At 35.5% G+C, this 72,089-nt stretch overlaps 1 pseudogene; it reads right to left on the reverse strand.

The window, feature by feature from the left end:
• Window positions 1-29,630: 29,630 nt before the first annotated feature.
• LOC118993983 (tyrosine-protein phosphatase non-receptor type 2-like) lies at window positions 29,631-37,529 on the reverse strand (annotated as a pseudogene).
• Window positions 37,530-72,089: the final 34,560 nt, after the last annotated feature.

A 72,089-nucleotide genomic window follows, 5' to 3' on the forward strand; every position in this document is an offset into this window, starting at 1 on the left:
TTTATTGCTTTAAATTTAATGATTGGGACTCTGTCCAATTTAAATTACATTTTGTGCATAGTGTTATGTAAGGAATGTGGTTCCTTTTTACTATATTCCTATCCAATTTTTCTAGCTCTGTTTGTTGAAATTCCTTTTTTTCTCTCCTGAGTTACCTTAGTATCCTGGTCAAAATATATTGACCGTGTGTGTAGCTCTGTGCAAAGATTTTTTGTTCCACTGACCTTTAATTTATTCTTTCACTAATACTGTACTGTTTTTGCTACTGTAAGTCTTATTACTGCACTGAAATCAGATTAAGCTTTCAATCTTCATGTTTAAAAGTAGTTTTGAATAATCTGTCATTTGAATTTTTATATAAATTTTAGAATCAGCTTATGAAGTTATATAAAAACAGGCTGCTGGGATTTTTAAATTAGAATTGCTTTGATTCTATAGATAAATTTAGGAAGAATTTATACTTTAAGAATAGTGAATCTTCTACTTTATGAACATGGTATGTTATTCTATTTACTTAGATCTCCCCCTCCCACAATATTTTGTAATGTTAAGTGCACAATATTTAAATAATCCATTATTATAATATACTATATTCAGAGATCCAAGAAGGTATCTCATGATAATCTTGACATTTAAACACTAGAAAAAAAAGCACCCAAAATTTTGGGGAATATCCTTAACATTAATTTATACATAGAAACTTATTAATGATAAAGCCATTATTTTACCTGATGAGAAAACACTAAGGGAATTTCCACTGTTAAGAACAAATCAAATAAATCTACCATCTCCAATACCATCAAAGTGTATTGTTTTAGCCATTGGATTTAGATAATGTAAATAAATAAGGAAAGTAAGAATGGAAGTTATCGCTATTTGCATTAGCATATAATATGATGATATACCTAGAAACTCTTTAGAGAATCATCATGAAACTTATTCAAATGTCAGAAGAATTTATTGTCAGCAAGGTGTGGCATCAATATAAATAATTTAATACCCTCATACACACAAACAATTACAAGTTAGAAGATATAATGTTAATATTTACAATTTCAAAAAAGACATTAAATACTTAGAAAGAATTGCATTAATATTAGGCAGAACTTATATGAGAAACAATTATATAACATTCCTGAAAGACAAAGTAATTTGAACAAATAGAAAAGTATCTCTAGTTCTTAGATAGAAAATTCAACATCATAACTATTGGATTGACTAAAAAGATCATTTAGTTTTTTTCAGTACAATAAAGACATATTTTTCATTTCCACCAATAATTCTACCAATTTGGATATTCTGAGTATGTTGGCTATCTCAGAAGTGGGGAGAGGCCAGAGGTGCTGCTAAACATCTTCCAATGCATAGAACACTTCACAGCAAAGAATTATTTGATCAGAGTATCAGTAGTACCAAGAAACTTTGCAAACCACTTACAACACATTCACTTAGACACAGCACCTTCTCCACACACTGCACAAATCTTTTTTTGCATTTCAGTTGCATTTTTACCTTTCTTAAAATAATAAAGCATAACAAGCCAAAAATGTTGCATATTTTCTTCCGTCTTCAATATTAAAATGGCTGCACAAAAATTCAACAATTTTGATAAGTTTTTTTAAATGCACATTGATATGACAGCTGTCACAATATAATCTAACAAAATTATTTCAAATGACATTAAAGAGAACTAAGCGCTACTAGTGCCATCCTATGGAAAAGACTAAATGAACTTTTTGACAAACTCAGTATGTCAGTTGTCCATAAGTAATTTATAGGTTTAATGCATACCTATATATATACAAAATATATACGAGAGCTATTTTATGGGGCTAGACATTTTTTATTTTAAAATTCATATGGAAAAACATACAAGGGTGAAAAGCTTACCTGCTGCTGAAACATACTACAAAGACTATATTTAAGAGTGGTTCTCTCCTGACAACAAATATTGTGTGATGTCACAAGTCAATTTTATGAAAATTTATACATTGTCCAAGAAGCAAGATATGTCTTAGATAGTTATTAGTATGAGATTTTTTCCCCTTGCAGAGATATTTATGAGTTATTGTTTCCATCTTTCCCTTTTCATGTAGCAAATTCAGAGGTAAAACTTATTAAACAATATGCAGTCACATGACCAAAATGTCTAGGAGGCCTGTGATTTGAATTATGTATTTAACCAAATGAAAAACACTGAAGAAGATTGCAAAATAACATGAGGGTGGACATGCAGGATATACATATCTACTTTAAAGCAGAAGCAAATAAATATGCATATCCTATCATTTTATTTCAATGCAATTATTTTCTAATCAAAGTAATCATGTTTTCAGTAGAGCAAATTTCAATGTTTGTAAAGTACCTACAAAGTGCCCTGTCTTGTACTAGATGCTTGGAAGCAAAAGAAAAAAGTTACATTATATTTAATATGGGAGCTAAGCTCTGAAAAAAAAAGTACAGAAAAATGGCGATGGAAATTGAAGTGAAGGTAATACTTAATGTGGAATTATTTAGAGAATGGAGCATGTTTGACCTACAAAGAGAAGCAGTAAACATTTTAAAAGATACTTAAGGGTGATCATGTACAAATTGGATTGGATATTTTTATTGGATGCCAAGATTATAATTAGAATTGGTGCAAATGTTGATGGCTTTCTGTTCCCTGTCAGGAGGAGGATTATCATCTCCTATTAGGGAAACAGATTTAGGTCGGGTGTGTACTATCAGGTAGTTTGCTCTGTATTCAAGTTTGGAAAGGATTGGCATAAATTCCAGTTTGGGGTTGGGATGTCCTACTGCAAGCCAGTGACTGAATTGGTAATGGAATTTTTAAGTACACAATAATTAAAGACATCCAAGGTAATAGCTAAGACATTTTTGTCTTAGGGGAGTTAAACCAAGTTTAGAGATAAAATTTATTCCTAAAACTTTGAAGAAGAAATTATACAAGTTTTAAAAACCATTAACTGCCTACATTAAGTACAATAAGAGAACACTATGTAAACCTGGCTTCTGCTGTTGAATTATTTGGGATGATTTCCCAGGAAACATGGGTCGCAGGGTGTTGAATGCTGTCAAATATAAGTGATGGCTGTTTGTGGCCAACATATGTCAGAAAGCACGTTCATGTACATTACCTCGTTTAATCAACACCACAGCTCTGTCAGGTAAGCTTCATATTTTCATCCTTATTTTAGGATAAACAATTTGAGTTTAGGAGGATTAATTACCTTGCTAAATAGAATGAAATTAGGTTGTAATGAACAGTGATTGGAAAGTATGTCTCCTGACTCTAAATACATATACACTGCTCTTTGCACAGATTTAGTAAAATTATATTAAATTCCAGGAAGATCTTAAATAAAATAAAAAATGATATGCTAGAAATTTGTCATGCATTTTAAATAGGAAGACCAACCTCTCACAACCTCACAGCATACAGAAATTTGCATGTTAAGAGAAAATTGCTTTGTGTCTTGTGAATTGATTGCTAACTGATCCATAAATTCCAAAACAAAACATGAAAGTACTCACAATAACTGCTAGGAATTTACTTCATTTTCCCTCATAGAATTAGAGTGAAAATACTTGGTAATTTTGCTTGGTCTGAGGACTTTAGAAAAATCGACTTCCATTGTTGATGAAATAATATTTTAAATTACAAACATTGACAGGAAGATAGGCTGTCAATTACATTGAAGAAGATATTTTCATCTTCGTATCTAGTCAGAAAACTCTGGAAGGATGCAATTTACCAAATTATTGCTTCGTGGCTTTGCAAAGTGACATTAACCTTTTATGACTCTGAATGTAAAGATCTTAGATGGTGATTACTTTGTTTTAAAAAGTCACAGTAGGATAGAATGTTAACTGTAAATTGTTAAATTAAGAAAAGCTCACGTTAAAATTCTGAATTCCATTGAAAAATAGTAAAAACCCTAGAACAGTTCTCATTCCATATGTACTATGTATCCTCTATAACCCGGACTAAACCCAAAACAGTAAGAGACCAGTTAAAACTGTCCTGGGCTGCTAAAATATCAGCTCACATATGGCATTCTTCACCTGTACCAGTGTTTTATTTTACTGGGTTTCTTTAATAAAGCCAGTTATTTATTGTTCTGCTGGTTTATAAAGGTAAAAATAAGATTCATTTACAATAGTAAAAAGACAGAATGTTTTTAGAAGAAATGTGTTGATTATATTCAAGTTTAGTGTTTTCTTCTATCAATTTTATTAACTTGTAATCTCTGAAAACTTATTTTTTGCATTGTTGAAAATACTCAAGTGGTTGACAGAAGGAAATGAGTTCTAGGCAGTGGAATGAAGTATGAGAATTAACAACTAGTGTGATATCATCTTTCTAGCATATATATAGTAATAAAATAATTTTAAGAATGGTAATTTGGTGATATATTTGTTTATGATTACCCTTGGATGTGCCATGTATTAACTTTCATTTTTCCCTATTGCTTGGATTTTTTAGCATTACATTGAATTGGTTTTTGGAAGCCGTATTGAAATTAAGTAAAAAAAATGTGGCATGTTAATTAACAATGTGAGCTATGAAATGCTGGTTTGAAACACTGGCTGCAACTCATACCCTCAGTATACTGACAAGCAACTTATTTAACTCTGCAGTATTTAATTTCCTTACATATTTAATTAAGAAATTCATAGAATTTAACTCATAAGATTTTGTTGGCATTGTGTCATGTGTGTGTGTGTGTGTGTGTGAGAGAGAGAGAGAGAGAGAGAGAAAGAGAGAATTAAGTTGAGTGAGCCATGTAGAAAATATTTGACACATAGTAACACTCAGTAAAATTGGCTTGTTTTATCATTATCATCATCATCTTCATCATCTTTGCCTCCTTATGGATAATGTTCCCAAGAGACAAGTATAAGTATAAGCATTGTTCACTCCTTTGAGGAATAACTATAAATAAGAACATTCCTCAGTAAACTTATGAAATCAGAAGTTTAAGATTTTTATATAAAATCTTTTTAGTATTTATAATATTCAGTATAAAATGGAATATTTTAAATATTTCTGTCTTTGAAATTTTTTTTCAAAATGATTATTGGGAGGACATTGGATAATAAGATTATATAGGCTCAAGTGTACATTTCTATGATACATGACCTGTATATTGCATTGTGTGCCCATCGTCAAAAGGCAAATCATCTTCAGTCACCATGTATTAGGCCCCCTGTAGGTTTTGCCACTTCCCTACCCTGATTCCCCCGGTAACTACCATACTCTTGTCTGTGTCTATGAGTTTCAGTTTTGTATCTCACATATGAGTGAAATCTTATGGTTTTTAGCTTTTTCCTACTGACTTATTTTGCTTAGCATGATATCCTCAAGATCTATCCATGTTATCACAAATGGCAGCATTTCATCTTTTCTTATTGCTGAGTAGTTATTTCTGCAGTATTTATATTTGTACCAAATTGTTATCCAATCATCTAAGGATACTTTGGTCATTTCCATGTGTTGGCCACCATGCATATTGCTGCAGTGAACATAGGAGTGCATGTTTTTGTGTGTGAATAAATGCTTTTTAATTACTTTTTAAAAATTTATTGTTGTTCAGTTATAGTCCCCCCTTTTTCCCCATTGCTGTCCCCTGCCCTGTCCCCCTGACAGTTAATCCCCTCCACATTGTCCATGCCCATGAGTCCTCTATTCATGTTCTTTGGCTTGACCCTTCCCCTTCTTTCTTCCTTCATTCCTCTCTCCCCTCTGGTTATTGTTGGTTTGTTCTTTATTTCCATGTCTTTGCTTCTATTCTTCTCATTTGTTTGTTTTGTTGATTAGGTTCCACTTATAGGTAAGATCATATGGCATTTGTCTTTCACCACCTGGCTTATTTCACTTAGCATAATATTCTCCAGTTCCAACCATGCTGTTGCAAAGGATAGGCGTTCTTTCTTTCTGCTGTGTAGCATTCCATTGTGTAAATGTACCACAGTTTTTTGATCCACTCACTTACCGAAGGGCACTTAGGCTGTTTCCAGCACTTGACTATTGTAAATGCTGTGAACACTGTGGCTCGTAGGTTCTTTTGAATTGGTAATTCAGGATTCTTAGGTTATAACCCCAGCAGTGAGATCACTGGATTGAAAGGCAGGTCTGTCTTTAGTTTTTTTGAGGAAATTCCATACTGTTTTCCACAGTGTCTGCACCAGTCTGCATTTCTACCAACAGTGTACAAGGGTTCCCTTTTCTCCAGAAATAAATGTTTTTAAAAAATTTCGGGTAGATACCCAGAACAGTGGTTTACCAACATATGGTAAATCTGTTCTTAATGTTTTGAGGAACCTCTGTACTGTTTTCCACAGTTCCCACCAGCAATGAATGAGGGTTCCTTTTTCTCCACAATCTCTCCAACACTTGTTATTACTTACCTTGTTGATAACAGCCATTCTAACAGGTGTGGGTTGGTATCTTGTAGTTTTGGTTTGCATCTCCCTAATAGCTAATGAAGTTGAACATCTTTTCATATGTCTCTTGGCCATTTGTTTATCTTCATAAGAGAAGTATCTGTTCAGGTTCTCTGGCCATTTTTAAAAAATAATTTTTATTGAATTTATTAGGGCAACATTGGTTAATAGAATTATACAGGTATCAAGTTTACAATAATAATACATTATCTGTATATTGTATTGTGCATTCACACCCCCCCCCCACCCCCCGGGTCAAGTCCCCTTCACCACCATTTAGTCCCCTCTTACCTTCTTCAGATCTTCTTCCTCCTTCCAAGTTCCCTTTCCCTCTGGGAATCACCATACTGTTGTCTGTTTGTTTGTTTGTTTGTTTTGCTTAATTTTTCTCCAGACTCCTCTGACAAATTTTTTTTTATCCTCCTCCGAGGACACTGTGTCATAGGTTTTTAGAAAGAGGAAGGGAGAGAGAGAAACATTGATGGGAGAGAGAAGCATTGACCAGTTGCCTTCCATACATGCCTAGACTGGGGATCTTCTGCACCCAGATGGGGGACCAAATGGTCCAACTAACTAAGAGGTCCTCTGCCCATTTCTCTTATTATATTTTTGGTGTTGAGTTGTATGAGTTCTTTATATATTTTGGATATTAATCTTTTGTCACAGCTATTGTTTGCAAGTATCTTCTCCCATCTGTGTGGTTGCCTTTGTTTTGTTGTCAGTTTCTTTTGCTCTGCAGAAGCTTTTTATTTTGATATAGTTGCATTCACTTTTTTTTTACCTTTACTTCTCTTGCCTTTGGGGTCAAATTCATAAAATTTCTCTAAGACCAAGGCCTATAAGTTTAGTACCTGTATTTTATTCTATGAAATTTATTGTTTTGGATCGTATGTTTAGGTCTTTCATCCATTTTGAATTAATATTTGTACATAGGGAAAACTCTAGTTTAGTTTCATTCTTTTGCATGTGGCTTTCCAATTTTCTCAGCATCATGTTTTGAAGAGGCTTTTTTATTTTCTCTCCATTGTATGTTTTTAGCTCCTTTGTTGAAAATTATTCGGTCGTTTACATGTGGTTTTATATCTGGGGTTCCAATTCTGTTTCATTGGACTGTGTGTCTTTTTCTGCCAATACCATGCTGTTTTGATTATTGATGCTGCATAGTATAATTTGAAATTAAGTAGAGTGATACCTCCAGCTTCATTCTTTTTTCACAAGATTGCTTTTGCTCTTTGGGGGGGCTTTTGTGGTTCCATACAAATCTGATGATTTTTTGTACTATTTCTTTAGAAAACATCATTGGGATTTTGATAGGGATTGCATTAAATCTGTATATTGTTTTGGGTAGTATGGCCCTTTTAACTATGTTGATTCTTCCAATCTATGAACACAGAATATCTTTCTGCTTCACTTTGTTTCCATCAACCTGTTTTCATAATGCTTTGTAATTTGTAGTATCTAGATACTTTGTATACTTTGTTAAGTTTATTCCTAGGTATTTTATTCTTTTCACTGCAATTACAAAAAGAATTAATTTTCACTTTTATTTCTGAAAATTTTTTCTCAGTATATAAGAATACAGTGGATTTTTGTACATTGATTTTGTGTCCTGCAACTTTACTGTATTTGTTTATTGTTTTATTTAAAAGTTGTTTTGGTGGAGTCTTTAAGTTTTCTATATAAAAATCATGTTGCCTGCAAAGAATGATACCTGTAGTTTTTCACTTGCAATTTGGATACCTTTTATTTTTTTCTATTGCCTGATTTTTCTGGCTAGGATTATTAATACTATGTTGAGTAAGAGTGGTATGAATGAACAACCTTTTCTTTTTTTCAAATCTTAGAGGAAAAGCTTTTAGTTTTTCACTATCGAGTGCAATATTGGCTAAGGTTTTGGCATATATAGCCTTTATTATATTTATGTCTTTCTTTCATTAGTATGATATATTGTATTGATTGATTTGCCTATGTGGAACCATCTTTGTGCCCCTGGAATTATCCCCCTCTTAATCATGGTGTATTATTTTTTAAATATATTGTTGTATTTGATTTGCTAGTATTTTGTTAAAGATTTTTGCTCTTTATTCATCAGAGATATTGATATGCAGTTTTCTTTTTTGTGTGTGTTATCTTTTTTGTATGCCTGGTTTTGGTATCTGGATTATGTTGGCCTTGTGTATTAGAAAATATTACCTCTACTTAAATTTTTTGGAAGAATTGGAGAAAGATAGTTATCACATCTTTTAATGTGAAGCCATCTGGTCCTTCGCTTTTACTCTTGGGGAGATTTTTGATGTTTTTTTAAATTTCCTCACCATTGATTTGTCTACTTAAATTTTCCAGTTCTTCATCTTTCATTGTAAGAAAGTTATCTATTTTAGGAACTTATTTTTTTTCTTCTAGGTTATTGAATTTGGTGGTGGATCATGTTTCATAGTATCTTTTGCATTTTGTGATGCCTGTGGTAAATTCTCCTCCTTTACTTCTGATTTTGTTTATTTGAGTCTTTTTTCCTTAGTGGTTCTAGCCATGGTTTGTCAATTTTATTAATATTTTCAAAGATCTATCTCTTTCTTGCATTAATTTTTTGTATAGTCTTTTTGTTCTCTATTTTGTTCAGTTCTGCTGTAACTTTTATTATTTCCTTTCTTCTCTGTGGGTCACTTTTGTTCTTTTTCTAGTTCTTTATAATGGAATGGTAGGTTGTTACTTGAGGGTTTTCTTGTTTCTTGAGGTTTTTCTTGTTTCTTGAGGTGGGCCTGTAATGATACAAATTTTCCTCTTGTTACCACTTTTGCCACATCCCAGGAGTTTTGATATTTTTTATTGTCATTCTCATTTTTCTGTATATCTTTTGAGCTCTCCTTTTATTTCTCTTTTGACCCAATCCTGTTTTAGTTGTATGTTGTTTAATCCCTACATATTTGTGGACTTTTTACTTCTTTTTGCAGTTGATTTCAAATTCCAAAGCATTGTGGTCAGAGAATATATTTGGTGTGATTTTAATCTTCTTGAGTTTGTTGAAGCTAGTTTTGTGTCCCAGCATATGGTCTATCCTTGAGAAGGTTCCATGTGCAATGGAGAAGAATGCATAATCTGGTATTCTGGGACGAACAGCTCTGTGAGTGTCAGTTACGTCCACTAATTTCCAATCTTTAGTATTCAGTATTTTGAGTGAAACTCCCCATTGATGCCCAAGTTAAATCTTTCTCTATAATCCCACTCCAATTTTAACTTGTGAAAAATCACTGTATATCATTGTAAATAATTTACTATTATTAAAAATTAATATTTTTAAATTAGTTTTTTAGAATTACTATGAATAAATTCTAACTCTTATTTTGAGGTCAATATTATTGACATTTTTATTTATTTTATATTGTCACATAACAGATATGACATGGCAGAGGGTTTCTATAAAATAGGTTTTATATAACAAAGCTATGTAACTTTTAAAAAGAATCCTCACTAGTAAGTCGCTGGCTAATAAAATTCAGTAGGGTTAATATGATGTATTAACCCTATTTATTTAATATTTATTACTTATTGTCTCATTTGACTCTGCTGGTCACTGGTCTTTTCTGAGACTCCAATTTGGTACCCACACCTCTTGCTTTACATGTCCTTAATCTACTCAGTTTAAGGCCACAGTCTTACTCATACAAGCCCTTCTTTCTGAATAGCTAACATAGTAAATTGACTAACACCCTAAGTCAAGCATTTGAGCAATTGCCACTGGAGATTAGAAACCTAGATACATATTTACTCAACTACTAGTGCATGAACATGTTCTAAGTGTCTGCATTCTTCTTATTGCCTCTTTGTCCTGCTATTATGTCAAGAAACAGCTAACAGACTCAGTATAGATGGGACTGATATTCAAAAGTTTCAGTGAGTGGATAAGAAAGTAAATGCCAGGTGGGCTTAGGACCTGGCCACATCTGTCCCCCCAAGTCATACATCATCGATCTGGCGGAATAAAGTAATGTGGACAACAGACTGGGAAGTTTTGGCCTTCTTTCCTTGAAGAGGTGCTCAGTATCTACATAAGTCAAAACCAAAATGGTTTTATAGAGACACATTGGCTTGGACTGACTAGAACAAGATTTCCCAGCATGAGTGAGTTTCTGAGTCACTTGAAGAGAAGCTATCTAAGTATGTGTTGGTGTCAGGGCAGAAGCAGCAGGAGAGGAAGAGAGGAGGGGAGAGGTAGTTGGAGTCATTACATGTCCCATAAAGATAGAACGTACCTTTTCTTGGCAAATGGACAAATTCAAACATATTTGTTAAAGAAATAAATGAATGAATGAAACTGGAAGCATCTGTTATTACCTCCAATGGTGATCATGCAACTTTGGAATATAGCTCTATGCAGGGTAGAATTATTTTCTCAGGTTGTATTTGCTTATCTAGGCAGAGAAGGCTACATGCTGAAGATGAACAAGGTTTAGACTTTTTGGAATATTTGCATTTGTCAACCTGAAATAACATTAGGGAAGCTCCTAATTAATTGTAGTACTTTATATTACTCATACATGCATAAGCCTCTTATCAGTCATGTAAACAATTTCAAGTTTAACTGAAGTATAGCTGATGTACAATAAATTTTATAAAGTTGAGGAATATAATTTGGTATTTTGATTGGTGCCCATCTATGAAATTGTCATCAGAATTAAAATGATGGAACATATTCATCCTCTCCCCAAATTTTCTCATACTCCTTGGTAATTGATGGAACATATTCATCCTCTCCCCAAATTTTCTCATACTCCTCCTCTTTTTCCCCTGTCCCCACTTCACATCCTATCTACAGGTGTTCACTGAATTTGCTTTCTGTGACTATAAAATTGGATTGTATTTTCTAGAATTTTATATAAATCAAGTCATACAGTTTGTATTCTTTTTTGACTGTATTCTTTCAATCAGAAAAATTTTAAGAATCATCAATGTCAAGAAATATATCAATACTTTATTCATTTTTTATTGATGAGTATTATTCCATTGTATGGTCACAGTATGATTGGTTTACCCATTTACTGTCTGATAAATGTATAGGATGTTTTGAATTTTTAGCAAAAAAATTGTATCAGGTTTTAGGAATTGAACTCAATGGGCCTTTCAAATGAGCTTGTGTGTTAATTTGAGTAGAAGTGTGGCTGTGTTCAAAGTTTGCTCTAGCTATGTTTGCACAGAGGCTCCAAACCCCACTTACGTCCTCATTTTTGGTTTTTGGCTTTCCTGTTGTTTCTGTTTTTTTTCTAAGAACTTTTTCATAAATAGAATTCATGGGAGCAGGTCTTGCTACTGCACTCTACTGTTATTACCCTATAGCCTTGTTGATATGGTAGTAAGGTGTGTCAGGAGAATTTCTCTATAAGCTTATGATTAAAAAACTCAATCTCTTCATGGGGCTATGCCCTGGGCTGGAACCTGCACAGTGTTTTCTAGCTTCCCTTGGTGATTTGGAAAAGCTAGAGCACATCAAATTGGGTAATTGCCCTTTCCCCAGATTTAATAAGGCTCTTGCGATGTCTTTTCTCCTGCAAAATATGCCTTTGTCAGGGAGAATACTTTGGTTATATTTCAAAATGACTACTTTTCAGTTTTTCTGACAGAAACATGAAGGTGTTTTACTTGGTCTCCATGTTGACAATCTTTGTGTTCCCTGCAGATAAAAGTCATGAAAGTATGCCTTTCCAAAGACTGTGGACCAAGGTATTTCTCACTCTCATGCTAGTCCAATCTCAGGCTTCAAGCATTTTTCAAAATTAATCATTCAATTATTCTTCCCAGTTTATATGGCTCCAATGGCTTTTGTTCCAGGTAAGCTGATCTCAGCTGCAATTCTCTGTACTCCTTTTTTTCAGGGATTTCTGGTGACAGTTTGACCTATGACCTCAGTTTTCTGACAGGTCCCTGAAAAGTTGTTGATTTTCAGTTTGTTTAGCATTTTTCTTAGTGTAATGGTGGGACTGACAACTTACGCGCTCTTTATATGTTACAGTTGTAACCCTAAGTCTGTTTAACTCTGTAACAAATGGTTTCAAAATGGTTGTAAAACTTGTTCTCATCAGCAGCACATGAGATACTGGTTCCTCTAGATCCCCCAAATTTTCAGTATTCCAATAGGTATATAGTGGTATCTTGTGGGTTATTATTTAATGTGTTCTTGTTCATGATTTATTTTTCATGAATTTTCCTGAACCAATCTTACTAAGTTACATCACCTAATTCTTTCATCCAGCTTATGCTGAAGTAATTCACTTGTGATGAACATATTATTTTAGATGTGATTTATTTCTTTGTTTTATTTGTTTCATTTTACCTGAGGCACATGTCATTTTCCACTCAGTTTCCAGTTTCTTTTTTTTTTAGATTTGATTTATTTATTTTTAGAGAGAGGAGAAGGGAAGGAGAAAGAGATGGAGAGAAACATCAATGTGTGGTTGCCTCTCACATGTCCCCTACTGGGGACCTGGCCTGCAACCCAGGCATGTGCCCTAGACTGGTAATTGAACCGGCGACCCTCTGATTTTCAGGCCTGCCCTCAATCCACTGAGCTACCCCAGCCAAGGCCAATTTCCAAATTCTTAAGGGAAAGTATTATTACTTTCAACTTGCCACTTTGCTTGGTTTCAGACTGAAATAAACTAGTACTTGTTTATAAATGCATTAAGCAATTTTGTTTGAATGGTGAATTTTCTTGATTGTCTAATAATTTCTGTGTGCATGTGTGTATTAAGAAAAAGGTCTATCCCAGACAGGTGTAGCCTGGTTGGTTGAGCATTGTGCCACCAATGGAAAGGTTCCTGGTTTGATTCCTGGTCAGGGCACATGCCTGGGTGGTGGGTTTGGTCCCTGGCAGGGACTTGTGTGTGAGATGGATGTTTCTCTCATGCATCAATGTTTCTCTCCCTCTCTTTGTCTCTCCTCTCCCCCTCCCTAAAAATAAAGAAACAAAGAAACAAATAAATAAATAAAATCTTTAAAAATTGAAAAAGTTCTACACACCACAAACAACAAAAATTCTATTTTAGTGAATATTCTTGCTACTTTAAAAGAATACATTATTAATTTAGTGCTATTAAAGTAGTCCCAGCATGTTTTATTCTCTTAATCTCTGGGGGAGAAGTAATCATGCCAATTGCAACATTGTTGTAGTAGAAAAATTATAAGGTTTTAAGGTTTAGTTATAAAAAAATTCAAAGAAAAATATACCAATCCACACTAGAATTCCATAAAATCTTATACATGGCTTTCACTAACCAGTGGTCAGTCTATTTCTAGCAAATAGCTTAAGATGTTCACATTTTTAAAACTACAAAGCCAACTGACACAAACATGTTTCAATGTTTTATGTATGTATTAGCAAGATAATGGCTTAAATAACAAACAGTATTAGTAGTAGAGAAGATTGCTGTTGGAAATGTGATTTAAATGATTTTTTCCTTTGTAAATTTAAAGTACTGTGAGTAGATATATAGATAGGAGGAGTTGCAAAGAAAATAATAAAAGGTATAAAGATGAAAGTCTTCATTTTTTACTGTCTCAATATGAGAAATGAGTTAATAGGTTCATGAGGTTGGTTATATTAATTCCACAGTAAGTGCTATGTTATTTATAATAAAAATATTTAGCTTTATCATAACAAAGACAAAATTTTCCATTTTATAATGTTGAAGAATTTAGAAAATCCTATAATATACTGTTTATAAATAATAGTAATAACTAAAGCCCTGGCTGGTGTGGCTCAGTGGATTGAGTGCCAGTTTGTGAACCACAGGGTCGCTGGTTCCATTCCCAGTCAGGGCGCATGCCTGGGTTGCAGGGCAGGTCCCCAGTAGGGGGCATGTGAGAGGCAACCACACACTACTTGTTTGTCTACCTCTTTTTCTCCCTCCCTTCCCTTCTCTCTAAAAATAAGTAAATAACATATTTTAAAAGTAATAATTATTATAGTTAACCTTTATTGAGCACCTACCAGTGCCAGATACTGTGCTAAGTGAATACTTGTAAACATTATTTAATTCTCAACCTTTTGAACCACGTGCTACTAATACCCATATTTTACAGGTGACCCTCTGAAATGCAGAGAGTAAACTACCTTTCTATGTGTTCACAGTTATGAAATGAAAGCAATGCATTCTGATCCTATTTTGTACCCTTAGTCACTGTACCTGGATCCAAATGGTTGGCCAAGAATTTGATATTCCACAATCAGGCTTCAGCACACTTGTGAACTTTCTAGTCTTCTATTACTACATACAGACTATTTCTGCTCATCTTCCTCTAGACTGTCTACTTTTTAAAACACATTTTAGACTATTAGAAACTATTAGAAGATATAAAGATAATGAAAAATATTTACCCTAGGAAAGCAAAGAATGAGAAATTATAAATAGATGTTATAAATAAAGGAGACCAGATACAGTAAAGGAAAGGATACCAGATTCAGTTGACTTTACTAGAGAAACAATGGAAATAGAAGACATTGCAATTATGTCTTTAAAGTCCTAAAAGTGCAACTTAGTGTTTTATGCTCAGTGAAACTATCTTCAATGAATAATTAAAAGCTAAAAATGTCTTTCTATCACTGTTAATCTAAATAATTAGAAAACCCTCCTTGATAAAACACCTTAGCCATATGAGATACAATATAACAAATGCTTTTTTTACATGTCTATCCTTATAAAAAATTGAGTGAAATCATTATAGCCCAGACAAGAAATGAAAAAGAATAAAAATGCTATGACTTCCCCAGCAGGAAATTTTTAGTTCATATTAAGTTAGGCAAACCTCTGGGCTCTGAGACTGAAACTTAGAACCAAGATTCTTCTTTAAAGCCCAGAATTTTAAATGAATGAATGGATGCTTAGAAAGCTAAAGAAAAAAATAATCCACTAGGAAGAAGACCCAGTAATAAAGGTACTCTGACTCAACCAGGGGATGTGTAGTTTTGAACTACATTTTAAAATCTCCCTCTGTTGCTCTTTGGTGCTTTTAGTGTAATTACTTAGTGTATTCTTCTTTACATTTATCCTGCTTGGGTTCTGAATCTTTTACCCATTAGCTTTAATCATTTAGAAAAATTTTAGCTACTATAATCTTTTCAAATGTTGTTTTACCCAATTCATGTTTTCTCTACTTCTGGGTTTCAATTGCATTTATAGTAGAATCTATCATTATATCCATGTTTTCTACTTTTAAAAAATATTTTAATTATTTATCTTTAGAGGGGAAGGGAAGGAGAAAAGGAGAGAAATATCAATGTATGGTTGACTCTTGTGCGCTGGGAACTGGCCTGCAACCCAGGCATGTGCCCTAACTGGGAACGGAACCACGATCCTCTGGTTTGCAGGCCCAGGCTCAACCCACTGAGCTATACCAGCCAGGGCCATGTTTTCTACTTTTTAAAATTTGTTTTTTCCATCACATTTTTCTCTCTTTGCTTTAGCTTGGGTTTTTTTCCCTCTATGCTAATTTCCAGTTCAGTATTATCTTCTTTCGGTAGGCGAATCTGCTTTTAAATCTATCTAGTGAGTTACTAATTGCAGTGATTATATTATTTCTATAATATAGAAACTATATTTTCATTTGGATTATATATTTTTGCTTCCCAAGTCTATCCTAAAATTGTCAACTTTGTCTTTTACTTACTTGAAAAAATTACTCAAAATTCAAATCTAGACCTATTACTCCAAAATAATATGCTATTAATCATTGTTCTATAACAGAAATTGTAGTTATATTGTGTTATTATGAGTATCAAGGACATCTATTAAGTACTTATAAGCAGTATAAAAAAACATATCTACTATTAACTATGTTACCTGTAAGAGTATGTCATGGAAACAAGGTAGCAACATTCCAGTCAGTAAAGAAAGCAAAGAAATTTTATTTGAAGGCATTATTACACTGAGTATGTAAAAGTAAGTACTATACTGGTCACCATGTTTCAGGCAAGGGGTAGTGGAATTTCTCCTCCTGACCACAAGCAGGATCCCTGGGGTCCCAGGAATTTCAGTGGTCTCCCCTTCCAGGCATAATGTGCATATCAATTACTGGCTTAGTGAAATCCTCCTAGTAGCAGAGAATCTCCCTTGTCCTTAACTTTCTTGGACAAAGGAAAAATCTACAATAGCAGGAAGTCATTCTTTGAAGTGAAACTCAATCCATTACCTCTATATTATTGCTAATGATCAAACAGGAGTGAATGGACTTATATCTCTAATATGGTTTTGCCTTGATCCAAAACAGAATGGAGAGAGTAATTTTTCAAAAATTAGGGGGAAAGGTGTTAATACAATGCAAATTTTAAAGAATATTTTCTATTAGGGTATAACCACAAGTTAGAAGCACAATTTATTTTTGTGTTTTCTTTTTTTTCTTTTAATTTAATTTTATTTAATTCTTGTTCAAGTACAGTTTTCTCTTATATTCCCATCCCTGCCCACTGCCCCGCCCAGTGCTCCCCACCTCCCTCCCATTTCCACCCTCCACCTTAGTTATTGTCCATGTGTCCTTTATACTTGTTCATGTGAATCCTTATGTTTTCATAAGAAGTTTAAATTATGAGAATGATATAGAAGGGCTTTTCTATTTCTAGTTTTATTTTACTCTACAAGCTTTACATTTCTTGTTTATTCCTGAGGTCTTAAAGAATTTAANCCACAAGTTAGAAGCACAATTTATTTTTATGTTTTCTTTTTTTCTTTTAATTTAATTTTATTTAATTCTTGTTCAAGTGCAGTTTTCTGTCTTATATTCCCAGCCCTGCCCCCTCAGTGCTCCTCACCTCCCTCCCATTTCCACCCCCCACCTTAGTTATTGTCCATGTGTCCTTTATACTTGTTCATGTGAGTCCTTATGTTTTCATAAGAAGTTTAAATTATGAGAATGATATAGAAGGGCTTTCCTGTTTCTAGTTTTATTTTACTCTACAAGCTTTACATTTCCTGTTTATTCCTGAGGTCTTAAAGAATTTAAAGTTTCTGTGGCAAAAAATAAAGTCATCTTAATGTCTTTCTAACTTTTATTTTTAAAAGCATAATAATGCTGTTCTAATTTGCATATTTTATTTAGATAAATAGTATTTTCTTGATGTTTGCCTGAAGTGATATTGTATTCAATCTCTAAGGAATCTAGAGAGTGTGTCAAAACACTGGATAAAATTTGTCATTTTTTAAATTTAATTTTGGTTCAAGTGTATTTGTCTTCATTTCACCCCCACCATTCCCCCACCCATGCCAGCCATCCTCACTCCCCACCCTTGATCTTACCCCTCCTTGGTTTTGTCCATGTGTCCTTTGTAAATGTTCCTGAGAACCCTTCCCCTGGAACCCCCATTACCCCTTCTGCCCTCCCCCCAGTTACTGTCAGTTCTTAATTTCAATGTCTCTGGTTCTATTTTGTTTGCTTGTTTGTTTTGTTGATTAGGTTCCATTTATAGGTGAGATCATATGGTGTATGTCTTTCACTGCCTGCCTTAGCATTTCAATGTATTTGAAAATGAATTATGTTGGCTATAAATATATAGAAAATAGACTTGAATAATTTTCTGTAGCTAAGAATTATTTAACAAAGATATTAGTGTAGCATAATATGTATTTTGAGCCCAAATTTGTATTGAAAATATTTTCTTTATTATAATTAAATTCAAACTTGAAATTTGGAATAGAAGAATACTTAATCTGTCACTAAACCATATCTTTTGAGCTATACTGACTTTGAAAGTGACCTGTTTTTAGATAATAAAGGACAAGATTTGTTTGTGTGTGATTTCATATACTGAGGTTTAAATGAACTACTTTTTAATGATATAATTTAGTCTTAGGTGTTACCAGTGATGGATGGAATTGGCAATGTAGGGCTGATGTGAATCATAAAATATCATCAGTAAAAACTAAGTTTGATGGGGGAGATGGGGACATCTGGAATAGTGTCAACAATAAAAATAAAGAAAAAAAAGACTAAGTTTGGAGATTTTAGTATTAAGTTTTGTTCAAATTGTGAAAAGAAATACCAAAGGAAGATGTGAAAGTTAGTAAAGATTTCAAGGAGAATTGAAACCTGATATAAAACTTAAATGGTAGAATATATACAAAATATTGGAGAAGGTTGTTTCTGAAAGATGAGAGTTTTGAGAAGATGTTAGGAGTTAGCAATAAATATACCAATTCAGATGAAAATGCATGAGCCATGTTAAGTGCAGTGGAGGATTAACCAAAAAATGGCTTGCTTTTTAAGTAAGATGAATCATTGGAGGTTTTATTTTTATTTATTTTTTGATTGGGATTGTTACAAAATTCTTTAGATAAATTTACCTATTTAACATTTAGTAAGCAACTCCTGTATGTCAAGTACTGTGCTTAGGAGTAGAATGTAACTAATAATAGATTCTTAAGTTTAATGTTCTGGTGCCCCAGCAAAATGATGACAGCCATCTGATCCCAGTCTCCTCACATATAAAGGGGAGAGAGGGAGGGAGGAGGGGAGGAAATCAAAGAGGGCAAAGGTCATGCAGATCGATTATGAGAGAAAATAAGATAACCTGTATACAATTCATGTAAATTTACTAGTAGACAAAACAAAAAGTTAAGTTACATAAATCGAGCAAAGTTCGAACCCCCACGGAGAGTCACCAACTACAGTACAGAGGGGGATATTGGCAGCCCCCTCCGAAGATGTGGTACCTGGTAGATCAAAGCAGTGACTGCTGGGAAAAAAAAAGAAGGGGCTTCAAAGTACAGAGGGTCCGAAGTGCAGCCTCGGGACGCATCCCTTAGGGAGAGAAAGGCAGTAACTGGAAAAGAGGAGGTGCCTCTCAGACCTGTTAAAATAGTAAATGAAAGATGAAGACAATAATTATTCTGCAGAAACAAAAGAAAATATAATATCAGGACAACACCAATTCACTCTTACCCAAAAGAACAGCACTTGAACTAAAGAAGTTGAACTTGTACTATGCCAATGAATGCTAGCACTCTTAAAATATCTGTTTTTCTACCAAAATCTTTTCCTTCTTTCTATATATAATTGTTGTTGATCATCAAAACATGAGACATTGCAACAACAGAAAATGGCCAAAAATGTCTTTAAAAGTCATCTTTATATAGAAGATCTTAAACTTTTCTACTTGTCATATATGCCCTTCTTTACAATAGAATGAAGCCATGGGCTCCATTTCAGAAAAAAATGTTCTAAATTTATTTATGAAGCAAAATAGAGTTGATCCTTGAACAACATGCATTTGGACTGTGCGAGTCCACTATGTGTGATTTTTTAGAATAAATAATGTAAATATATTTTATCTCCCTTATGGTTTCTTAAAATTTTCTTTAATCTAGCATAGTATATTGTAAGAATATGGTATATAATACACGTAACATACAAAATACGAGTTCATTAACTGTGCTTCGATAAGGCTTCTGGTACCAACAGACTATTAGTAGTAAGTTTTGGGGAAGTCAAAATTTATATGTGATTTTCAACTTTGTGGGGGTTGACTCTCTTAACCCCCATGTTGTTCAAGGGTCAACTCTATAGAGGATTACAAAGAAAAGAAAATGTATTAAAGTATAATTTAAAAAATATTTATTTACCTTCAGTAAAATGACTCAGTTACTTTTTTGGTAGCACATTAAATGAAATCTAGCAATAAATACTTCAATGTTGATTATTTGTGTGTGTAAATAATGTTTTGGGCTATGTGAAACAACTATAATGTGGTATGAAGATACCTCTGACCTTGTCCTGGCCACGTGGCTCAGCTGGTTGGGACTTCATCCCTTATACAAAAAGGTTCAGAGACTCGCTTCCCAGTCAGGACTCATAATGGTTGGTACATAGGTTGCAGGTTTGATCCCTGGTTGGGACACCTATGGGAGGCAAACAACAGATGTTTCTCTCTCACATTGATGTTTTTCTCTCTCTAAAATCAATAAACATATTTTAAAAATTTAAAAAAGATACCTCTGACCTCTACTGAAGAGGAATTCACAGGAACTGCTAATATTAAGGTAGTTTGTTACCTTAATTTACAGCATAACTTAATATTAAAGTTCAGTGAGAAATTAGTGAAAAAATACATTCATTTAAGTTTACACACCCTTTGTGTGTGTATGTGTGTGTGTGTGCACTTACTACTTCTTTTCCCTACTCATAAATAAAATACCACTGGTACTGTAAGAGCCAAGACAAGTGTATGTGTCCACATATCATAATGTGCACCTGCTCCAATCTTAAACCTTTTCCTCCAAAACACTACTGTGAGGTTCTAGATTTCTCAGTTGAAAATTTCAATAAGAAAAACCATTTAACTTTTAAAAGAACCTGCTAGAAACAATTCAAACGTAATTCAGAGTACATTTGGTCTGCAATATTTAAAATGTTATATTTGAAAAAAATCAATATAGAAAGATTTATGATTACCTTCCTTTCTGTTGCAATCTGAAATTGATTATCTATATATCTATCATTTATCCACTTACCTAATACCTCCAATTCTAATACTGGCTTACAAGGACCAAGAAAATGGAGGAAAATTAAACAACATTAGGTACCTGAAATAGTAAAAGTGAGTGTGAACTGAGGTTTGTGGGCATAAACAAAGGAAAAACAAAGAGCAAAACAATTATATCAAAGAGAAACTTTACATTTTTTACAATATTGCTTTAAATTTGCTTAACTGATGATGTCTTCTCTCTAAAGAGTTTTGAGAAAAGAATACAGATATAAATTCTGTGAATGATATCAAGGAAGTAACACCACTAAAAAAGCAAAAGTAAACCTGATTTTTCCATCTTAACTTTTTTCCTGTGACCTTATATTGGTGTTACACAAAGGTACCCTTAGTGGAGTATGAAATTGAGAAGGAGAATGAGTTCATACTGACCTGTTCATATAAAGCTGTAATATTTAAATCTTTTCATGTTCATGAACTTTTCATATATTTACAAATCCATGAGATTGGAAAGGCAGCAGCTCTTATCTTGTCTACACAGGTCCTCTGCTCTATCTTGTTCAAGGAGACATGCCATTCAGGTTATGTAATTAGACACCTAACCCGGACTAGTTTAGCCATGTTCTTCACTTTATAGAGTGAACATTTTGTTTTGCACAGGACGTGAGGCACTAATCAAAATAGTATTTTCCTAAACTTTTCAAAAAAGTTTGAATTCAGTAATTGTGACTGACACTTTAGATTCTGTATTTAATTCTAAATTTTCTCAGAGTTTAAAAGGCGCTTCATAATGAAGGGGATGGTTTTATCCCCCTAGAAGGAAAAGCTCTTCAGTCCAAGGGAAAAAAATGTGCTTATTATCTCTGGATGTGCAGAAAATGCTACATTGAAGCTTATAACCATGATGTGGTCAATTTTATATTTAATGTCAAGAAGAAGGGTCTGAGAACCACGTGCCTTCAGGAGATTCTGTCTGCACCACTGACAAATGCCTTTGGCACTCTGACAAACACGTTGACATTATGAATTATGGTTATTCTGCACTCTTATGAAAGGGTTGTTTCCTCTAAAAATGGAGTTTCAATTATGCTGCTATGAACATTGGGGTGCATAGGTTCTTTTGGATTGGTGTTTCAGGGTTCTTGGGGTATAACACTAGCAGTGGAATTGCTGGGTCAAAAGGCAGTTCCATTTTTAGTTTTCTGAGGAAATTCCATACTGTTTTCCATAGTGGTTGTACCAGTCTGCAATCCCACCAACAGTGCACTAGGGTTCCCTTTTCTTCACATCCTCTCTAACATTCGTTGTTTGTTGCTTTGTTTATGATGGCCATTCTTACTGATGTGAAGTGGTATCTCATTGTGGTTTTAATTTGCATCTCTCTGATAGCTAGCGATATTGAGCAGCTTTTCATATGTCTCTGGACCCTCTGTATGTCCTCCTTGGAGAAGTGTCTATTTGAGTCCTTTGCCCATTTTTTAATCGGGAAGCAACCTAAGTTTCCATCAGTAAATGAATGGATGAAAAAACTATGGTACATTTACACAATGGAATTTAATGTAGCAGAAAGAAACAAAGAGCTCCTACCCTTTGCAACAGTATGGATGGAACTGGAGAGCATTATGTTAAGTACAATAAGCCAGATGGTGAAAGATAAATACCATATGATCTCACCTTTAACAAGAACCTAATCAACAAAATGAACAAGCAGGCAAAATATAACCAAAGACACTGAAATAGACAACAGGCAGACAGGGACCAGAGGGGAGAGGAGAGGGGATTATAGGGGAAAAGGGGGAAGGGTTTGCAGGAACTATTATAAAGGACACAGGGACAATAACAAGGGGGAGTGGAAACAGGGGAGGGAGGTGGGGAGGGCTGGGGTAATGGGGAGGGGTGGAGGGAGAGGCAGGAAAATATACTTGAATGACAATAAAAAATGATAAAAAATAAAAAGGGAGTTTCACATTTACAAAATTATTTTTTAAACTCTTCAGTATTTTCTAAAACATTTTATTTATTTACTTTTAGAGACAGAAAGGGAGGGAGAAAAAAAGGGAGAGGAACATAAATGTGTAGTTGACTCTCCAGTGACTACTACTGGGGACCTGGCCTACTACCCAGGCATGTGCCCTCATTGGGAATTGAACCTGCGACCCTTAGGTTTACAAGCCAGCACTCAATCCATTGAGCCACCCCAATCAGGGTCCTCTTCAGTATTTTTTATCTGACTTGAACTGGTAGAATTGAGCAGCCACTTCATTTACTATGACCCTCCCCACCACATCCAAATTGAAATAATACATACAAGGGGGGGACCCCAAAAAACCACAGAACTGCCTTGTGGAGGGTGGGCCCCTTATAGTACAGGCTTCCCCCACTAACTGAGTGATCTAGGAATCCATCTGTGTTAGTTTACCAGCTGGCGTTGTTGTGAGAAGTTGTGTTCAGCTTCAGTGAATTTTTTGAAGACTCTTTCAATGTGTTTGCCCATTTCATGATGGGTGATTCATGCGTGTACCTGCCCACACTGAGCTGAGTGTTCAGCAGTTTTTGACTCAAAACAGCATGACCTTTGGGTCCCACCCTTCCTATTCACTCAATATTACCCCAAGTGACTTTTTTGTTTGTTTCCCCAGATGAAAAAAGTCCTCAAATGGAAACATTTTACCTAGGTGAAACAAAGAAGTGAAACAAACAAACAAAAAGTGGCAGGAGCAGTAATAGTGTCAAAATTGATGTGTTCAAAAAGTGTTTTGAGTAGTGGAATTACATTTCATAATAGTCTTCACACCATTCCATTTTGATCCCTCGAATTATCAAATTTGCTGTGGGCAATTATTTTCAACAAGAAATACAAACTGAAAGAAAATAAGAGATTCTGTATTTATGCAAATATTGTTAGGAACATATATTACAAAAAGAAAAATCACTCAATGTATAAGGGATACCACTACATAAAGTAGAAAAATCTTTCACAAAACCTTAGCTCATGATTTTACTAAATAAAATGTAATCTAAAAGACATTAGAACGATTTTTCCCTATGTATCATTATGTTTTATTATGTTTTTTATACATATTTTGTTCCTAGGGAGAAATTTATAGTTTTAATCTCGTTATATTCCCAGAAGATAAAATTTGAAATCATGCCTATAATACTGGATAACGATATTGGATGTTTATAACAGCAAAATATTGTTGTGATTAGCATTTTCAGTACGTACATAATAAATCCTTGCATTTTTCGTAAGCTATTTGTCAAGGTGTTCCAGGAAACACAGTGGCTGTATCGTTACTGAGAAAGTGAAAGTTATATAGTTGCTATTACAGTGAATGCTCTCTGCAGGCAAACATAATTTTTTTCAGTGCTTCACATGTGGGATTCGTAAATGAAGACTTGTCATTAAGAGTAATATGAGGGCACTAGGAGAAATGTTAAATCACGAGAAAAAACCTAAGTGGTAATGGTGAAATGACAGCTAAGGCTCTGTGCCTTCTGATCTTTAGAGTACGTTTCTAAGCAGGGGGTCATATACAGTATATATAATTCCATAATGTAATATTTGTATATAAAGTGTCCATAGTATTGAGAGTTCCTTTTTATATGTCTCATTTCTTTGCACATGACATTATGGTTATTTATTTACCAATAATATTAAGTGCCGGTCACTTGAGCAAAACCTTTTAACCTACATTTATATAATCCTTAAAATAATCCTGTAGCATAGAGATTATTTATTTTACATTTTAGGAAACCTAAGTTCACAGTGAAAGTCCCATAGTAAACAAGCAGAGAGTCAATTGTGACTCATCTCTAGGCTCTCACTGCCCCATGGTGCTTAGGGCTTCCTTTTTGTAGGGTGGCATACCACTCATGTAAATTCACTTCTTGACATCTCTGTACCCACAATCCTACAGGTCAAATGTAGTTAATGGATATTTAATTTAGACGAATCTGGAGGGCCTGGTGGTATATAAACCCATCTGAAGAAAAAAAACCCAGAAATTATGCGTTCCCACTCATGAGCTGGCTGAAAATAACAATATAACCATAAGTTAGTTCTCCTTTGTGTGTTTTAGGTTCTTGAGATATAAAGATAGAAATAATTGATTGTTGTAAAAATTACAGGCTATCATGGATTTGAAATCTATCGCATTCTACAAATGGGAGCTGTTGGGAACAAAGATAAAATAGATAATCCCAGGACTGGTCTTCACTCCAAGGGTAGCTTGCCAACGCCATCATACCAGCCAGAAGTTCAAACCCTTGCTTTGGGGTATAAATTTTACCTTCTGCTTGATTCGTGTTTTCTCCCTGGCGTGACGGGCATAGAAAACTTTCTGTAATAGAAAGAAATGGAAATAGAGTCTAGCACTGGAATATAGAATTGAGGACCATTCCACACATTTCTTATTCAGTCATTGATGCTTTTGGTAAGTTCCTCAAAACAGGCTGAGCCAGAAGCAGCTCAAAGAGTTTAAAACCTCATTATAATTTATGTTTTTTGACTATTTCTTAACACAGCCACAGTAGTATTTTTGTGTGACCTGACAAAAATATTAAATTGATGCTAATTTTATCGTTTTCTCTGCCCTGGCTGTTCCTCCAGCAGCAGGTGGCTCCCTTGAGCTGTACTTTGTGTGATTCAGAAGTCGGTCTGGAATTCACCCACCACTTGTGTAGGGCAATCCTCTCTAAACACCATGGAAGGAAAGGAAAACTAAGTCCGCAGAAATCCAGATAATCTTATTACTTTCAAAGTGCTCTAAATGTTAATTCTGTGTTTCTGAGTATATGCTGGAAATATGGTAAGGTACAGGTTCACTCCTCTGTTGAGGAAAACAACTTGCATGTGTTTCTCCTCTAGTTTCCCCGATTCAAGGTTTATTATATGGTGAATTTATAATTCTCTTGAGATTAAACAAAAAAGATTTATCAATTCATTGACATGCTCATCTGTTGTAAACTTTTCTGCCCTCATATGTTTGACAGTGATGAGAGATGAAAGTACATGAATTATACATCACACTGTCAACATTTGATGTTTTACCAAACCGGGTGGATATTTTTCCTTTATTGGANACCATAGAAGGAAAGGACAACTAAGTCCGCAGAAATCCAGATAATCTTATTACTTTCAAAGTGCTCTAAATGTTAATTCTGTGTTTTTGACTATATGCTGGAAATATGGTAAGGTACAGATTCTCTCCTCTGTTGAGGAAAACAACTTGCATGCGTTTCTCTTCTAGTTTCCCTGATTCAAGGTTTATTATATGGTGAATTTATAATTCTCTTGAGATTAAACAAAAAAGATTTATCAATTCATTGACATGCTCATCTGTTGTAAACTTTTCTGCCCTCATATGTTTGACAGTGATGAGAGATGAAAGTACATGAATTATACATCACACTGTCAACATTTGATGTTTTACCAAACCGGGTGGATATTTTTCCTTTATTGGATCAACACTGTGGAGTGATTCCCGTGCATAGCTGGAAGCCACAACAAGCTATTTTTAGGTTAAATGATCTTAGGTTTCATAGTTTAAACATTTTATATTGGGAAGACAGAAAATGATTTTATATTTTGTCTATGCTTGGCAGGTTATTTTCAAAATATAAAATTCTGCTTCTGTTTTTGCCATACTCTACCTCCGATTTTGGAGAGCAACACTTTGAGCAGAGAGTACTGGGGGTTTGCTGTGTTCAGTTGCTTAGGTTTCAGGCCAGATATTTTATTACCATACAGGGTAGCAGAAAGTGGCTGCTAAAATAATTAAAACTAAAGCAAAACCAAGTGAATCTAATTCAAACATGTAAATAAATACATCCAATCTCCAGGTCAGGGGTTCCAATGCTCAATACCTTCAGAAACCAGACAGATAATAAAGATGAGAGAAGCACACCAGTGAAGTAAGTGGATCGTCTGGAAAAGGAGAAATGAAAGCTTTACTTCCATTTCTGGAAGCCTGACAATATTCATAGCCAAAAACTTTAAATCAATATGCTAAATAAACAAAATGGATCAATATGCTAAATAAACAAAATGTATTCAAAACGTTGAATACATGGGATCTAAGGCTCATGTGGTGAGGTCAGAAGAATGCGGACTCTTGCCTCTCTCGTTTTTGTTTAGTTCTGAAGTAGAGAGTGCTGACAAGAACAAAGACCTGTGAGCCATGGGCATATTCTAATTAACGGTGACGGAAACCTGATGGATAAGATTCAGATGAAATGAGATAGAGAATAATGGCTCAAAAGGACACATTTTAGTAGAGATAATATCCTAATCAAGATGGGTTGTAGTGCCTCCAAAGTGTCTTCAAATCAAACCATAGCAGAATAGATATTCATATTAACTGGATAATTCAACATTTACTCAGGTAAATTCCAGCTTTCTCTTAAATAATATAAATGAGTAGAGCTCAGGGGAGAATTGGATAAATCCTGCTACTTCTATGTATAAAAATAGGATTTTAGAAATAAAAGGAAACTTAGAGAATATTTAGGTAAGAATAGTCTTATCTTACAGATAAGAGTCTGAGTTTCAGTTAGGTTAGATAACTAACTAAAGTACAAAAATATTTTTAATGGCTAGGGCTCCCTCATTTCTTAACTTTTTGCTCATATTATTGCCCACCTCCCAGTTATGAACAAAATATAAAACATCTGCTACATTTCTCTCTACTACTTTCTAAGCCAATAGCTCTGTGCAATAGTAATTACACAGCTTCATCCAGCTGAAAAAGCCATCACATTTCACGACATAAAATTAGTATTGGTAACTTGAATATCACAAAAGCAGCACTTACTTCTGGTAGCACAAACACAATTTTACTTGCTGTGGCAGCAGGTGCCACGAGACATGCTCTTTTCAAATGAGGAGACTTCCTATTAAGGCAGAGTATGACATCCTCTGTAGACAGGCTGGGTAGAGACCCTGTCTCTTGAGGTTTGTGTGTAAGGTCCAACACACTGTCAGCACTCGCAAGAAGGCATTATTTGATAATACCTCTTCAAACTCAGAACTTTAGTAAGCTACACATAGAATTCTTCACATTCAGTGATATGATTGTGTGCTAGGAATTTTCCAAATTTAACACTGCATCCCCATCTCACTCATATTAAGGAATGTGTAATTGAAGATGCTATTTGTAGAGCACACTGGGATCTGCCCTATGTTCAGGCACACCTGTGAACCTTCAGAGGAACACTTTGGGTTAAAGGATCCCTGTAGTTTGGAGCAACTGATACAATGCTCTACTTGAAAGTTTATCATTGCATCATTGCATTATCCTTTTATCTATTCATTCAACAATTCTGTGCATTATTAATCTATGTGCTGAGCACTGAACTAGGTCCTGACATGACAATAAAAAAGCTTGGACATGGAAGGTCCATCATCTTTGACCTGTGGGAAGGTCTCAATAATTGTGACCATAAAATAAATTGGAGGTAGAAATTAAAAAAAAACCACTGGTGAAAGTAGCCATCGTAGAATAAAAATCTTGCTCTAAGTGTATAGAAAATGAATTATTTTACTAGAAAATAAGAGTTTGCACGAGGAGGTGATATTTGAAAATTCCCCGACTCTGGGTTAACTGAGAACAGAGTAAGACATGCCGTGCTCCTCAATACCAGAGCCCGTGCACAGCTGACTTTGTGTCATGCTGTGGAGCCTTTTTTGGTTAGAGCTCACAGCTTTTCTCAAGCAGATCATTGGTACCATCTAGTGTGCACATTTTATTTTCACCAAATAATGAAGAGTAGAAAGAGCACGTATATTTGTCTATAGAAGAGACAGAAAAAATTTTAGCAGAACAGAAAATTTAGCAGAACAGAAAATTTAACAGAACAGAAAATTTTAACAGAACGACTAATGAACATCAGAAAAGCTCTTCAGTACAGCAGCTTTATTGTGACAGGGTTTGTGTGTCTCTTCTTGAACCAAGTGGGCTGCCTCTAAGCAGCCTGAATATTTTCTCTGGGTTCTCCAAGTCTCTCCTATGGTTCACTTCCTTTCAACATGCTCTTTAAAATCTTAACATCCTTTAACTTTTTTTATGGTAACAGATTTTTCAAATAGAGCTTTTTAAAAAAGTACATTTAACTAGGATTGAATAGGTACTTATAAAGTATATTTATCCCGAAATGGTTAAGAATATAAATTATTAATGCTTACACCCATAGTACATTATACATTATGCACATTTTTAAATTTTTATTTTATTTTTTAATGATCACTTGAGAATATTTTTTTAAAAAGCTTTGAGAGTGAGAGAGCGAGAAACATTATTCAGTTGCCTCCCCTAAATTTCCCTACTGGGAACTGAACCACAGCCTAGGTGGGAATTGAACCCGCAAACTTTTAGCGTATGGGAGGATGCTCCAACTAACTGAGGCTAGGACTGTATGCATTATTAAAAGTTCGTTTTCTTTTTAGTAATAATGTGGATGAAACCACAGTGCTTATTGTTTGTATCAAGTGAAAGTTAAAATCCAGATAGCCACAAAAACAAAGCTCATGATAACGGATATCTCTCAATCTGGTTAGGCAAAGTATTATTATTATGCTTAACATATATGAATATAACTGTAAAATGTACCAGTTTTCAACAGTAACTAAGGTCTTCACTTTAGATTGCCATTTACAATTTGGGGGCAGCACCCTGAGATGTTGGGCTAAGGATTAAATATATATTTAGCTGGTTGGTGTCTATTTTACTGCTCTGTTTTGGGGGTATGAAGAGTTTGCTAACAGAAAAACCCCTGTGATTAATGGAACACCGTCAATTATTAGTGCAGAATCTTGCTGGGCAAACTTGTTTTTATTTTCTAGGACACTTGGCTGAAAAAACAGTGTCCAGCCAACAAAAGCAGCAACCAAGATGACTGACACAAGACCCTTCTTAGCGAAAATAGGCTGCCAATGTAACCGCCTTTTTCTTTCTCTTTCGGTCTCTGTTTCATCTATTGCACCACTGAGCGGGGTTAGCTTTTATGTCGTCTTGAATTTGTTTCTGTAGAACACTCTCATTGTTCTCCTCTCTACTGTCTTGAATTTTGAAGGATAGTCCTATCCCCTGTCAGTTTTTCTTCTAACCCTATCCTGTTCCTACTGTATTTTTTCAGTCATTATTTTGGTTAATGTTCTTTCCACCATTTCTGTATATTTGAATTTCCCTTTATAAACTTTGCCCCTTCTGTTTTGTTCATATATAAAATCTGAGTTGATCTGGTGTCTGAATAAGTCCCATTTGATATTTTTTCATATTCAGTAACCGTTGTTCAATGTTAATATCATCTTTTTCCCATCGGAACAAGACAGTTACCTACTAGAGAAAAGACACCCGACTGCCCACTGCCTGCACTACAGTGGATCACTGTAGGCCCGTGTTCAGGGTTCAAGGAACCAGACTCTCTCACTTCAAGAAACTGAGAAATGAGCCTGGTGATCCAGGGACTCCAAAATTTGGCCAGGTGGCATAATGAAAGTGAGATATTTATTGTTCTGGATTCACCACTACTGAAGTCTTCTAATTGCAGTAGATGTCCCGTGTAATATGACTTCACATTTCTGACAAAAACTCCACAACGACTCCTGTTTCTTTAAATAATGTCTCTCAGTCATGTTTTGTTGGCCAGTACTGTGCACATTTAACCAGTGTTTTCTCTACAATTCAGTTTAGTATGACAACTGCTGTCGTCTTTTGCTGCCAAACCAAGAGTCAGAAATGACAGTCTGTACCAGGAAGTCGACCGTGCGTTAGGAGGTAACTCCTTTGCGCCTCTTCTATGTCAACTAAACTGGCATTCATATCATCATTTTCGGCGTTTTGCATTTTAACACGACTGTGATCTTCAAGTACAGCTGCTGCCAGTGATTCTGAGCACCCAGCTCTTCAAACTCCCGCGGGATGGTGGCAGACCTGGCCTCTGAAACCAGCTAGTTTTAGTGCAGCCTATGCCCGCGGATAGGCTCAGGGACCGGAGAACTTCGAAGTGCTGCAGCTGAGGGGCATGCGCGTTCTGGGCACCACGCCTCCTCCCTGTTTTTCTGAATAAAATTGGCCTCTCCGATTCTTCACACACACACAGACACACACACACACACACAGCGCTTTTCATTTTGCCAAATGCTGTGATTTGGCAATGCAAAGCAAAGGTGTAAAAAATACTCACTTTTAAACTTTTTGGCCGAATGATTTTATACTTAGGATAAATTGCCAAAGATCATAAAAATTATTTAATTGTTATTTATTAGTGTCGCAAATAATAAAAAACCTGGATTGTTCAACATATAGTACTTTGGTGAATTGTGGTACATTCAAATATCATGTAGCTTTTACTAGTCCTTAAATGAATATCCAATAAATAGATATTTAAAATACATTTTAAAATATAAAATAAATGTTAGTTATTATTACTGGGTGAAGTGTTTACAAGGAATAATAATTTAAATAATTATTTAAATAATAACCTTTATGGTTTGCCACAGTTTATAAATTTTCTATAATGAATGTTCTTGTTTCAATTTGAATTTGCTCAGAATAAATGCTATCTTAACACTATTGCTCATCTCTATCTAATGGTGTGCTGTACCTGTGGAATATTTCTGTCTACTCAGCTGATAGAAGACGGGAATGTTAGTAAGGAGGGTTGTAGCATCTGCCTTAATTTTCTTGAGAGCACAGAGGTGGTCAAACCTGCAATTAAGATATTGGCCCAAGCTAACACCTTTTAGTTATTTAACTTTGACATTTTTACCTTAACCTTTACCTGCACCTAAAAACAAGCAAAAGCCCTGGCTGGTGTAGCTCTGTGGATTGAGTGTGGGCCTGTGAACCAGAGGATTATGGTTTGATTCCCAGTCAGGGCACATGCCTGGGTTGCAGGCCAGTTCCCGGCAGGGGACACACCAGAGGCAACCATACATTGATATTTCTCTCCCTCTCTTCTTCCCTTCCCCTCTAAAGATAAATAAATAGAATCTTTAAAAAAAACCCCAAAACCCACATATAGAACATTAACTGTGTACAAGGGGCTTTGTACCTGTAAATTTTTTTAATTGTTAAGGGTGGTCTTATGGAAGAAGGTATAATTAATTCCTTTAAAAATGATTATACTGAAGTTCAAGGAGAGAACTAATCCAAAGATATATAAGTGGAACCAGTATTCTAATTCAAACCATTTACTTCCAAAGACTATGCTATCCCCCCAACAAAGATATTTACTCTGCCTCGCTAGTGTACTGAGAGCAATGAAATTTCTCTTTACAGTTCTGAAGCCTTACATTCATCAAAATCATTAAACTTTCTTCTCTCCTATAGAAAAAAAATCTTTGCTTATGTAGCCAGACACAATGAGAAATATATCATTACCACCAAAGGTTGCACATACTGCAATAAACAATGTGTGGACCTTTTAGAAATTCTTACAGGAAATATCCTCTCATTGCAATTATACTTCATTGTTTTATGTTGCCACTGGAATACACAGGAAACTATAAATTAAACTGCCTCAAATAAGGTATGAGAGTTAGAATTAGTTCTTATTAGTGCCTATCACTTTTGAAACAATTTATTGTCATGTGCAAAAAGCATCTATGGTGGGAATATATGAAGGTGTTTAAATCAAACTGCGCATAGATGTAGGAGAGTGCAAAATTGCTAAGAGTGGTGATTTGTTTTCAGAAGTCTGAGAAGAACTGAACTAGTCTGAAATACCCTCTAGTAGAACTGGAGAAAACAGTTTCTTGGAAGTCATTAATCTTATTAGCCAATATCACCCTGATAATTTTTTTTTAATTAAAAAAAATCAATTGGTATTAAAAATAACTTCCCAGTTGCATTAAATACACAGAAACATGTGCAGACCATGGATCTTGTAGAGCTATCTCTACCTGTTTGTTCTGTCTTTTTCTTTAATAATACCTTATAGCTCAAGCATAGGAGGATATACATTAGATAATTTTATTATTCCATGAATGAGTTCGTTTTCTTTCATTTTGTTTTGTTTCCTGATGCAAAAGATGGAAACATTGGAAAGAAACCAGTCCAAGTTTTGTTGGTTGAAGCTCTAACTGGGTGAGAAGAAAAGTGACCAGCCAAGCGGGACTTTGTGTAACGGGGACACAGGCTGTGTGGTGTGGGGACTGGAGGCCCACTGATATAAAATAACAGACTGTGGAAACACCACCAAAGAAAAGCTACTGTGTCAAAATGATTGTTGTAACAGCCATCATTGTTAAATGTCTTTAGCATTTTAAAGTAATACCGATTTACTTGTGGCTGAAACAGAGTGATCAAACTGAGAATATAAACATGTTAAAAGAATAGATGGTGACGGGAATGTGCCAGGATGATGACACTGCAGGTAAGAAGAGACTCTGAACTAAAAATCTCAAAGTCATCAGTAAAAAGATTGTCTTAGAAATGACAGTAGATTGCTGTCAATAGAATTAGTCAGTGACTCTGTTTAAAGTTGCAGTTTTAAAGGTGGTTTCCACATTAGTGCAGATGAATACAACCTTCGGATATGGTATGGCAGTGTTAGTAAGGAAAATGTTGGGGTTTTTTTTTTTGAGATGGATTTGAAATATTTTCTATACCTATGATATTTTCCACAACCATTGTCCATGTGAATGCTGAATAACTTATATCACTCTATTATAATTAACAAAATTATTTATGAAGAAATTTGTTTAAGAGTATAATAAAGAAAACAATAATTCCAAAATATTCACTGATATTACCATGATCTCATCATCCAAAAACAGTGATAGGATTGTGAAACACACTAGTTAGTGTTCAGTTGTGGAATATACCTGGGAAAACATCTCTTCAGTTTTTGTTCTGAACCAGCAATTGATATATAGGAATTTATAGTGTAACACTAATACGGTCTTAGAAAACATATTACATTAACAAGATTACAGTTTGTTAACCACCTCAGATCTCAGTGTGTGTGTTGTATGTGTGTGATGAGGGATGTATGTTCTATTCCACAGTGACACAGACACCAAGGGAGCCACTATGATGAAGACCCCAGCACTTGGATGTCAGTAGCGTGGTTGGAGAGCAGAAGAATGAATAGATGAGGAATGGCACTCCAATTCATCTGTGCTTTGGGGTGGAAGGGGCACACTACACTCCCATCAAAGCCCATTAGTCAGAACTAGTTTTCTTGCCCCTAGTGCTGGTGGGGGAGAGAAATGTGGGAAAGCAGATGGAATGTTTCAGGGGCCCGGTGGTCTTTGTCACAGCCTTCGCTTTGGTTGGAACCCAAGAAATTTTTGCGGCCGGGGCAAGTGACCATAATAAGATTTGTGCTAAGTAAATGATTTACCTTTTTGTATAAAATGGCAGAAAATCATTTTGAACAAAGACATAAAATCTGCAATTTAATTTTAGAAAATATAATCAACAAAACTTGAAGTCCTATAAATGGCCTTCATTTCTTTTTTCATAATTTTTAGGTTCTGAATATTGTGGTTCCAGTTGAGCAAGGGACACAAGAAGTATGTCATTGGATCTTGTTATGATTTGGTCGTTGCCTAAATTATGTACCTGAAACCTATATAGTTTTATAAACCAATGTCACCCCAGTAACTTCAATAAAAAATAAAAGATAACAGCCTAAAGATAACTCTTCATTATCTTGGATTTAAGCTCTGCATCTAGACTTCACCTTCAGGTAAAGATCCCTGGCAGTCTGCCAATTGTTTTCCCAATTCACCTGCTTTATCTTCTTAAATTAATAATAAAATTATTTGTTTTATCTCTTTTTTATTGATTGCATATCATCTCCTTTGCTTCTATCTATGCCTGAAACACCTTTCTCAGGTCTAATGTTTGCAAAATATTGAAAAATTACATTTCTGGGGCATTGTTAGAGAATTCCTAACACTCTGTTATACATTGACACTGTATGTTAGAAAAAGCAAGTCAATACTTTCCATCTCCAAGTTGATCCAAATAGGCAGTTTCTGCTCCTTCTGGATCCCCTAGTAATTTCTTCCTGTCTTTTTGAATTCAGAGGTCAACTCTTAGACACTCAAAATGTTCACAGCAAACAACATTATATGTTCCTGTGCTTTTCTGACTTGAAATCACATAATGAAAAATTATATTTTCAGAATGGATTATTGATATAAAATGTATTTGGTCTGCATATACATTGTGTGATCTCCTTTAAACAATGCCCCAGGGCTTCATATCTTACATTTTAGGGGCTACTCAACAATGTGAACCTGCTATATACTTGATATGTTCTTTCATTAAGCAGAAATAAAGAGTGAATATTCTTTCCTTGTTATTTTATTTTTTTAATTTATTTTTTGGGGAAGATTATAAAGCGGATATTATCCAAATATCATTAGGGAAATCATATATCATAATTCTTCAAGTTCTCTAAAATGGGTCTGCTTAATTGGCCCATGTTTTTCTTTTGGAAAGTTAGTTTTTGGAGGACAGAGACTATGTATTTCTGTGTCTTACTTACCAGGATACAGAAAGGCATGCAGCAAGTTTGGATGAGTTATTTTAGAAGATGTACCTAATTTCTAAATGAGATTTGGATAACAGCCTAAGTCTAATTTCTCTGTGAATAAAGATGCAAAGGACTGTCAGAACAGTTTAGTTCATCAAGGTTTAAAGCGAAATTTATTATGACACTCTCTTGGCACATGTGAAACCAGCAGAATTAAACCTTTAATCCTTAGGAATTCTTCAAATGGGATCTGATTCAAAGAGGCAAGAGATGGTGTTTGGACTGGATACGTACTACATGATTGGGGTGAGTTAAAGGTAAAACACCAGCAAGGCACTCATTAGTTTTTGGTAATTTCATGGCTTGAATATTACTTTCCAATTAAGTCTGCTTATTAAGAGGGAGCTATTTTCATTTTAAGATTAAATAGTGATGCATATTTAGTGAACAATAATGGCTCTTAAGACCTGCATATATATTAATTTTATACACCCAATTATGATAATGTATAATATAAAAAGTAACATCTTTATTCTGCTCATATTATTCTTTTTTTAATGACTCTTCTTTTTTTTTTAAGATTTGATTTATTTGTCTTTAGAGAGGAAGGGAAGGAGAGAAGGAGAGAAATATCAATGTATGGTTGCTTCTTGTGAGTCCCCTGCTGGGAACTGGCCTGCAACCCAGGCATGTGCCCTGACTGGGAATCAAACCATGATCATGTGGTTCACAGGCCCACGCTCAATCCACTGAGCTACACCAGCCAGGCCTCATATTATTCTTTTTAAAAAAATATTTTATTTATTTACTTTTAGAGAGAGGGGAAGGGAAAGAGAAAGTGGGAGAGAAACATCAGTGTGTGGTTGCCTCTCACGTGTCCCTTACTGGGGACCTGGCCTGCAACCCAGGCATGTGCCCTGACTGGGAATTGAACCAGTGACCCTTTGCTTCACAGGCCTGTGCTCAATCCACTGAGCTACACCAGCCAGGGCTGCTCATATTATTCTTAATGAAAGAAAATATGAGGCATTTAACCTCAACAGGAAGCTATTTTTAAGGATATATTTTCAAGGAATTTTAACAGTATTTCCTGCTGGATTAGATGGTGAATGTGAGAGAATGAGTAGGAAGCAGTCTATGAGAGCCACCAGAAGGTTGGAGTGCCATTAAGTGGGATGGTGGAGGCTGAGGGAGAGTAAGTGTTGGAGGGACTATTGAAATTTCATTTTCAGACATGCTGACTTAGTTTATCTTTCAATAAATGGAATATATCCAATGGATTTACACATGTAAGTATGGAATGCATTGAGCAATCTTGACAGGAGATTTTCACATTAGAGTTTTTGGCATCGAGATGGTGACAGATAAAACTGGACAAGATCATGGAAGAGGGACTATAAAAATAGAAGGACAGTAGGGCAGAACTGAGTTCTGGGGAGCTCCAGTATTTAGAGATCAAAAAAGAGAAGAGGTCATAATTTTTAATGAGACAAATATATTTGATATAAGGAAGTACAGATGAACCCTCAGCAGTTTAAGATTCAAAGAAATAGTTTAAAAGAATTAAGGCTTCTTGTAAGAGAATCTACTTTCATAGTCATTAAGGATTGGCTTCTAAGAAACACTTACTACTTAGCCGAGTAACCTGTATTATTTGGTTAAGGTTTACTCTTTGCCATGGCTTTCAGGTTTAACGGTGAAGAAGGCCTGTGGGTTTTTGTGTAATTGTTGTTCAGGGAACAATTTCAATGAGGTATACTTATTTTAAATGATGTAGATCTTGTCTTGATTAAGTAGTGGGGATCAAGCTCATGCACACCAGGAAATAATGTATTAGAAATTCCTGTAGAAAGTAAGTGTTGTAGAGGAGACGCCTGTCACCTTATTTGCCCTAATTCACATGTTCCCTTTGCCTTAGTAGGAGTCATCTTTGGCACACTGCTAACCCTGCTAGAGCTTGGTATTCAATATCCAATATTAAATCCTTCCATATACTTTGCAGTTAGCATCACAGAGGTCTTAAATATAGTTCTAAAGTACTTACCTGCACAGGTAACTCCTTAGGCGGGATTTGATTTTTCAGCGCATGTTTGCAACTTTCTCTGTGTAAGTCTCCCAAGACCATGGAACCTTGGGTAGTTTAATTCTGCTTCATTTCCTGGATCATACCGAAGTTATGGGGACATTTCATAAAATGAAATGGGCCACAGTGGCCTTACTGGGCTCACTGGTGCCATAACACAATGTATCTTTTAAACAGAGAAATAAGGTTAGGATGTGAGGATTCTATATTACACCATTTTTTCTTCTTCCTTTCCAATCTCTGGCTTTCAGGATGTATCTTTTCATTTTCCCGACAGGTCAGCTTGTGACACTCTCCATGCAGCTTATTAAAGTGGAATACCAAGTCCAGATTCGTTGTTATCCTAACCAATGCATAAGTATTTCTTTGTAGGATTTCTATGTTTTATTGGAAAAATTAAGATAATTTCAAGCATAAAATCTATGCTTCTAAATTGCATCATTTCCTGTGTGGATTTTTGTGTATTTATCTCACCATGACTAATACTAAATGGTACCGATTTGTAGAAGTATTTTCATCATAGCCTAATTTCTTCAGCAACAGAACCCTGTGGAGGACTGCGGGTCTTTTGTGTCTGCTATTAATGACAACACATCTATATTTTATTGATTTTAAGAGTATTTGGAAGACAAATGACAATTTCATTGCAGTCTCTCATAGCCTACTTCCTCCTCTGTTGTTGGTATAGAAAAGAAATTCTCAGCCTGGACTTAGTGAATGTAGAGAAGTACGTGTGTCTCGAAGATCCAAAAGTCCCCTAAAACTGAAATGTTAGGAGTTGGAACAGTGTTGCTTTTTCTTTCTTTCACAGTCTTTTTCAGAGGGTCCATGAACTCTAGTACGTGAACTCTAAAATGTGACTGGCTTCCCAGGAACATTCCAATGTAATGTAGAACCTGCTTACAAACAAAATTAAAATTCACATAGCAGTTCATTAGGAACTACTGTCTTTGAATTTCCCATCATAATGTATCATCGCACATTTTTCCTAATGTCCCCACTCCCAGCTGAAAAGCAAGTAAGAACATCCCTTACAGTACATCTGCTAATGTTACTAGTCCTGTGCTTATTACAGAAAGAGAAGCAGAAACAGATTTAACCATAGTATAGGGAAGCGGACAAAGGCCTCTGGAGGAATTTAGGGATGGTGACAGTTAAGGGCGCTTTCACAATGTAGTGTTTCTGTGGTCTCCACAAAGTCACCCTAATAAAGGTGCAATACTGCACAATGCTGAAGGTTCACTTTTATTTATTTATTTATTTAATTATTGTTCAAGTACAGTTTTCTGTCTTATATTCCCAGCCCTGCCCACCCCCCCAGTAGAAAAGTAACCATGAAAATGTAAACGCATTGTTCTTTTAACTTTACATTTATTGATTTCCTTTAATCACTTGCTTAGTATTCACAAAGAGATACCATCTCTGAATATACAACTAATTAAATAGTGAATATTGAAGACTGTGGAATATGGTAACTTCTTAGCACCGATCTGAGTAAGGTAGAAAGTGGGAATGAGAGAGGGACACCTCTAGACATGTAGTCAGAAAGAGAATCCTCAGCCCTTGAGAAATAAAAAGAGCAGGGAGAGGAGAGGCGGAATTTTGCCTTATCATTTTTTCTAAGCCTTATTTTTAACCAATATGCGGCTGCATCCATAAAGACATATTGTATCAGTGCCTTTTCCCCATCCATATAAAGATAATTTATATTTCCAAAATCACTAAGTAAGTATAGTAAGTTTTGTATCTCCCCTGGCTATCTAGGAGTTCTTTCTGAAACACAGCCAGAGATGTTTTCTACGGTTATGCTTTTCAGTTATCTGGGGTGAAGGATCAGTTTTTTATTTTCTTCAATCTGTTATGGACTAATACCTTTGTAAACCGCACTACAAATGAATTAGGAGAAAAAAGTGAAAAAAGCACATAAAATGCAATTCCCTTTGTTATCAGTAGATTCAACAGGCATAAAATTACTCTGTTCAATTTCTCAATGATTACTCTCAAATTCTGCATGTCATCTCAGACTGCTAATGAACATTTTGCGGATCACCTTCAGGTGGCATGTCACTGTTCGGTAGCTTTGATTGAGGGGTGGGGAGAGCAGTGCGCACACGGAGAGAGAGCGGGTCTATGCGAAGTATGTCTTCCTTACTTACAAAAAAAATTAAAATTAATTTGTAGGCTAGGTTGAGACTCTTTTAGTGATCCTCTCAGAAAAATGGTTCTCTGTTGTGGACCGCTCGCTCCGCCTGGTTTCAGGAGTTGTAACCCTAACTCCCCCCCCATCCCATCCCCCCACCTCGAGGCTAAGGCTGTGAGTGACCTCTGGAATGCAAGCCACGGGAGACAAAGCTTGTCTCTGGTAGCAAACGCTGCCTCAGTTTCCTCTCCCTGCCCCCAGTACATGGTTGGAAGTTCATGACGGGTATGTCTCCTCACAGCGGGGAGCAACCTAAGCCAGACTTGACCACTTGGGAGGCCTTCATGGAAGGACTCAGAGAGGGGGGGCTGCAACAAAGAGGGAGCAATAGACCCATGCCTGCAGGCTATGGGACATAGCCCAAGTCCCCGTGTCCTCTGGGAGAAGCACTTCCTGGCTCTAATCCCCTTAAGCCTGCAGCTCCCTGCCTTGCCAGAGTGGATCCCTGAGGGAGGTGGGGAAATCTGGCATCACAAAGACTTCCTGAAAAACCTGTGAAATCTGCTCTGCTAAGAGTGCTTTCATTCATGTGTTAAGGGTTTGAGCAGGAAACCCTAAAAACTTTCTTCCTGACAGACACTGACTCAGATTAAGCCCTCGGATTTCTTTGAAATGTTATCTACTGTTTGATCCTAGCTGCCCTGTATTCCTGTGTATTACAACCCAATAAAAGCCCCTGGAGGAGAGGCCTCCTGGCCTTTTTCCCCTGAGAAACTGGCCACTGCTCACGGCCCTTCCCTCTTGAGGGATCAGCCACCTCTCCTCCCCAAGCAGTTCATGTCTCAGTCTTTTTTAATTTCATCCATGGCAGACGAGGGGACTTGAGGGAAAAGTCACTCCCGCAATTCTCCAAAAATTTTTACATCTAATTTTGTGGAGTTTTTGCTCATCAGATTGTCCTTGGCTTATTTCATTTAGCATAATGCTTTTTATTTCTATTTCATAAATAGACCTTTATTTTAAAATAGTATGTGTGTACTCAGGTTAGATTTTTAATGAAGTTTATTTCAAAATAGTAAGGGAGACAATGTAATTTATTAGTTTGGAATTATTAGAATGCAGATGGAAAAAAACCTAATATAAACCTTTGCTGTGCACTACTCATATTTTTTATAAGTTCCTTGCAGGGAGAATCTACAGTTTACATTCTAAATGACTGAGTGTTAAGAGAAATGCTTATACACATCTTAGAGACTTAAAGTTAATCTCCTTCTCTGAACTTTACAAACTTATTTCTGGCCTTATCAGACTAACCCTGTCAAAACATCTTCCTACATTTATCCTTTTTATCAAACTTCATAGGACTATCAATAATAACCAAACAAAAAGATTAGCAAAAAAAGAAATGTTACAATAAAAGTCATATCTCTATATTGGCTTAACCTATGAAATACAAAGGAATAAGAACAGTGAATTTCAAGAGCCTTAAGTTACCAAGTTAATTCAACTTGTCATTTCTCATCTTGGATCTCCTTGTATATCTATTGATATACAAACCTCAAGGTTGACCATAGATTAATGATGAAGTATTTAGTGTTACTTGTAACCTTACCTTTTCTTAAGAGTTTATTCATTTTATTTTTCATCAGTTAAGGATAAATTTAATACATACTCCGTGAAAAACAATCAGANAAAGTCATATCTCTATATTGGCTTAGTCCATGAAATACAAAGGAATAAGAATAGTGAATTTCAAGAGCCTTAAGTTACCAAGTTAATTCAACTTGTCATTTCTCATCTTGGATCTCCTTGTGTATCTATTGATATACAAACCTCAAGGTTGACCATAGATTAATGATGAAGTATTTAGTGTTACTTGTAACCTTACCTTTTCTTAAGAGTTTATTCATTTTATTTTTCATCAGTTAAGTATAAATTTAATACATACTCCGTGAAAAACAATCAGATGACCTCAAGGGTAATTTTTTTTAGATGTGCCTTTAGATAACATCAGTTGCTTCTCCTAACTGCTAGCTAGAGGCTTTCCTGGAGGAAAAATATAAAAATTAAAATTTCAATACCTAGGCAATCACTTGATCCATCCTTTGCCAGTGCAGGAAAATCCAACTCTCTCATTTAGTTCTCCCCACCTTTCATGTCTTTTAACTTTTTCTCTGCTGTGGCTGGTCAGTGAGGCTGCATACTGATGAGCAGATGCTGCGCAGCGCCACAACCAGGTGTTCAAACCAGAGAAGGCACTGGGACAAAGTTTTTTAAAAAAGATATTAGAACAATTATATAACCAACTGGCTAGTTATAATTAGGAGAGAATAAGAAAAAGAAGGAATGACAAAGTGAGACTTAGTGATGGAACCCAGGACCCAAGAGAAACCTAGACACATTCATTCTGTTAACTCTAGGTTCTAAGTTATATGATGCAATCTTTATAAGAAAAGGTTTAATAGAATTGTAAGACAATGCTCTCAAGCAAAATACCTTGTTTAGCAAAATATTTTTTTAGTTTTACTTCATAAAATGGAAAGGCAAAACAAAAATAATCCAAGTTAGTAGGTGATAGTATGGACTACCGTGTCTCAAAATTGTATAAAAGAATTCCACAAAATATGGTGTTTTTTAAAGAACATATCCATACAATTACTATAAGATTTCAGACATATAGAGGGAAGTCTGCTTTTCTTATAAACGGAAGCCTCAGCGCTCCTTAACCCACTAAATTTTTCACTGAAGCTTTATCTCCTTATGCAAAACTAAAAATTTCCTCTATTTAAATGCATACTACCAAGAGGAGATCAGGGGAAAATATTGGTCATTATTATGTGTCTACTAAACTGCTATTTGTTTGACTTCACTTGCGCATCTCTAACAACTTTGTCATTTACATGAATGGAAATTAATCTAAACTGAGAAGAAAAGCTAGTACGCTTTCAAAAATAGAATTTAAAGTACTAGGTAAATGCCAACATGACAGAATTTAGGAGGTATGAAAATGAAAGCTTGTATATAGATTAAAATAAAAGCCGTTGTCCTGCTGACGGGGGTAGTTTGCCTTCACGGTCTACATTAAAGCAGCCAGGAGATTTCACTGACTGAAAATTACATTGCAGCAAACACAGAGACAGAACTTATTAAAACCCATATGTGACTTCTAGAGTGCTTCAGTAAGAGTGCAATCACTTGGACAGAAAAAGCAATTGTTCTTGACTATTTTGCAGAGGGTAGCCAAATATGGAAAGCTGATTTGGATTCAAGGCACACTGCTTTAATAGAATAATTAACACCTCTAATGTATAACCATTAGGAGGTTTTCAATAGTCTGGAATCCAGGATGTATGAACGACTATGGAGGAACAAGAGCTAGCAAATTTAGACAGCACAAAATGGAGAGGATTTCTGAGAATATCTGAGATATCTGAGGGAGAATACACATGTGTTATTCTGCTCCTGGGAACTGAGCAGTGACCAATGTTTTGCTGGTAGTAAGAGGGTTTGTATAATAAGAAAAGGTATGGTAGAGCAGCTACAGGCACAAACTCTGGAGCCAGACTGCCAAGGTTGAAGTCCATTCTCCTTCCACACCTGGGTGTGTAATCCCAGGTTTGTTCCTTCAGCTTCTCTGTGTATCCTATTCCCCTAACCAGCCCTTCCCCCAACAAAGAAGTATAGTACAGAGAGTTCTTGTGAATACCAAATTAATAAATATGAGTAAAACATTGGAACACTGTGTGAACATTTGGGAAATTAACTTCTATTTTAGATTCTCCCAACAATAAAAGTGAATGTGAGACAGGCTCACCCTAATAATGCAAGTATGCAGTATTTTGCTTCCTCTAAACGAATTATTGACCTGTTGTCCTGGTTTCTCCTTGGTATTCATGACAATTAAAATCCCTGTTGATGTTAAGTCATTCATTATTATGTATTTACATCTATGTGCCACTTTTTACTGAATCTTTGCAGTGTGAGATCACTAGAGCCACGTTTAGCTATCAGGCAATATGAATTATTGTGCATTGACTCCTCTCTTTGTCTCTCTTACTGTGGTGGTTGCTTCTCTTTCTTTTTTGTCAAAAGCCTTTGCTCCTCAAGTTAATATAGTTTTGATTTATTCAAGTAAGATATAAACAACTGTTACCTTGAAAAGTAAATTTCCTGAGGAGATATATTTATATTTATAAATAAACAGGAGATCTCAAAGTCTTTAATTAAAGGACTGGATATCTAATTTGAAATTTTAGTCAATGGTAACTCTTGGGGTACAAGAAGACTCTGAAATTACTCAGCAGAAGTTACTACTTGTAAAAATAATGCTGTTGGGTCTCTACATCTTTTGGGAAAGGGTGAGAGATCACATCAGGCATCTGTGAAAGATCACCCATTCATTTAGCACAGACATGGTAAGTAGTCACTGAAATATCTAGAGGCTCCTTAGTCTTTTTTTTTTTTGGTTCATCTATATAAATAAGGAGTTGCCACATCTCTTTCCTAGGCCTCTTCTCTTTCCAGCTGATAGTTTCCCCATTTCACTTTCCCTCTAATATTTTTAAAGTGTTACTTACCATCAAATGTCTGATGACTCCCAAATGTATATCTTCACACTAGTCATATATATCCAAACACCTACTGAAGTTGTTCCATTGTAAAACTCTAGGTGAACCCCGAACTCAGCATTCCCAAAACCGATTGAACAGTTTCCTCCTTGTAGCCTGGTCCTGGTCCACATTTCCCTATAGCATAGAGCAGGATCTCTGTTCTTCCATTTGAGCAAGATGAAAACCTAACAGTCATGCTTTAATGCTCTTTCTCCCTCTCCCTCAACCCCCACATCCAACCTGGCATTCAGGACTATATAATTTACCTCCAGACATCCCTAAATATATCTGTATATGTCTCTTCAATCAATAACCTCTGCCACATTTCCTAGAAGAATAGCGAGGCTTGCTAACTCCTTTCTTCCATTCTTTCTACCTTCCATTCATTTTCTACAGAGAAACCCAAAACTGTGAACAAAAAATGTTTATCTTTCTTTTGTTATTTTTTGACAGTCTTAGTGTAAAATAACCAACATATAATAAAGTATACATAATAGAAGTGTAATATTTGATAATTTATAAATATATATAGCCTCTGAAATAATCAAAACTATAATAGACACTCCACACAGAATTTCCTTCTGTCCCTTCTGCTCTCCCATCTTACTCCCTTTCTTACCCACTGTTTTTGCTCCAGGCAACCACTGAGCTGCTTTCTGTCATTATAACTTTGTTTGGATTATCTAGGATTTTATATAACTGGAGCCATGCAGTGTATAATCTTTGTCTCACTTAGCATAGTTATTTTGAGATTTACTTATGTTGTGTGTAACAATAATCTATTCCTTTATATGGTTGAATAATATTCTGTTGTATAGACATACCACTGATAGGTTATCCGTTTACCTTTTGATAGTCATTCTAGTTGTTTTACAGGTTGGGGGTATTATAAGTTTAGCTGCAATGAGTATTGTGCAAAATTCTGTGCAAATTACATTTATTTGGGTAAATAACTAGGAATAGAATGAGAGGGACATATGGTAGGTTTATATTTTACTTTTTGAAAAACTGTAAAAGTGTTTTGTAAAGTAACTTTAAGGTGCCACACTAAAAATAGTGAATTAGGAAAATTCCATTTGATCTACATCCTCACCAGCATTTCGTATGCTCAGTCTTTTTATTTCAATCCTAAATGTTCTTCTGGGTATGTTTGGTATCATTGTGGCTTTAATTTTTATTTCTGTACTGATGAATGATATTGAGCTCTTTCTGTATAATTGTTTTTTTATTCATTTATCTTCTTTAGTGAAATATTAATTCAAGTCTTTGTCTGCTTCTTAAAACTTGGTTCTGTGCTTTTTCATATTGAATTGAATTATAAGACTTCTTTATGTACTTTAGATAGACTTTTTGGGTCAGATATATGTTTTGTAAATACTTGTTAATGGTCTGTGGCCTGTCTTTTTATTATATAAAATATAATAATATAGTTATATTAACAGTGTTTTTTAAAATTTTAATTTTAATGAAGTCCAATTTATTGATTTTTTCTTTTAGGTTATATTTAAGAATCTTTGCCAAGAAAATGGTTATTTAAGTGTTTCACCTATGACTTCTAGAAATTTTATAGGTTTAGACTTTACATTTAGTTGTTTTATCCATGTTCAGTTAATTATTACATATAGCGTCAGGTAAGGATTGAAGTTTATTTCTTTTTAACCAGCATCATTTAAAAAACATATTGTAATTTATCTCATTGAATTGTGTTAGCACTTTTATAAAAAATAAATTGATCACATAACTTTGTACTTCTAAATTCTTTATTCCTTTCCTTTGACCTATATATCTATCTTTATTCCAGTAGCACACCATCTTGATTACTAACTTTATCAGTCTTGAAATCAGGTAAAATAGTTTCTTCATTTTGTTTTTCAAAGTTTTTCTTGTTGTTCTTTGTTCTTTGCATATCCACATGAATTTTAGCATCAGTTCATCAACTTCTTCTAAAAACCTGCTATGAATTTATTGAACATATGTATTGGTTTGGAGAAATTACCATGTTATCAAAATTGCACATTATGATCCATGAACACAGTGCATTACTCCATTTATTTAGGTCTTCTGTAATTTCTCTCAGGTTTTTTTTTTTTTTGCAGTTTTAAGTGTAAAGAACTTCTATATTTTGTCAAATGAATTATTTAGTGTTTCAGATTACTGAAGGTATCTGGTTCTTTGCTATGCCTTTTCAGGCTGTGAGCAAAATTTTTTTTAATTTTTTTAAAATTTCTCGAATGGTTACTTTTACAGTTTGCCATCAATTCCGTAAGATATTGTGTATTTAAAAGAATCTAGATTATGTTATTTTCCTCTAAAATATCTTTTATTCTAACAGGCTGTTAAATTCCTGCCAGGTCACTGTCATCTTGTGAAAAGTTGGATTTTGGCTTCACGAAGGGGAGTCCGTTTCGGTTTTGTCCTTACGCCTGGAGTTTGGTTCTTCCTCCGAGGCTGTAGTCTTTGTCTCTACTGAAAGACAGGGACTTCCCCACTTTTACCACTCTTACATGCCAGCATCCCTCCTGTCCTTTGTGGCACCTGAAATTGCTTCTCAGCTGTCCCAGAGCACAAGCACCTCCTGGCGCAAGGGTGGTTAGAAATCAGCCAAGTACATTAAAGCTTGGTTTTCTTCAGTCTGTTGCCCCTGGCCCACCCATGAAAGTCAAAGTTGTCTTTATGGTCCAAAACTGTGAGTGCCTGACATTTTCTCCACCAAGAGTGAAAAATTGGATCTTATTTCTCTGAATTGAATCTTTAATGCCACCCTCAGAGAGACAGGCTACTAGAATGCAGGGCTCATTTGCTGGCTTTTCCTTCCACCTAAGGATCAAAGCCTCAGGTTGCTATCCAAAGTCCGCAATCAATCAATCAGTCAATCAATCGTTGTTTTGTATAGTTTGTCCAGGTTTTATAATTGTTTAGAGCCAGGAGGTGAACTACTTTGTCAACTCAAGAAGAGAAATGCTAAGTTTTCTTTTAAAATGAAAATGTATTATTTATCAGTCCAAAATTTTACATCACTTTTCATTTTTCTGATTTTATTTATTTACTTTTAGAGAGAGGAGAAAGGAGGGAGAAAGAAATATCAGTGTCTGAGAGATACACAGATCAGTTGCCTCTTGCTTGCTGCCAACTGGGACTGGCCCACAACCCAGGGATGTGCCCTGACTAGGGATCAAACTGGTGACCTCTGGGTTCACGGGCTGGCACTCAATCCACTGAGCCACACCAGCCAGGGCACCTCCCATTTTTTCTTAATTTTTTTCCTTTTTTTCTTAATAAATGAAATACCTAGTATTTATCTCTTTCCAACACACACTAATATGTACACACTGTGCTCAGTTCCTTTCTCTTAGTGGAATGAGTTTCATATTTACCAATGGAAACTTTTGTGGTTCCAATTGCTTGAGTGGATAAAAAAAAGGAGTTCCACAGAAACTATTCTCACAGGGTGATCCAATCATCCATTTCTGACTGGGTAGGTCACGGTGAGCAGTCAAGTCCCAGGCCTGCAGCTTCTTCAGTGAAAGGCTTTGAAGCCCAGCCCTGTCCTTTGTTCTTGTGCATCTTAGTTAACGCACCTTTGAAATGCCAGAAGTAAAAGCCTTTGAAGGTTTAACCACCATCAAGAGAGCACATAATCTTGTTAATTGTCCTGTAATCTAATCTGTACATTTGTATAATCTTCCTTAAATTTCCTCCTTAATTTCCAATGCTTAAAAGAAACTGCAGACTCTCATTCTCTGAAGCACTTGAGATTTTTACAAATTTATTTCACAATTTTCCAAGCAACTGTTGTCACTTTTTGACTTAAATAAACTATTATAAAAATTCTCTGCAGGCTTGGACATGTCTTGCATCGACATTTACTTGGTAGCCAGAAGGATTCTAAGGAAGCCCACCCTCCACCACCCTGTGGACCCGGATCCAGTACCAGGGAAGAAGCAAGAGCCTGTTGTGCCCCACCAGCTCCTGCCTCTCATCAGATGCACTTGGGTGAGTTTTCTTAAAGTCTGGACCCTCCTTGCTTTTAGCAGCAGATCCATGACTTCATTTGAATTATTCTTAGAAAATTCTTGATATGGATAAGGGTTGAGGTAACCCAAAGAAAGAAAAAAACTGGGTTGCTGCTTTCAATTTTGGCTTTTAATTGGATTGCTTACTGAGAGTCTGAACAAAATCTTGGCTGGTTAAATGAGAAACTGACCTCTCTTTATCTCTGAAAGAGAAAAGACACTTGCTCCCCCAGCCCAAATAGCCAAAGGGGTGACAGTAGTGGTTTCAGACACTTGAATCTGGAGTGGTTGAGAAGGGTGCCACCGTGTCTGGTGCGGAAATGCAACTGATCTGGGAGAAGCTGGTGGAGACCTGGGAGAGTTCTTTGTGAAGGGCACAGTGCCCTGCGTGCGATGTGTACACCCAGCAAGGGGCTGTGGTTTGGAAAGTGTTGCAGTTTCTGTTGCATTTGGTAAACTCCTGCTGACTCTTGCTTAGGTATTTATTCTTAGGTGACAGAATATTTGTGGGGTTGCCTGAGGACAAATTTCTTTTAGAGTGTAAAGCAGATCTATGGGGATATGAACCACATTTGTTTTATCTGGAGGTGTGCACATAAAGACTAGCTGTCACTGGAAAGTTCTTCAGAATCTTCAGATCTCAAATAAATGTGGAAATTGTGCCTCCAAGGCCAACAAATCTCAGGACAATCAACTTGCCATTAATACTAAGATGGCTGAGATGAGGATCTTTTGACATTTACAAATTGTTCTTCTGCACAGTCAATGAGAAAACAAACTGGCAATAAAATTGGGCAGAATTACTGAAAGAATAGTTATTTCATCTCTCAAAGTTTCAAAAAGAAAATTTAGATGAATTAATTAACCTATGTTGTTAGGGGTCAACCTAATCCTTTGATGTATTAAAAGTAGCTGTTCCTAATTTAAAAAATGAACGATCATTTGGAACTTGACTTGTGAAAGGCAGATATAAATTATAAATGCCTCCAGTACAAAATTTGGATCCAGCTATTTTTAGTTAGTTAGTTAGTTTGTTTTTAAAAACTAGTGAGTTATTCTCATGGCTAAAAGGTCTCTGGGTCTATTTATGTATGTTGTAAATGTGAGATAATTTTCTACCTCCCAGTGTGAGATAATATAAAGGTGAGCTCTTGTAAGGACTGGGTATTCTAAAATTCTCCAAAATATACAAACTAACTCAAATGCTTTTCAAGAGCACATGATCTGAGATTTATTTTTAGCAAATAAAAGCTAGCTTATGTTTGTTAGGTTAAGTAGAATAGACACCTTTAGAGTTATTGACATTAAATATAATATTATATTTTCTTGGGTTTTACAAGAATAAATCCATGTTAATAGTTGGTTTTATGTCTACAAGAAATGTTCCTAGAAATCATGAAGATCTTCATAAATTTGACTTCTTAGTTTTTATTAAAGATTGAGGTTTTAAGGGCTAAAATCTTAACAAATGTAGGAATAATTTTGCAGTGTTCCAGAAGGGCCACTGGTACACCTTCAAGGTTTTATTTTTATGTTAAATTCGTAAATTTCATGGGAAGCATTGTGAAATAAATGATGAAAAAGCTTCTAGGGTAAGAAGCTGGTCACATCAGAGGTAGACAGCTACCGCCAAACACCAACAAGGCCTGCATACCCATGGACTGACATCAAATTCAGAATTCATCTTTTCCACTGTCTTTGCCTGTCTGCTAGTGATATGAGTCATAATTATAGTTATTCTTTTTCTTTGGACTTTTCTGTATAGTTTGATTATTTATGATTACTGAAGATGTATAAGATAATTATTAATTCCCTTTTTATGGTTTACATAAATGTTATACTAGATGCCAAACAGAAAAATCAGACAGAGAGTAAAACCTGAATGGTGCTAGTTCACACCACAGGATAGAAATGCTCTGGAGTGGCTTTTTTTCCTTTCCTTTCCGTTTTCTTTTTGCAACAAAGGCCATAAGACAGACCAGGCTGTCCTCCATTTATCTGTCCTTCTATTTTTTCAGAAAACTTGGCTTCAACTCACATCCCATGGTTACAGTACTGTCCCATTCCCAATGGTCCATTTTTCAATAAGATGACTTTGATACTGGGGTTTCTAGGAATGAGACTTCCTACACTGTGAGATCACATACACTATCTGACCAAGAAGTGGGTTATCAGTATACCTTTTGGATTGATTTATTACCCAAAGGGGGATCTGTAGATGAAAAAGTGATTTTAGGGAAAGTAATCTCACAAAGTCATCTAATCTTATCATTAGTCACTAACCGGGCAGGTCTTGGTGGGTAATCATGCCCCAGGGCCTACAACTTCTTTAGTGAGAAAGTAAGCAAGCCCTGTCCATTGTCTTTATGCAGCTAACTTAATACCCATTACATTTTGAAGTAATACCCCTGGAAGGCTGAACTACCTGCGAGAGCTCGCATAATCTTGTTAAATGTCCTATAATCCAATCCATACCTTGCTTTCTCCCAGCTTTGTGTAATCTTCCTTAAATTCCCTCTTTAATTCCAAATGCATATAACAAAAAGGCAAACTGACATTTCTTCAGAGCTTTCGGGATCTTGCTTCCCGGCAACTGTCCTCAATTTTACCTCTTATAAAAATGCTCCCCAGGTTTGTATGCTTCTTATCTTAACACTCGGAATACTTTCCCTATGCCCTGTTTGAATAGATTATTTCCCATGGTTACAGGCTGTCACACTTTCCTTATTTTTTTCTTCAGAGAACTTTCCATCCTGAACCTGTCACAGAACCAAATTCAGCAATCAAATTGCTTTCTCTCCAGAAAAACAACAGCCCTCCCTGGACTCCCAGCAGCCCACACAATGGGGTTTACAAGATTCTCAATTTCTGTTTGCCAGAGTTACTTTTCTTCTTTCTACGGTTTTATAAGGAACTACTGGGCATGCTCTGCAGGGACTTGTTAGTGGAGCTAACTTAGTACTGTATTCAGGTTTCTGTTGGAGCATATAAAGGAGTTCTACTGAAGGTAAGTGAAATGTCAGAATCTGTAAGAACTCAACTACAAAGCCATTGTGTTTGCCATCATAATTTTTAAACAAATGAAACAAAATATTCAAACATGAACCATGTTTGCAGAGGTAGGGTTTGGGTGGTCTGCTCCCCGTTCTTCCACCATCACGGCCACTTGCCAACTTTACCTCAAATCTTCATCTTCCTCCAGTTATAAAGAATTCAATAATTAGTATCAAAAGCAAATGCAAAGAGCTTTACTTGATATGAATATTTTATTGAGCAAGCAACAGACTTTGCTAAGAGGGATACTTAAAAACTGAAAATGGTATAAAGGTTTGATTATCAGTGTTTATAGCTCAGTTTATAAAGCATGAATGTGGAAATACATTGTTTTCTATTGTGACTGGTTACTAAAAACTTCCATTTCTTTAGTAGTATTGTATAGTGCTTACTTGTTTATAGCTGATTAGCTAGGAAGCTCTAAGGTACCACTGACATGAAGAAAGTTGAATTATGATCAGAGTCAGCATTTGGGGAAACTAGGACAGTTTTAATTTCTGGTTATGTAACTATGAGTGTTTGGTCTAGGACATATTCAGATTGTACTCTCCCATTCAGGTTTCTCTTAATCTTAGAACTCTCTATTCTAATATTGGAGTTATATCTAGAAAATATATTTGTGTATGATCAGAATTCATGAAAATAACAGATTATTAAAATCATAGATTGGTAAATAATATTTGACTATGGATAGGATAACCATAAGGAGGACATTAGTCTGACTCCATTATTCACATGTGGGCTTTAAAATTCCTGTTACAACAAATGTATGGAATCCATTAAAATTTTTCATTACAAAATGTATATGGTTTAGATGCATTGACCCCCTGATCTTTAAATATCCTCAAGAATAGATATAATGCTCAGTGTATAAATGGACAGTTCCTTGAAATACTTTTTATCTTCGTTTTATGGGAGGAGAAAGAATTCTACAGAGGCAGGAGGATTTGCACACAGTCACGATTCTCATTTGTGATGGTGCCTGTTCTGCCAGGATTCTCAGTCCTTATCCATATCTTATCATTGATGCCATTTCTGTTTCACTTAGTTCCCTAAGCTCTATCTCTAGCAACATCATTCCTTTGTCACAGTAAAGGGCAGTTCTTTGCACCACAGCTCTACAGAAGTGGTGGAGATTGGACCACATCTCCAGTTCTATTCTCTTTTTACGCCTCTATTGTGTCTCTCATGTAAATGGCACATTTCTATTGCCTTATAAAAGGTAGCATAAATTAGTGTCCTGTGTTTCTGACTTGGAAAGGAAGAAAAGCCTGATTTGTGACATCTTTGGGAAAAGCTATGGTTGGACAGCAAAGTTAACTAGTTTCAGTCACTAGAGTACAGTTTTTAACATTGCCAAAGACATCTTTGTTGAGAGGTCCTTGGCCAAAAGCCTACTCTCTGGTCTGAAAACCTTTTGCTTTCCTTTTGGACTGAAGTTGTGCAAACTGGTGCAGTTGTCCTGAGGACCTGGGGCCCAGAGAGCCCTCTCAAGCAGCACCCTAAGTCAGAGTTCTGTCCGTGTTAGCGGGGTTCACCTCATTGGTGCCAGGAAGGGAACATCTCAAATGAAAGAGAGTCTTTCTGCCCGCCCCCACCCCAGATTAACTGAGGACTAAAAATAGCTGAAATGTTTTTAATGGGGGAGGAAAATTATTAAAATGTCTTTTTTTAGTGCAGAAGAGTACCCTGTACCCACCCACTGTGACAAGATTATAAAACATGTTTTACTTTTTTGAAGCAACTTCACCTGCCCATTTTTGTTGCATAGTCTCTAGTGTCCAAAGTGTATATCCATAGCATATGTTACTTCCACCATTTAAACATCTCCTCTGGCTGCTCAGCTCTTCAGGTATTACTCGGATCGAGCCAAGGTTAGTGAAGAGCACAGTGGCTGGATTTGGTTAAGGCAATTTATCTTTGGTCAGTACTAGATGGCAATTTGTAGTTCTAAAGGCAGCATAGGTTGGGTAAAGGATGGAGTTTCACAGCGGATATGTTTCCATTGACTCCCCTCTATCTATTTATTTTGTATCTATTTCGATGTTTTTTAAATCTAAAACTTTGCTTTAAATTTCTGAATTTTTAATTTTGTCCCTGCAGTTTATGATGTTGTGAAATACTGATGGGAAGAAATGCCATGCACTGTTATCATTACCTAATGGAATTAGGCCATCCAATCAGGGAAATCCCGGGTACCTGGCTGCACTTTTGGGCTGATGCTGTGCAGGGCCTCAGCTTGCAACCTGGCACTTACTGTCCTCTGGTGTCTGCTCTTTATTTCTCTGTGCTCAGAAATGTACACCAAAGGGACACCTTTACCTTCTTCTCGCCTCAGGGCTTTTTCAGAATGACTCATCCTGCTTAAAGTCTTACAGATTTGGGGGGCTATTAAATTTCTAGTTAACTAAGCTTTAAATCTTATTTGATTCAATTTTTTTCTTCATCTTTTGGACACTACTCTTTTAATCTCAGCTCACTCTTGGAGTAGGTTCCTGTCATGGGTTCTCGTCTCCTGCTACAGGGGGTGCCCGTGACGAGCAGAAAACAAGTGTATTTATTCTATAGTAGTTTTTATCTTAAACAGGACCTGGTGCACTAAAGGGACTCGATAGATAAATGCTTGTTAAATCACATGACTCAAGGATTCCATATTCTATCAGTGTACCAAGTTAATTATACTTAATTATGGCTTTTAAATTGGTAAATTATTAAGTATAGCAGAAAGAATGTAAAGTTTAGTTATATAGATTAATTCCCAACTTTCATATTAACACAACATATGAATTGAACTCTGAGCCTCATTTTTTTTGTGTGTTTAATGTGAATATCTGCCTCATTATATTTGGCAAGTTATTTGTTATGTGTTAGTATTTAAATGTGATTTATGCTATCCTAACTAATAAAAATAGAGATTTCCTGTCCTTTGTGTATTTGCATTCAATATACAATGGCTTTGTAGCTTTGCATGTATCAATCAATAATAATGTAATGCATATTTTGATACTTATTATCTATCTATCATCTGTCTATCTATCTATCATCTGTCTATCTACCTACCTGCCTACCTACCTATCTATGTATATCAGAGAAGCTATAAAAATAAGAAATCTGCAAGAGACAAAAGCAAAAAAAAAAGCAAAAATTCCAGGAGAGAAACCACGGTTAAAGCCAGCTATGAACCTGAGGGTTTTATTTTGATGGATGCCCAGATGTGGGATATGAGAGATACAAACTAAATTCCTCTTTAGGTGTTTTTTAGTCTAACATCCTTCCTCTCTACTTTAATTATTAAAGAGTAAGTCATCAAGATGACTTGCTAAGTGAAAGGGATATTGGTTTTAGAAGGTGTGTAAAAAGATACTATCAAGTGTGATAGGTTTTTTATAGGACTAAGAGTATAAAACAGACTAGTTTCATTGCCCTAAAAATACCCCTTTTCCCCCTGTTTGTCACTCTCTTTTCTCACCCACAGCCTCTGGCAACCAGATATACAATTTTGCCTTTTTCAGAATGTCATGTAGTTGGAGGCATACGATACGAAGCCTTTTCAGACTAACTCCTTCCACTTAGCAATGGGCAGTTAAGGTTCCTCGATGTCTTTTCATGCAATAGCAAATTTTGTTTTATCACTGAATGATATTCTGCTATACGAATATATCATAGTTTTTTTTAATCACTCATTGAAGTACACCTTGGTTGCTTCCAATTAGGGGTACTTAAGAATAAAGTTGCCATAAACATTTGTTTTCAGGTACTTAGGTGAACATAAGTTTTCAGTTCATTTAGGTAAAACCCCAAATATATACAATTGACAGATTATATTTTAAGACTATGTTTAGTTCTGAAAGAAATTGCTGATTGTCCTCAAAGTATCCATACCATTTTGCATTCCAGGCGGTGATGAATGAGGGTTCTTATTGATTTACAACCTCAGCAGCACTTGGTGTTGTCAGCAGTTTGGATTTTAGCCATTTGAATAGGTGTGTAGTAGCATATCATTATTGCTTTAATTTTCAATTCCCCAATAACATTATGTTGAGCATCTTTTCATGGGATTATGTTACACCCATTTATCACATCATCATTTTTTAAAAAGTAGCTACTATTTGTGCAAAACCACTCACATAATTGGATTGGCTGTTATAGTTTTGGAAACATAGAGGAGTCTGGGGTGGATAAAGGCAGAGAGAGAAGGGAAGGACAAAAATGATGGAACTCCTGATGGTATTAAAGAAATCAAGAGAGGGTGGCAAGGCAGGACAATCGAAAAACAACCAAAAACAAAACAAACAAAACCCTCCTATTTAAAGATATTTATATACCAGGAGTGGCTGCCTTCTGGGTTAAGAGAGAGAGAATATCACTATAAGTATAGCATTTGTCACTAAAAGAATAAAAGCCAAAAGTAAGAAAAATTCAAATAACATTTTATAGCACAACACGGAAATCAGAGGCAAAATTCTGTATTTTGCTACACAGATAGCCATAACAAATTAAAAGTCAATATATTGCAATTATACCTTCTCCCTCCCTGCCAAGCCACACTTTTCTCCAGATACTGAGTGCCGTAGTGAAATGTGCTTAATAAAAGAGTAATGAGAATGCTTAGTGGATCTAATGTACATCTTGGGTTACATTAAAAATTACATTAAAAATCGATCATATTAGTGAAAGTGTACAATGATGCGGTGTTTCAGTTTGGCAGTATGTAATGTGGTTACGTGTTGATGTAGCAATGCCACTCCCAGTAATTAACTGAAAAATATATAGATATGTGTGGATTTAGCTGGAATTAAAGCCACATAGCACTGTTTTATTACTGCAGAAAAGAGAAAGCAGGATATTTTCAATAGATATATTGGAAATATTAAGGTAATAGATATATTAAGGTACACCCCCATGTAATGAAATACAGGTCCAGCAGAAGTAAGGCCTGCTTGCGTGTGGTTGGTGGGGTAATAACATGGGTGTAATAATTTATAGTTTTAATTGAACCTTTCACCTAAAATATCATATGGTGTGCTCAAGTGTGTTGAGCACACCATATGGTGTGCAACACACCATATGATTAAGTATCATATGGTGCGCAACATTTTATGTTGCAGAATTACATGCTTATGATTTTGTAATAAAAGATTTGGTAATAAAAAAGGAGTTTTATTTGTGCTGGCCCAATATATATATTGTATATTATATAATATGTGGTCACTGCATATGAAGATGTAAATAATATTTGTCAACATGAAAATTTTTCAATATATATTTTTGCATGAAAAATATTCATTTTTTGTTAGCTTCATATTTAATATATTCACTGAATTGAAAAGTGTTGATAAAGTGCTGAGTCCAAGCTTTGAACATGCAAGGTGCCAAGAAATGGTAATAATGACTTTCATGATAGTGATTATCTGCATCTTCCTAAATTTTTAAGCACAAGAGAGCCATTACATTTGTAATATTTTTAAAAGTGATAAAATAAAGAACAGATACAGCTCTATAGCTATGTAAAGAAAGATCATTAAAAATTATTGGTCTAAATTAATGAGTATAAATATAAAACTGTAACATATTACTTAGAATATGTCAGTAACTAAACAAATATCTAAGAATGTTATAGTGTTTACTATTGAGAGAAAGAATAGTGTTATGACTGAAATCAGAGCTAGGATATTAATAATGCTGCTTCTATTCTCATATGCAGGTTGAACATTCAAGAATTAGCATGCTTTACTTTTAATATCTATACATTTAATCATCAAGTCCTGCCCACCTTCCTCTTATATAACCCTCACATTCTTTTGATTATCTTGCTGTGTTCAAATGTCCTGAGCCATCATCTTTTTCCAAAATTAGTTCTGTAGCCTCTACACTGCCAGTCCTATGTCTGGTTTTGCCTCTTCCAGATCACTCATTTATTACAGCAAAACTTCTCTTCCTAAAAGTCTCAGTGTCATTCATACTGAGACTCTTAGTTTCTCCCTATGGGGCCATTAGGTGAAGCCCCCAATATTTTTATTAAATTTATTGGGGTGACATTAGTTAATAAAACCATGTAAGTTTCAAGTGTACGACTCAATACAACATCATCTGCACCCTGCATTGTGCTCTCATTGCCCAAAGTCAAGTTTCTTTCTGTCACCTTTTGTCACCTCTTTGCCCTCTTCCACCTTCCCCAACCCTTTTTCCCTCATGCAATCACCATACTTTCATCTGTTTTTTTTTCTGCTATCTTTTTTTTCCCAGTCCCCAATCTTACTCCCCTCTGACAGCTGTCAGTCTGTTTTTGTCCAATTTTCCCAACAACATTTACTGAATAGACTGTAACTCAGTCATCAAGTATTAATTGGCCATAAATGTATGAGTTTGTTTCTGGGTTCTTTATTCTGTTCCATTTATCTATATGCCTGCTTTTATGCCAGTACCATGCTGTTTTGATTACTATGGCCTTATAGTATAGTTTGGTGTCAGGGAGTGTGACATCTCCAATTTTATTCTTTTTTCTCAAGATTGATGAAGCTGTTTGGGGTCTTTTGTGACTCCATATGCATTTTGAGGATTTTCTAGTTCTGTGAGATATGCCATTAGTATTTTGGTAGGAATTGCATTGAATCTACAGATTGCTTTGTATAGTATGGATATTTTAATGATGTTAATTATTCTGATCCATGAACACAGTATATGCTTCCACTTATTTATATCTTTCTCAATTTTTTTTAGTGTCCTATACTTTTCCAAGTACAGATCTTTCACATTCTTGGTTAAATTTGTTCCTAGGTACCTTATTTATTTATTTATTTTTGGTTATTGTTGCTGTTGCAATTGTAAATGGGATTATTTTCTTAGTTTCTTTTCCTAATAATTTATTATTGGTGTTTAACGTGCCACTGATTTCTGAATGCTAATTTTGTATTATGCTGCTTTACTGAATTCATTAATCAATTCTAGTAGATGGAGTCTTTAGGGTTTTCTATATACATTATCATGGCATGTTCAAATAATAACAGTTTAACCTCTTCATTTCCAATTTAGATGCCTTTTATTTTTTCTTCTTGTTTTATTGCTGTTGCTAGAACTTCCAGTACTGTGTTGAATAAGAGTGGTGAAAGCAGACATCACTGTCTTGATCCTGATTTTAAGGGAAACACTTTTAGTTTTTGCCCCTTGAGTATGATGTTGGCTATGAGTTTGTCATATATGGCCTTTATTATGTTGAAGTACATTCCCTCTATTTCCACTTTACTAAGAGTTTTTACCGTAAATGGTGCTGGGTTTTATGAAATGCTTTTTCTGTATCTGTCAATATGATCATATGGTTTTTATTCTTCATATTGTTTATGTGGTGTATTGCACTTATTGATTTGTGAGCATTGTATCAAACTTTCATCCCTGAAATAAATCCAATTCAATCATGGTGTATGATCTTTTTAATGTATTGCTGGATCTGCTTTGCTAATATTTTGTGGAAGACTTAGCTGAAGCTTAAATTTTAACATTACTATAAAATCCCTGAGAATATGACTACTTTGGCCCATTCCAAGGCCTCCTTTGCAGTGTGAACCATAAATTAAATGTTTGTTGAATATTTTGAAAAAGCATGATTTTTGCAAGGGTCTTCATTTTTACAACTATCTGTTTTCATGCATGCTCTTCCAATCTTCAGGCCATCAGATCCCAAAAAGTAATCAAGAAGAGAAAAATCATAAAAATTCCTTTGGTAGTACTGGTTGCAGAAGTGCAGGACAAAATAAGTGTCAGGCTGTCTGTAAGTTGCAGAAAGGTACCAAGGAGGGACCGGCATAGAGGACTGAGCAAGACTCTGGCTCCCAGAGGTACTTGGAACCAAGGATGGATGGACACAAGGCAAACAGGAAAAGAGACATAGTGCACCAATGATAAGGATCAACCTTGGTGTCTAAGCCAAAGCCTAAGTTATTCTTGATAGTTTTATATTTTTTAATGAAGTGAATCTGACCTAGAATTTAATCTATTTGCTTCACAGATATTTTGCTACACATTGTTCTAAGAGCCAATGATACAGATGTAAATATAGATAACAGGGCACTGCCCAGGAATCTATCATTCTAGTTCAGAAGGCAGACATGAACAAATATCAGTGTATGTGGGTGAGGGATGCACAAAGTATGGCAGGAAGGACCATGTTATTCCACTCAGAAGTTCAGGAAAAGAGGTTTATAGATATTGAGAACTAATAGGAAACAATTTTAAGGACTTGAAAAAAATTACATTTAATCTTCAAAAATCTGGATTCTTATTAAAGGAGATACATTTAATGTTAATAAATACTATAATACTACATTTGTATATGGCACATATATAAAAAGTCACAGTGAATGGTTGCTTCTTGAAGACAGAGGAAAGATATCTAAATATTTCTTCCCTTCTTGAAAAAAGATCAAGAAAAGCAAAATGCATTGTGGATGATAAATGCATGTATATATACTCTTTCTTTTCTCTCTTTTAAAAATATTGATTATGGGTATTATAAAACCTTTAGAATAAGAATAGCATTTGGCTTTTATGTGTGAGCACACAAATTATAGTTACAAATTAGCAAAATAATCTAAAGCTGCTTTTGAGAAATTTCATATATAATGCCTTTTGAGTACTTGTTATAATGTTTAAATTGAATAATGTGGTACTATCAGGTAATTGGTTATGTCTTATAAATGAATAAAATAGTATGAAACTTTAGGAGAGCAAAGAGTTCATTTTACTTTCAGATTTTACTCTTAAATTATTTTCCTATTCTAACAGAATGTGGACTTGTGAAGTTTCCAAGTACTAAATCATAATTTCTACATTTATGTATGCACGTGTTTGTAATATATATATATATATATATGCATGCATATGTATCTGTGTTATATATATTTGCTATATCTATCTGATGCGATCCACATCATTCTGTATATCTGTAGAAAGATATATTACTTCTTGTTGTACGTTCTTCTTTTAAGAAATTTCAAATATATAGACAGACTATTAAAATGAGTCACTATATGCCTCAAAACAGTAGAAAATGTTAAAATCTTTCTGAATCTGCAAATGCCTAGAGCACACACTTCTAAACACTTTAAAGGTATTTCTGCCAAGATTGAAGTGATTGAACTCTGTAGAAGTTTTATTTCCTTTCCCAGGAAATAAATGTCTCACATTTTACACCTCAGTCCCCTGCAGTTGTGAGCCTCTTTTCCACTTGCCTGTGCGCTACTACCCTTTTTCCTCTCGAGAAGCGTCTAGTGTGTGTAACCAGTACGTAGACATTTTGCTGCTGCGTTTCAGCTCTCAGAAGGAAAGGAGCCCTGTCGTTCAGAGGTGTTTATTCATCTACCCATGTCCGGGGAGTCGGACTGAAAGGGGGAAGGAAGAGAGCCCACTGAGGTGACATGGTGAGCCTCGAGATAATGGTTCAACTTTAAAAACTATTTCTTCGTAGTCCTAAAGAGCACAAAGAATGTCATAAGACTAAAAATTTAAATATTGTATTTATTATTTATCACTTAATATTGATAGAATTCTACCCATCTCACTTAACCCAAATACTTCTTTTCATAGTAGTAAATGAATTTAAAGGTACTATGTTAATTTTAGGTATTTATTTGTTGAAACTAGGAAGAAAAAGCACCAAAACACCTGGTAATGCTTTCTTATGCAAATTTTCATACAAATCTCTGGGAGAAATGAGGTTTTCAAGAAAAAGTACTGTTTGGAAAAACATCTATGATTGTAACTGAATCCACATACCAAAAACAAAGGAAACACTGCTAAATGCCATGAATAAATTTGGAGAGCATGGCTGCTTTGCATCCCTCCTAATTATGCATTTAAACTTGATTTCTCTTATCTTGACTCTTTTCATCGTTATATTTTCCCACTAAATTTTTTTTTATTTCCTCGAAATAGTTAACTAACTACACCTGAGTAGAGATAAACAGAAAAGATTTGCCTTTCGATTTGTATTTAATTCAATAATTGTGTCTACTTTAAATAAAGAATTTTCATAATGATCATTAATTCATCTTTCTTTGGAGGCTGTTTTAGATTCCCTTTTGTGTTAGGGGCACTTCACCAACAGGTAGGCAGGCCCTCCCATTCTATCATGATACTACTTAAATCTATATATTTTTAATTTCTGCTTTTACATCTTTAATTGTGCCCACATTTTCCAATCTTATAAAAACCATCAGTACAGTTCACTAATAGTTTTTTTCCCTTGAAAGCTCATGGTAAGACTGCAGTTACCCTCTGCCTTAGGCACAGCCCTGTGATTTGTTTGACCATCAAATAGACTAGAAGAAACTTTCATTAGGTCTGAGTTGAAGCAATCCATTTCCAAGGCTCGTTTCTCTACTGCTCTCCTCCCCTGTCAGAAGAATTGTGGAAGCACCATGGGATCTTCAGGACTGACTGGTGTCCACGATGTCTTATATCATGGACATCAACTGTATGATCATTAGCCAGGGAAAATCTCTCAGGAAAAAGAAACTAAAGTTCCTCGTGGCAAAGCACTGATATTTGGGAGTTGACTAGCATTCACTCACCTCTATATTATGTTAATCACCAGACTATTTTTCTTCCATAATCCCACTCAATCCCTACCCCTGTCTATAGATTTTAAACTCTGAGATCACTGGTTTGTTCTCATAGGACCACTAACACAATGGAACAAGGCCCAACTGTTTCTAAGTAAGAAAATATGAAATCTGATTCTAAACCTCACTGTTTCTACCAGTTCTAGGTGATAAAGCATCAAACTTTCCTTCCAAAAACAGTGTTAGAAGAATAACTGTATTAGCCCTATTTATTCATCATAGTGTTATAAAAATAAAATAAGTTTATGTGACTTCCTCTGAAAGTTTTTTTGAAAATATTACGCATTATTATCATTAATGACCTTTTGTTGGATGTAATGACACTAATAAATAGCCTATTTTATTTCATATTATTGACCTCTTTAATACTCTGCATGTTGATTATTTCTTATATCATGGAGCCCCTTGATTTCTAGATACCTTAATATGGATTTATACCAAGTACTTCCAATCACATGTTATATGATTAGTCTCCCTCTTATCTTTGCTCTAATATAGGCCACCTATTTGGGGTTTGTTACGAAGAATGCACTTTCTCCTATTGTGTCTGTGGTTCATCCTATACTATGCTTCATTCATTGTTTGCACTCTGTTATGTGGAGAATATTACAAGTATGCAGAGTTTATTGGTCATATCCTTAAAATTCTCCCCATTTTTGTTCTAGCAGTGAATAAGTGATGCAAAAACAAGTGCTTAAAGGAAATGAGCAACACTTTCATGTCCTTCCCAAGTTTTTTCTATTTAAAAAAAATAGAACCTTGACTTAGTACATGGGCTTAGTACATGACTTAGTACATGGTGTGGCTCAGGTGGTTGGGCCTCATCCTGCAAAGTGGAAGGTCACTGGTTCAAGTCCAGGTCTGGGCATATGCCTGGGTTATGGGTTCGACCCCCAGTCCGGGAGAGTGTAAGAGGCAACCAATCAATGATTCTCACATTGATGGTTTTCTCCTTCTCTTTCTCCACCCCTTCCCCTCTCTCTAAATAAATATATAAAATCTTAAAAAAAAATAGAAACAAAAGCTGTGAGTCCTGAAAATATTGATACTTTATAGGAAACCTGAAGAAGCAACTGGGGATTGATGCATGCCATTTAATGTAAATGGGGATGGGGTGTTATAAGACATAATTACAAAAATCTAGGAAGTCCCCATACACATCCTCTATAAGGATTTATGGGTGCACCTTAAAATTTTGGTTCTAGTTAAAAGTCAAATGCCCTGTTATCACTGGAAGCCCTCTATTCATACTTGATGTTGACCTCTTCCTTTTAGATTTATATCCTACTTTGTTGTTATTTCTTCTCTCATCTTTATCTACATTCTTGCCCAAGCTGATCTCATTTAGTTCTACTGATATGATGATAATATACATTTCTCCATTCCCATGCTGGGATTCTCTGTGGAACTCCAGACTTACACACCCAATTGCCTGCCTGACATCTCCTCTTAAGATTTTAGTATCCCAAACAACCTCACTAAAACAGTAGTGATCTGTACCCAGAAGCCTCCTCCCTATGCCAAATGGTAGCCTATCTACCTACTCAGGGAAAATCCTAGATGTTATTTCTGTTCTCTTTCTGATAGAGTTATATTAAATCTACCAATAAGTCCTGTCTACTCTCACACCAAAACGTGTTTCAAATCTTCTCACCATCTCCACTGCTGAAACTGTAGTTCTAGCCACTGTCCTCTCTTGACTGGATTAATATGAAAACCTTCAAACACAATATACTGTTTCTATACTGGCCCTTTACAATCAGTCTCTGTTCAGTAGAGTAATATTTAAAATGTAACAAGCAGAGCATATGTTGATCTACTTACAATGCTTAAATGTCTAGCAATAGAAGGCTAGATAGTAACCAATGCATTTTTAATAAAATATAACAATGCTTTATTAAATATAAGCTAGAACTATATGTAAAAATTAAAATGTGTAATATTATTAAACACAAATGGCAATATGTAGTTGTGTTAAAATTACACACACATAAGCAAAATATTTGTTGTACAATTTCTGTTGTGTTTATTGTATCACACTGATAATTCGAAGATGTAATTCATATATTTGGCAGGAGGATTAAACTAGTTAATGTGTGTAGCACCTAGTAAATGCTATGTAACTCTCAGCACATATGATTATTGACCCCGCCTTCAATTCCATGGCATCCTTTCTCTCCTACAGTTTGAAAGTGCAAATAGTTATTTGGAATTAAAGACAATATTACGGTAGGGTTACAATATTATATGTTGAAATTGGTGATAAACAGTTTTGTGGAGATAAGGACTAGAAACCAGTACAGTAAATCATTTATTTTAGGCAGGATAAGGGGAGAAAACTGATTCAACTTTTTTTAAAAAGATTTTATTTATTTATCTTCAGAGGGGAAGGGAAGGAGAGAGGGAGAGAAACATCAATATATGGTTGCCTCTCATGCGCCCCCTGCTGGGAACTGGCCTGCAACCCAGGCATGTGCCCTGACTGGGAATTGGACTGAGATCCTCTGGTTCGCAGGCTCATGCTCAGTCTATGCTCAGCTCATGCTGAGCTATGCCAGCCAGGGCTTAATTTAACTTTTAATGCTTTGCCTTCTATACAAAGCTGTGATCATTCCCTATGGATACAGAAAAGTACAAAACCAATGAGAAATCACAAAGCCACATGCAGAAACACTAATACAACACTGTGAGCCATCTTCATAGAGAGAAGGGGAAGATAGTTTCATTTTTATTGACTACCTACTGTGTACTCAGCAATTTACTGGAGGGATTGAATTTAATCTCCACAATATTTCGGTGAGGTAGATTTAGTTCTCATTATATGGATGTTGCAAACTGAAGCTCATTGCTGTCAATAACTTGTACCTCCCTCGATATACATCTAGTGAATAATTAGCATATGAGCAGGCAAAAGACAACATTCAGATCACTGGCCTTTTCAGCACACTTGTGTGCCTTGGGAAATTGGAAGCAATGGTGTTTACAAAAGGGTATACTTTTGGTAGCACAGTGTGAGCCACAACTGAAGGTCATGTTCTGCAAACAGATTAGCATTGAGATAGATGAGCTTTTATCTAGATTAACATTTATTTAGTTTTATGTATAGTTATTTTGTGCTTTCAAATGCTTACAATAATTTTTACTTAAAATTTTTTATTTTAAAAAGACTAAATGAGAAAAAATAAATTTCATTCTTAAATATATGTTTTTTATTTTTTTATTTTAAGATTTTTTATTTATTTATCTTTAGAGAGGAAGAGAAGGAGAGGAGAGAAATATTAATGTATGCTTGCCTCTCGTGAATCCCCTGGTGGGAACTGGCCTGCAACCCAGGCATGTGCCCTGACTGGGAATCAAACCACGGTCGTGTGGTTCGCAGGCCCGCGCTCAATCCACTGAGCTACGCCAGCCAGGGCATAAATTTCATTCTTATATTTATAACTGAAGACTGATTATTTGACTCTGGGTGCATATTGGGCCCATGTACTAAATGAAATTAATAGTTAAGTTGTCTTAAAAGTAGAAATAATATGAAGAAAAAAACAATTATTTTACAAAAGATAAATATAACATAGCACTTAAACTCCAGAGTGACATTTGTCATATTTAATATGTAGAGAAAATATTCCTAGATATCTTAACTAAGTGCATATATATAGCAAACAATAACCATCTGAATATCAAATTCTGTATACACCATATTCACAAGATAATTTTAAAAAATCCAGGAAATCTGATCTATAAGAAGCAGATTTATTTCAGTAGTAAACTAAGTAGTGCAGTTCTTCAGTCACCGAAAACTTTTGCAATGGCTCTTTCAGCTTTTAGTATAGTAAGGATCTGGTGGAAGACAATTCGGAGCTCTAAATGTTTGTTTAACTCTGCTGCTTCCTCCATGAGGTGACACTGTCAGCCAATGAAAACTGATAATCTCAAAAGAACAACAAAAAAAAAATAGTGGGCTAGAGGAGAAACTGTTGATATTTGTATATAATGATGTAATTATGATCAAGAAGAAATGTGTACCTCAGATGTTAAGGAGTTACACATTTACACTGTATCTGCAAATAGAAATTAGGTTTCAAATCTCTTTCCCCCTCCCCCCCCGCCCACTATTTCACATTCTAGCAGAAGCAACATGGAAGCAAAGTAATGGACTGTTTAAACATTTTGATTATGTCCAAGTGGAGGCTCTGGTTTTCATTCCCATGCAGGAAATTACCATCTAAAGATAACCTTTATCAGACGATATGTTGGAACTTCATAAAACTGAGCTATAATTTACATATAATAAAATCCACAAAATCTCAAGTGTTCTATGAAATTTGACAATTGTGCATACCCTTGTAGTAATCTTTATAAAAGGGATCCTTGGTGTATCTTTCTTGGCAATATCTCTGCCCCAGAGGCAAATGTTAGGTTTTTCTATTCTTGAAATTAGCATTGTTGGAATTACAGTGTAGTTAACATTGTCTGGATTCTTTCTCTAATAAAATGTTTTTGAGACTATCCATGTTTTTACGTGTGTTAATCACCCATTTTTATTATTTAGTAAGATTCAATTGCATGACTGTATCATATATTTTTCGATCCATTTGTCTGTTGAAGGATTTTTTTTCTAGTTTGGGGCTATTATGAATACGTTTGCTACAAAGTTATTGTACATGTTGATTCTCTTGGGTAAATAACTAGGAGCAGAATTGCTAATCATAGTATACGTGTGTGTTGAATTTTCATAAGAAATTGTTAACCAGTTCCTAAATAATTACACTTCTTTAAATTCTCATGAGAAATTAGTGAGAATTAAAATGGGTCGATACTTCAACAGCTAACATTTGGGGTATTTGGGTTTTATCTGACCTAGTGATTATGAACTGTACCTGCAAGGGCTTTAATTTTCATTTCATTGATGACTAGTGACTTTGAGTACCTTTTCTCATGCTCATTATCCATTCATCTACCTGTTTTTGAGAACTAACTGTTCAAGTCTTTGTCTTATTTTTCTTTGGTTTTGTGTTTTTTAATTCTCATTATTAAGTTGTAAATTATTTTATATTCTTGATGCCCACCCATACATAAGGATGGGGCAAATGTATATTTATACTTGTTCATGTGGAAACTGTTATAATTAATAAAAACAATACAAGAATAAACTGTTTCTTATACTTCAACTGTAAATCTACTTTTGCCCCACCTTGTATTTTAGCCATTTGGGGATTGCTTATTCATAACATTTTTCAAAGTTAAAATTTAATTTTCAATAGGTCTAATTTTTTTTAAAAATTCAATTTAATTTATTTTATTTTTAAAGGCTTTATTTATTTATTTTTAGAGAGAGGGGAAGGGAAGGAGAAAGAGAGGGAGAGAGACATCGATGTATGCTGCCTCTCACATGCCCCTTACTGGGGACCTGGCCCACAACCCAGACATGTGCCCTGACTGGGAGTGGGACTGGTGACCCTTTGGTTCTCAGGCTGGCACTCAATCCACTGAGCCACGTCAGTCAGGGCATGGGTCCAATTTATTTTAATCAATTTTATCACTTTTTTACAGTAACTATTTATGTATATATGTGTACATATATACATATACACACATATATGTGTGTGTATAGATATCTATATATCTGTCTATCTCTCTCTCTCTATATATATATGTATTTAAAAACTTGGCTACCCTCAAGGTCACAATGATAATATTCTGTTGTTTTTTTTTAATTTTAGTTTTTGCTTAGATATATAGTGCTGTGTTTAACTTGAAAATAACTTTTATATGTGAAGTAGAGTCATTATTTTTTATTTATTGTTATCTCACCATCTCTGCTTAAAACACCATCTCTTGCCCTGGCTGGTGTGGCTCAGTGGATTGAGTGCCCGCCTATGAACCTAAAGGTCACTATTTTGACTCCCGGTCAGGGCACGTGCCTGGGTTGTGGGCCAGGTCCCAAGCTGGGGGGTGCGAGAGGCAACCAGTCAGTGTTTCTCTCCCCGTCTCTGTCCCCCTCACTTCCCTTCTCTCTAAAAATAAATAAATAAAATCTTTTAAAAAGAGAGAGAGAAATAAAATACACAATCTATTTTCACATGTCAACTTTGTATAAAAGAAATAAAATCAAATTTCCAGTTTCTTATTCTGTCACCAGAAAGGGGCCCAGCCTGGAATGGGTCTGCCTCAGGCCAGCCTATAGTGTGTGGGTTTTTGACTTTGTGCAGGAAAGATTTTGTAGTACAAACCCAGGTGATTTTGAGAGTATGTTTATTAAAGTTGGGGAAAGTTAAACAAAGGAAGGGCTTCAGGCAGAAGAAGCAACAGCAAAGAGCCTAGGCAGGGCTGCTTTGGCTTTCTAGAAAAGTTATAGGAAAGAAGTGGGCCACACTGGGCTGTAGGGACTCACTGAGAGCCAAAGGGAGGCTGCTTTTAGCTCACTGAAAAATCTAAGGTAGAAGATGCAACAGGAAACAGTTGAAGCGGTGCTCTGCTTTGGCCCCCTAGAAACATTATAGGAAAGAAATGAGCCACGGCAGGGCCAGCTGTTAGATCACTGAGAAGTCAGAGAAAAAGGGCTCTTGAAGACAGGTTCAGGGGATTATCCTGGGGCAAGGTGCTACTGCCCATTGCTCCCCTGTTTGCAAGTCTCATGAGGACTCTTGGAGCTTAGGAGAGAAAATCACATATGCACGCCTGTGGGGGAAGAAAGCCATGAATGTGCTTCAGAGAGAGCCTACACTGAGTTTTTGTCTTCAGGGTGCTCATCTGTTTTTTAATGGCGATGATTCTAGGGGAGGTCTTAGGGGAAGATCTCAACAGAATATTCATCAGGTTTATGCTGATGAGCCAAAATGAGATTTTTTTGATCCTGACCTTATCAGCCCTTTGGTGGGGTTGGCACAAATGGCACTAATTGGATTTCTGTTATCTCTAGCCCTGAATAGGATGATTTAAGCTATTTACCTTCTGGTTGAGGAGGAGACATGTAAATCAGTCATTCTCAACTGTTCTTGGTCAGGGAAGATAGGATTTTTGTGATTTACTGGATGGCTGTAAACTGCTTCCTTTTTTAACTATCTGTCTCAGTTTCCCCATTCCACTTGTCCTGGCTAATTAACCCGTTTCAGTTCTGCTTGTAGGAAGCTTGGAAGTCACCACTCCATTCTAACAAGTAAAAATCTGAACAGACTGAAGAATCACCTACTCTTCTGAAATCCATAAGGGAGGGGAGGACACAGGGTAAATAGTGGTCCCCAAGATGAGAAAGACAGGTGCACAGCAAGTTATGGTTTACCAGAGCAAAACATACTAAGAGAAACCTCAGGGGAACCAGCGTCCAGGAAAGAAAACGTGAACTGCACCTGAGTAATTGTTAACAGCTCAGTGTAGACAAATCTGAATCTTAAAAACTCCAGAGAGACCTAGTCATAAGGGGGTCTCCACAATACTGTGAGACTGACTACGCACCTATGGTAAGTATTGGAGAAAGATCCCCTCTGGCTTCTGGCAGAAGAAGGGAAAAAGGATTCATTTTGAAATACACTAGAGATCATTCCTCTTAACAAGGACTGCCCTTAACAGAACCTGTAAGTGATAGGGGAACTCAAGAGTTAGAGATTTTAGCTTCAGTTATAGTTCATAGGCTTAGGTGATGAATGCACCTGGAAAGCTGTTATTCCAGGCACTGGACTGTGTGACTTTAGGAGGTTGACAAGCAATTCAAACTTTGTGCCCCAGGGGGTCTGCAAGTGATAGAGTCACAACTGAGCCTTTGTATTCCAGGGAGGAAGCATCCTTGGCACATGAAGAATCATTGATCAACAGATAGAGAAGCAAGAGGAAAATCACTGCTAGACTGTGCCCCTTATCCAATTAACCTTTTTTGCAAACACCTTACCTACTTTTTCTTCTTATAAAAAGGTCAGTTTGAGATGAGAGTTAAAATGTTTTTGAGGATACACAACCTGCTGTCTTCTCAGATCACTGGCATCTGAATAAAGTGCTCACAAACATGCGATCTTTGTCTCTGCTTATGGGTTCTTTTAGTGAAGGCAGGCCAACTTTTGTGGTTTCAGAAGCAGAGCCTAAATTTCTGGGGATATGATCACAGCTTAATTAACCTGGGAAAGGGAAATACCCAACTCCAGCCAGCTCTAGCCAACCTTTTCCAACTAAGGACACTAAAGAAATGAAAGAGAAAGACACTTGCGAATCTCAGAGTCCAGAGACAGAGGCTCACACAAGGCCGAGACCTGACTCTAGGGCTATCAGACGGTTCTCCTACCCACACCTCACGACCACTTCACTAAAAGCTCATGTACAGCAGCTCCTTTCACCTCGTACATCGTGCTCTGCTAGCAATAAAAATTACAAGGCTTACAAAAGGCAAAGAACACAATTTGAAGAAACAGAGCAGACGTCAGACACGTGGTGTTTTTGTTGTCATTTAATTTTTTTTTTTACTTATTTCAGGTATATTGGGTGCATAGATTTTTAAAAAAGATTTTGTTTATTTATTTTGAGAGAGGTGAAGGGAGGGAGAAAAAGGGGGAGAGAAGCATCAGTGTGTGGATGCCTCTTGCACAGACCCCACCAGGGACCTGGCCGACCACCCAGGCATGTGTCATGACTGGGAATTCAACGGATGACCTTTGGTTCACAGGCCAGTGCTCAATCAACTGAGCCACACCACCAGGGATGCATAGACATTTAAGATGTAATCTATTGATAAATTGGGCTATTATAATTACTAAGTACCTCTGGCTTTACAGAGATATTGATCAAATTTTATATATTTGAATACTGAATACACACTTTAAAACTCAGTTAACAACTGCCTGCACACACACACATATATATTTAGATAAATAAAACACCCATTTATAAAGAAAAACAAACTTAGAGCTACCCAGGATGATAAAAACATTTCTTATGGCAGCGAAACTGTCATATTATATAACATTTAACTCCTATGGAACATAACAGCTTTGCAGACGTTTTGTGAGTTGCTCATTCTTCATCATAAATAGGATAGCTAGAACATAGTGCAAAAGATGTATATGACAATGATTATAGTATAATGTTCTCCAGTAAGTCCCTCAAATAATAGCTTCATCAGCAACCCTTTTTTTGGTAATATTTTACCATAATGCTATGTCAGTAAGAAAGCAAACTTAATGGATCATTTGAAAGAGCTGAGAAGGTGATTTGGAAAATTTTTCCTTGCTTGGAACCTCTCTAATTTTGTGTCATTGTTAATGGACACATTGAGGTATGAAAATGAGAGGAATGGGGGATATGAAATAAACAATGTTGTGAAAAATTAGTTTTATGTTAATAACATTACAAACTGTATGTTACATACATTATAAAAGTCTACACTCAAGAAGAGTTGACTTTATAGTTGCATTCAAGTGTTGTATAGAAGTTCATTGAACAATATTAACAAAGACATCAGAGACTCAAATAGGGTCATGTTAGAAGTGATGAGCAAAAGTAAAGTAAATGAATGGCAACATACTTTGAATGTGGAATAATCAGATTTGGCAACTATTTGAATGTTGGGAGCATAAAAGAAATAATTTAAATGTCCCCATTTGGAAGTAGCTGAAGTACTAGAAGCATCATAAATGATCACAGCTTGTGTTTTTTAAATAAAAAAATGAATTCAGCATTGAACATGTAGTCATCCATCAGGAAGTTCCTGTCAAAATATTCAGCTGGGTGGGTGTTTATTAGTGCTGAAATGATTACTAGTTCTAATTTTGATTATAGGTTAGTTCTGTCTAAAATCTTAATCACTGACTTTTTTTAGGACTTAGAGATGACATACTGAAAAGTATAAGTTTAAAAATTGTGTGCAGTGTGGGAAAAATGTTCTCACAGATGAATAGAGTCAGGCATCTGATAACTGAAAAAGTAAATCAACTGTTATGCATTCTGAACATTATTTTTATTTAAATTCTCACCCAAGGATCTCTTTTCCATTGCTTTTTAGAAAAATAGGAAGGGAGAGAAACACCGATTCCAGAGAGAAACATCCATTGGTTGCTGCCCCACCCGGCATATGCCCAGACAGGGGATTGAACTGGCAACCCAGGCATGTACCCCAACCTAAAATTCTTTTAACTTAGCTTTTTGTTGTTTTACAAAGCTAATTTTTTAGAATCTAATAACCTATA

This window comes from Sturnira hondurensis, unplaced genomic scaffold, assembly GCF_014824575.4.
Source record: "Sturnira hondurensis isolate 20B ecotype Veracruz unplaced genomic scaffold, ASM1482457v3 Scaffold0000880, whole genome shotgun sequence".
In the NCBI taxonomy this organism is placed as follows: domain Eukaryota; kingdom Metazoa; phylum Chordata; class Mammalia; order Chiroptera; family Phyllostomidae; genus Sturnira; species Sturnira hondurensis.